The sequence below is a fragment of the Mytilus galloprovincialis genome, chromosome 9 (assembly GCF_965363235.1).
Source record: "Mytilus galloprovincialis chromosome 9, xbMytGall1.hap1.1, whole genome shotgun sequence".
Taxonomy (NCBI): Eukaryota; Metazoa; Mollusca; class Bivalvia; order Mytilida; family Mytilidae; genus Mytilus; species Mytilus galloprovincialis.
Window position 1 is genome coordinate 22,391,229 of NC_134846.1, and position 50,837 is coordinate 22,442,065.

At 33.2% G+C, this 50,837-nt stretch overlaps 1 protein-coding gene across 1 annotated transcript; it reads right to left on the reverse strand.

The window, feature by feature from the left end:
* Positions 1–23,416: 23,416 nt before the first annotated feature.
* Positions 23,417–50,512, reverse strand: LOC143044631 (uncharacterized). Its single transcript, XM_076216692.1, has 9 exons — positions 50,482–50,512; positions 33,889–34,087; positions 32,500–32,632; positions 32,013–32,117; positions 31,361–31,540; positions 30,037–30,208; positions 26,612–26,855; positions 24,661–24,757; positions 23,417–23,598 (listed from the first exon to the last, which is right to left on the reverse strand). The coding sequence occupies exons 1-6, from the start codon at positions 50,484–50,486 to the stop codon at positions 30,093–30,095; spliced, it is 738 nt and encodes a 245-aa protein (XP_076072807.1). The 5' UTR covers positions 50,487–50,512; the 3' UTR covers positions 23,417–23,598; positions 24,661–24,757; positions 26,612–26,855; positions 30,037–30,092.
* Between the last annotated feature and the right edge of the window lie 325 nt (positions 50,513–50,837).

Genomic DNA, 50,837 nt, shown 5'->3' on the forward strand with positions numbered 1-50,837 from the left:
ATCTATCTTAATACCATTACAAACACTATTCAATGATCGAATCACAGTGTTCAATTGAAAACCTTTTAGAATTAGAATCAATAAGTTTACCAGGATCATTTCTAAATTTCTGGGCTCAGAAGACACCATTACCATAAAAATGAGAATGTGTTATCCCGTTTGAAATAAGTTTTCTACAGGTAAATCCAAACTCCAAAAGTAAATTTATATCTATGGAAGAATTTAGTAAATACTTACAGCAGATTCCATTTAGTGTAGAGCCAAAGGTAACATATTTGGTTAGCTTGCCTGTTAGCTGAACCATGAAGTCATGGTTAGCTTAGGTAAACTACCCTACTTTAAGAATAGACTAGTCCAATAGAAAACCATTCGATCTGTCTGTTGGGCTATGCTATTTCGAAAGAAGGGTAGTATACCTGACCTGATAATGAATTCACGGTTCAGCTAACAAGCAAGCTAACCAAAGATACTACCTTTGGCTACATACTCAATGAAATCTGCTGTAATAATTTACCAGTAATACATAGATAACATTCGTTAACATGTAAACGTCACAACAAACATGGGCATAGCGAATAAGCTGTCACATATACACTTTAAGATTGTACCAGAAGAACCTCACCATCTAACAAGGGAAAATAAACAATACCGAACGAATAATTGTCACTTTTGTCGTATTTTTTAGTGTGGAGTTTCCCGTGTATAACCGAAATATATTAATCTAGGAAAGGACAATTAGTATCGTTTAACCTGGTTTGATTTATTTTCATTTTTGGTAGTATATTAAGATAATTCTTCATTAAACGAAAAAATATCATCAACATAACGGTAAGTTATTGAAAAGAAATTGAGAGAAAAATGTTGGGGTCGGACACTCTACCCCACCCTTACGGAAATGTTAATAAAAAATGTTTTACGGCAATACTTTTTTCGCCACTAGGTGCAATGGGAAGCTGAATACCCAAGGTCTACTTGAGAAAAAATTCAGGGTGTGGTTCGGCTTAGTTTTTTTTTAAATTTGGTCCAAAGTTGAAGTCGGACACCCTACCCCACCCTTACGGAAATGTTAACAAAAAATGTTCTACGGCAATACTTTTTTCGCCACTAGGTGCAATGGGAAGCTGAATACCCAAGGTCTACTTGAGAAAAAATCCAGGGTGTGGTTCGGCTTATTTTTTTTTTTTTAAATTTGGTCCAAAGTTGGTGTCGGACACCCTACCCCACCCTTACGGAAATGTTAATAAAAAATGTTCTACGGCAATACTTTTTTCGCCACTAGATGCAATGGGAAGCTGAATACCCAAGGTCTACTTGAGAAAAAATCCAGGTTGTGGTTCGGCTTAGTTTTTTTTTAAAATTTGGTCCAAAGTTGGGGTCGGACACCCTACCCAACCCTTACGGAAATGTTAATAAAAAACGTTCTACGGCAATACTTTTTTCGCAACTAGGTGCAATGGGAAGCTGAATACCCAAGGTCTACTTGAGAAAAAATCCAGGGTGTGGTTCGGCTTAGTTTTTTTTTAAAGATTTGGTCCAAAGTTGGGGTCGGACTACCCAACCCTTACGGAAATGTTAATAAAAAATGTTCTACGGCAATACTTTTTTCGCCACTAGGTGCAATGGGAAGCTGAATACCCAAGGTCTACTTGAGAAAAAATCCAGGGTGTGGTTCGGCTTAGTTTTTTTTTAAATTTGGTCCAAAGTTGAAGTCGGACACCCTACCCCACCCTTACGGAAATGTTAACAAAAAATGTTTTACGGCAATACTTTTTTCGCCACTAGGTGCAATGGGAAGCTGAATACCCAAGGTCTACTTGAGAAAAAATTCAGGGTGTGGTTCGGCTTAGTTTTTTTTTAAATTTGGTCCAAAGTTGAAGTCGGACACCCTACCCCACCCTTACGGAAATGTTAATAAAAAATGTTCTACGGCAATACTTTTTTCGCCACTAGATGCAATGGGAAGCTGAATACCCAAGGTCTACTTGAGAAAAAATCGAGGTTGTGGTTCGGCTTAGTTTTTTTTTTAAATTTGGTCCAAAGTTGGGGTCGGACACCCTACCCAACCCTTACGAAAATGTTAATAAAAAACGTTCTACGGCAATACTTTTTTCGCAACTAGGTGCAATGGGAAGCTGAATACCCAAGGTCTACTTGAGAAAAAATCCAGGGTGTGGTTCGGCTTAGTTTTTTTTTAAAGATTTGGTCCAAAGTTGGGGTCGGACTACCCAACCCTTACGGAAATGTTAATAAAAAATGTTCTACGGCAATACTTTTTTCGCCACTAGGTGCAATGGGAAGCTGAATACCCAATGTCTACTTGAGAAAAAATCCAGGGTGTGGTTCGGCTTAGTTTTTTTTTAAATTTGGTCCAAAGTTGAAGTCGGACACCCTACCCCACCCTTACGGAAATGTTAACAAAAAATGTTTTACGGCAATACTTTTTTCGCCACTAGGTGCAATGGGAAGCTGAATACCCAAGGTCTACTTGAGAAAAAATTCAGGGTGTGGTTCGGCTTATTTTTTTTAAAAATTTGGTCCAAAGTTGAAGTCGGACACCCTACCCCACCCTTACGGAAATGTTAACAAAAAATGTTCTACGGCAATACTTTTTTCGCCACTAGGTGCAATGGGAAGCTGAATACCCAAGGTCTACTTGTGAAAAAATCCAGGGTGTGGTTCGGCTTAGTTTTTTTTAAGATTTGGTCCAAAGTTGGGGTCGGACTACCCAACCCTTACGGAAATGTTATTAAAAAAGTGTTCTACGGCAATACTTTTTTCGCCACTAGGTGCAATGGGAAGCTGAATACCCAAGGTCGACTTGAGAAAAAATCCAGGGTGTGGTTCGGCTTATTTTTTTTTAAGATTTGGTTCAAAGTTGGGGTCGGACTACCCAACCCTTACGGAAATGTTAATAAAAAATGTTCTACGGCAATACTTTTTTCGCCACTAGGTGCAATGGGAAGCTGAATACCCAAGGTCTACTTAAGAAAAAATCCCGGGTGTGGTTCGGCTTAGTTTTTTTTTTAATTTGGTCCAAAGTTGGGGTCGGACACCCTGCCCCACCCTTACGGAAATGTTAATAAAAAATGTTCTACGGCAATACTTTTTTCGCCACTATGTGCAATGGGAAGCTGAATACCCAAGGTCTACTTGAGAAAAAATCCAGGGTGTGGTTCGGCTTAGTTTTTTTTTTTTTTTTAATTTGGTCCAAAGTTGGGGTTCAGAATTCTAAGTTGGGGTATAGCATATAGTTTTGTTTTTGAATAGAGAATAAATAATTTTCTTGCCCACCATACTTTGTGTACAAAAAAATAAAGCTTTCGGCTAATCAAAAGTAAGCGGTAACCTCTGCTATAGAAAAAGAAATTTCGTTGAAACAGATTTGTCTGAGTAAATAAATATTAAAGCACGAGCGCAACTTTCTATTCTTGTAATGCAGAACAATTGTAACTTGATAGGAACTATTTGACAGGATGCCGAGAATATGGAAAGCTATTTAGCGCAATAACACAAAAAAAAAATCTGATGACAGAATCTGACAAGCAATTGTACAAGCATTTCAATAATTTTATAACTATTTTCAATTGTAAATACACTCAAAGCTGTTGACTATTTAAAGTAAAAACGTGCAGCATCCTGTTTGGTATAAATGACAGCGATTATTATTGTCTTTAAATTATTGAACAGGACTAGAATTTTCTTTTAAATTCATTGAAAAGTGACTTCGATTGCTTAATATAATTGTGTATAAAAAATTGATAATATAGTGTTTATATATTAATAAAAACATTTTGAGTACGTTTGATTCTTATGCAACTTTTGGGTTCATAGACATTTTCGAAAAATGGCTGCTAGCGTAGTGGCTGCTGGCGAGTGGCTGCTAGCTTGAGCCTGGTGTTATAATTGGCTTAACACTTTACACAGTTGTTATTGTGATATTAAGGTCTGCAGACTTTTGGATTTTATTATTTCACATGTCGCAATGCGTCTTGAGAATGCATTATTTTATTAACTTCCGACTTTACACAGTTGTATGTTGTCATAGTCGGTCTGTATATTGCCCGAATCCGGGTCATACACGTACGGTATGACATTTACCAGCTGAACCATATGAGTATCAATACCAAATAGGTATTTTATACATGTATCAGAATTTCTTAAAAATATCTTCAAAAATGTAAAATTTAGATTCCACAAAAACGATGATAGATTTCAATAGTTGAAATTGAAATAGCTGAAGAAATTGAAGAAATTAGATTTTAAAGGATCAAATATTTGTATATGTGCGTTTAAAAAAAAACTATTACAGTATTGTTGTATAACCGTTGTCCGTCCGTCCGTCGTCCACACTTTGGACATTATAACTCAAAAAACATTTTTTAACTTTAAAACATCCGTGCAACCTTAATTGCATTATAGTTTGCCTGATAGGAGCCGGCATGGTGACGTCACGTTAGTCCTACAACTATTATTCCGACATCCAATCATTCCGACAGCCATTACTCCGACAGCTCATTATTCCGACAGCTCATTTTACCGACAATGCATCTGCCATAACTTTATGGATTAAGTTTCTCTAAAATAACCAACTCCATTCTCCATTTTTTTTGTATTTGTTCGTTTTTATTCCCATTATTCGCCTCATGTTGGATATTTGATGGATATTTGTCTCAGTTTCTTGGAGATACACTTTCTTATTAATTGACCCCATAAGGATTAATACCCTTTGAGGTCATTTTTTGGCAATTTTTTGTACACTTTTGTAATCTTTTACAAAATTCTTATCCTTAGAAACTTCAGGGCCAAATTAAAACAAACTTAGCCTGAACCATCCTCAGGGAATGTTGTTTAGCAAAATTTATCTGAAAACCTCGCCCATCAACCAAGATGGCCGCCATGGCTAAAAAACAGTTAAGCTTATATCTCTAAAACTTAATAATCAAGATCTATCGACCGTTGAAATTTTCACACGCATCGGATAACCTGCTGTTTCATTATTTCCCTGAATTGGTAATTTTTAGGACATTTGGCAGTTTTATTCTTTATATTCTTGCCTATATAGTTCTTGAGTGTCCTTTGTTTAATATGCACTGCAGCACATAGATCAAGGTGAGCGACACAAAAGCCTCATGTTTTGTTTTGTCATCTCTTCTTTTCATATGTTCAGTAGATCCAATTGTAATTAACACTTCTTGTCATCTTTACAAAAACTTTGTATTACTGTAAACCAACTTATTTTCGCGGATACTTTATTTCGCGTTCTATCCTTTCTTGGCCACTTCGCGGCTATTTTATTTCGCGCTTTTCTTATTTACTTGAAGGAAAGATCTAAGTTTTAAATGTTCGCGACGATTTATATTCGCGTTATTTTTCTACTCGCGAAAGTCGCGAAAATAAATAGCTCGCGAAAATAAGTTGGTTTACAGTACCTTTGATTATGACTTAAGAGCTACCTTAGTCTTATAAACAATTGCTGGAAATTTTGTCGGATGAATTCGAGTCAACATCAATGTGTTGACTTTTGAAGAGGGTTAATTACTTGGGGAGTATGAAATCTGCAACAAAATACAGATGGATAGTTTTAGATACGAGTCCGATAAAGTGATGCTTGGTCTAAAGTCAGTACTGTAAAAAAATATCTTTATCTGATTCGCATCTTTTTCGCTTTACCGTGAAGATCTCTACCTGGATTCGCACCTATAGTGAAGAAGAACTGATTAATATGACGTTAAACGGTTGTTTGCTTCTTCTTTTTTTCGATCATGATACATTCGGGGGTGGGGATAGGTAGTATTTGTATTATCGTGTAATGGACATATTGAGTTAATAGACTTTGAAGCTAGGATTGAAAAACACCGTAGGAGTGTATGTTAGGACGGTGATGAGAGGGACATTAGGAACCAGAGACTTACAGGGGTAGATTCCAAAACGGCAAAAGCACAAAGATATGACGAAAAGCAACCCCCACTATAGATTATGTTATGGACAACAAAATAGATATAAACTAATTATATAAGGTGGAGTAGTTAACATAAAGACACTCATACAATTTTCATATCACAACTAAAACATATATCAATTATTAAAATATGTATGTTATAACATTTGATAAAAATGATTTCCCAAGTCTGATTCCGAATTCTGAATTCCGCATTCTGAATTCTGAATTCCGAATTCTGAATGCTGAATGCCGAATTCTGAATGCTGAATTCTGAATTATAGATGAAGGCTCATCTCGGCTTTCGTAATTTTGATCGATTGATACACATATTAAATTTACACCGTATCAACGGTTCATTTTTACTTTGAATACAATTTATTCCTACATTTTGTCTTGGACAAAATGATTTCTTTCAGCTCTTACCAGCCCCCTGTGAGGAAAGGGTATCTTCATATGGGAAGGTATATACAGAGCTACAACTTATATGAGTAATGAGTATTTCATAATGTCAAATATTGAAACGGTATTGTCTTGTTTAATTCTCGTGTACCTTCCCAAGGTTCAATGATAAACGAGGAGTCTTGGAATATATGGATTATTTTATGTTGTTTAAAAAAAATTATTTAAGAGGATTTAGTTTATATAATTACAATTAATAACTAGAAAATAAATAGTCAAGTTTGCTTGTTATCTTATCTGGTGAGTAAGATGTAGCAAATGCATCCCTTTGACTCGGAGTAGCTAACCTATTTTTACCCCCAGTGACGTCATATTCCTGTCGGGTTCTAGTTCACAGTCAGTGTAATGACGGGGGATAGAAAATGATAGGAACTATAAGCAATGCTATTTAAACGGAGAAGGAATAAATAGTGATAAAAGTATTCATACCTCTGAAAAAGGAAAGGATGAACAAGCACAAGTGACTACCGTCACACTATCAATAAGGTGTATATTCCAAGGGTAGTATATCACTAGGTAGAAATGTATTAAAGGACAAAAACAAGACCATCCTTTAGAAGCCGAGCAACTCAAAAGCATGAAAAACTGAGGAACAAGAACTTTGCCAGGAAACCATTTAATGGGAGATTTCACACAAGAAAAAATAATATAGTTTACAGATGTATCATGCTTGAGGAACCCATGACCTTAATTGCTGAGCAATAGCATTATCAACCTGCAGTGCGACATCATAGACTTTTGAAACTAGTATTAGCAATTATCACTGAGCAAGTACACATTTGGTTAAGCGGCCAGCGGCACGCCTCCAGGTGCGGGTGTTTTCTCTCTGGGTTGCATTCCAATTGATGGATTTCGGCTGTTTCTGCTCTTTGGTCGGGTTTTTGTCTCTTTGACACATTCCCCATTTCCTTTCTGACTAAGAAAATAAGAAAATAAAAGAAAATAAAGAGCATCTTAAAAGTAGGTCTGTATGTAAGATTTTCATGGACATTCAGTAAAGAAATAATTTGGCAGAGAAGCTGGAAATTATCTAAGAGAGGCGAGGACGACACGAAAAGATACAAAGTACGGAAAACTCAATTCTGTATTGTTATTTCCCTTCAAAATGCAATTAGGCATATTCGCCACCTTTCAAAACTAAACTTCTACAAGAAACGAGTAGGTTGCCAACGTGGAGCACTGAAATACCTCACAACTTTTTCTCCGCATGTACTGGATATGAGAACATATAATAAATATGTTCCACCAGATATCATAAGCGGTCAGATCTGAAACCTGAATTTAGCTACCATAACTACCAAACTGGAATACGAGATCATTGATAAGTCGCAAAAGCGAAACAGCTAACACTTGGTAACAGATTTAAACAATTTTTTTTCTGAAACTGCCATCATCAAGATGCTTGGTTTCTTGATTGACAACATATTTGTTACTTTTGGAGGATTTGTTTTTCAACAGACTGTCGGAATTTCAATGGGAACCAATTGTGCCCCTCGTCTTGCCAACTTGTTTCTTTATTATTATGAGGCTGACTTCATACAGGAACTTCTAAGGAAGAAAGAAAAGAAGTTAGCAATCTTTTAACTTTACGTTCCGCTATATAGATGATGTTTTCTCACTAAATAGTACAACATTGGGTGACTATGTTGAACGAATCTATTCCATCCAACTGGAGATAAAGGATACTACAGATAAAGTTAAGTCTGCCTGATATCTTGACTTAAATCTAGAAATTGACAATGAGGGTCGGTTGAAAACAAAACTTTACGACCAAAGTGATGATTTCACCGACCAAATTGTGAACTTTCCATTTCTATGTAACAACATTTCAACAGCCCCTGCACACGGAGTAAATATATCCCAATTGATACGATATTCCCAGCCTTGTATTTCCTATCATGATTTCCTTGATTGATGATTACTGCTCACAAGGAAGCTATTATACCAAGAGTTCTAAACGGTGAAGTTGAAATCATCCCTTGGTATATTTTACGGACGCCATCAGGAGTTGGTTGACCGTAACGGAATAACCGTTTCACAGATGATATCGGATATGTTCATTATGTCGTAACTACAAAACCATTCCCTTTTCATGAATGTGACCTACCGAATAAGACTCTTTACCTGATTTGTAATAACATAAGCAACACGACGGGTGCCACATGTGGAGCAGTATCTGCTTACTCTAGCGGAGCACCTGAGATCACTCCCAGTGTTTTGTGGGGTTCGTATTGCTTAGTCTTTAGTTTTCTAGTTTGTGTCTTCTGTATTATTATTTGTCTGTTTGTCTTTTTATTGTAGCCATGGCGTTGTCAATTTATTGTCGATCTATGAGTTTGACTGTCCCTCCTGTATCTTTCGTCCCTCTTTTGCGAATTGGGTATTTGGGTATCACCAGCCCAGTAGCCAGTACTCCGGTACTGGCATGAAAATACGGATTTTTTGTGTTATTAAATTTTCTGATACAAAATGTTAAAAAATATTATAAATTAAGGAATGTATCTCCCTCGTGCAAAGCTCTGATTCCTTTCACGGATTTGGCTATACTTTTTTGGGACTTTTGGATTATAGCTCTACATCTTTTATATAAGCTTTGTATTTTACATATTTTGGCCACGAGCATCACTGAAGTGACATTATTTGTCGAAATGCGCATCTGGTGCAGAAAAATTGGTACCATTAATGTTATTGTATCGACGGAACAAGCAGATTTGATTTTACAGATCCTTAATTCCTATCACATTATTATCATTTTGACTTAGTTCAAAAAGTCTTTCAATTTGAATAAACCCTTATTTTTGAAATGTTTATAATAGGGTCAAAATCGCGAATTTAACTTGGATTTCAGGGAAAACGCACTTGTTGGTCCTCTTTTATCTCAATACTATTTGATTCAGTTGAAAACGATCTACCAAATTTGTAAACAAAATTCTATCGCGGGTCCTTATTTTAGTGAGCCACCTAATTGTGGAAAAGTGTAGTGTTTTTTTTATATATATTACTCGTTTAGCAGTGTGGCTACTCAAAGAACAAACGTATCGTCTTTAACAATGGTAAATCATCGCACATTGCCTGTTATACGGGATTCTTTTCCCGGAGTCAAAAGTGAATACATATGTCTAAGCTTTGAAAATATTTAAAAAAGAAAAACGATCTCTTTTAATTTAAAAATGAAAGAAACATATTTAAGAATTTTTCTCGGAGTTTAGTATTAATGTAATTTTACTTTTTAAGACGTTTAATTGATTATATGTGTACTTTTCATCACATATTGAAACAGATATACGCCATATGACACAGCTCGAGTGTAACATTTGCGAAAATATGCAAAATAAAATGTAGTTGTTAATGAATGAATAGAAATAATACAGAAGAAAACATTTTAAAGTTGTGTGTGTGATCATTTTGTCAATATTATTGGACTAAGTTATTGCATTAAAGTTATATTCACACGATTTTACTATTACTTTGGAAGGTAGAGGTATGTGAACATGATGTGTTACGCTTATTGTTTTATTTAATTTAAGGAATATTCCGGAGATATCAATATCTATAAAAAAAAATTAGAATTTATTGCTAATATGTTAAGTCATTTTATTTTCATCATTTAAAACTGCAAATAATTTTAAATTGGTCACGAATCAGACATCTAATGAAACGTTTGTATTTGCCCTAATACCAACATTTGCAAATGGGAATCATTTTTTTTTTCATTTAAGAAAATCACATCGATTGTTGTAAATATCTGGCAATAAATAATTTAACATTTCTTAAAAGGAGTTATACACATACTTTAAGGAATACATACGGTATCTAAAGTAAATATTGTTTTCGATATCGAAAGTGGAATACATGTAAAGAAGTGATCTCTGGTTCAATATTCCAATGAATACTGTAGATTCATTATTATTCTATTATTCGTCGGATACCAATTTTTGTTGGTTTCGTGGTACCTGTGAACCACGAAATCCAATGTACAACAAAATACTTATTGTCTTTATACTTGTATGTAGACTTATGCAAAACCACGAAAATGAAAGATATTCTCAATCCACGAAAAGTGGTACCCACGAAAAAAAATGAAAGGTATTTTCAATCCACGAAAAGTGGTACCCACGAAAATGAAAGGTATCCTCAATCCACGAAAAGGGGTACCCACGAAAATGAAAGGTATTCTCAATCCACAAAAAGTGGTACCCACAAAAATGAAAGGTATTCTCAATCCACGAAAAGTGGTACCCACGAAAAAGAATGAATCTACAGTACTGCTTGTATTTTGCCATTTACAATCTCCAATTATTATTGTTACATGTTACATTATTTAATATTACATTATTCATGTTATTTGCTTTATCAAAGATGACGAATAAATATTATTGTTGAAGATGTTATACTCTTCCTGAACAACTGTGATCACCACTGGTTTTAGGAAAACACATAAATGTTCGACACTTCAATCAAGTGTATTGGGACTGTTGTTTGCCTGCATTTTTAACGCTTAAATGTAAATCACATTTCTACAAACCATTCTGTAGGTATTTTTTCAAGTTAACTTATATTGGAAAGTCAAATTAGTTATGAGATATTTGCACCATTAGAAACCCACAGGACCACAATATAACATACAAAGCATTCGAATGTGAAATACAAACCATTTAACATATTTTGTCAATTAAGGAATAACAGTACTGTAGTTGAAGAGTTGCCACCGTCAATGTGTAGATTTGACGGTCGCAAATGCAGTTTTACTGGCGACGCGTAGCGGAGACAGTAAAACGGAGATTTGCGACGGTCAAATCAAAATTGACGGTGGCAACTCTTCAACTACAGTACTGTTATTCCGATTCTAATGCATTTCAAAAAGAAACAAATACGATAAAACTTGAAAAAAGTCCAAATTTGACAAATAGAATAAAATCCGCGAAACTTCATGAATGATTTTGGCACAAAGACGTCATGGCTAAACGTGACGTCATATAAATGAAAACGTACAAATTGGAGGTTATTACGTTACCTGTACGCTTCAAATTCGGATAAAATTACATTAAAACGGCGAATTCGAGGTAGGTGTTGTTTTATTTTCGATTACATAGTAGTAATCGAACATTTTTTGATTCAATCAATTCAAAATGGCGGGTCCCTCCATAGTTACGCCTGGTCAACTGTGGATTTGACGGCAACTTTTAGCCAATGAAAAAAATTGTTACATCCAAATTGCATTAGAATGAATATTTGAAGGTATCCTTTTTACCCAAATTATAGAAAATACAAAACTTAAAACATTGTACAACCAACGCAAGCAAAATCATCTTGATTTAGAGTTATTTCTCGCTATTTGATTAGCTGATATTGTCCTAACGAATTTCGGTGTAATTTTGTATCAAATAGTTAATTCCCTTAATCATGTTAATATATTGACTTAAATTAAATGTCTAAGTATATTTGGTTGATATTGTCCTAATAATTAAATTTGAATATAAAAAGTGTTGCTATAGCAGAATCAAGATAGATTCGTTACACAATGTGCAATTGTTCTAATACGGACTTTATCGAATCAATAAAATGTATATCGAGTTTTGCTTCGCCTCATCCGAAATGAATTGTTTTATTACACTATAAAATCAATCATTAAAAAAATGAAGACCAAAACATGTATTCAGAAGAACTTGTTTCTTATATTTATCCGTTTACGGATGTACTAAGTTGAGGCTTTTAAATTTGTGTCAGACCTTTGGTTTTTCCCCTACAATACGAGGTAATATATTTTGCCCCAAAACACCCATTTATCTGTTCATTTGGTGGCAGAAACCAGTTATTTTACAATAAATCTTTAGAATTTCATGGATTTATGATTTTATTTTCTTGAAAATTCATTCAAGCTTATATACAAATAAAATGTATGGTTTCAAGGAACTAAGATGTGTGCGTGCTTATGTAAATATATAGAAAACCTTTAAATTTGGGTGTCTGTCCAGCATGGAGATTTAAAAATTTATAAATGCATTGCAAATAAGGCAAAAAATGTGATGATCTGATACCAATCTAATCCTCACCTGCAGAATCCTGCTAAAAGCCGAAAAGAATTTTAGCCAAAATTCAAGAGAGAAAGGATATTCAGTGAATTAGAGCCTTGTCCGAACCTATCCTTACCATCAAAATCTCAAGATATTTTTGTTTACATAAAACTGAATTTTTTCCCTACTTTGATTGGATGCCGTCAAGTGAGGAGACCACAATTTTGACATCTGATTGGACCTATATGTGAAGGAAATCCCCAACCTGTGTATGCAACTACTTACTTGTGTAGTACAGTAGCCTAGAATTTACATTCATTTATTTTTTCAGTCCACATGATGCAATTATATACCTAAATACTCAACTATAACAAAATTTCTGCGTGGGACACATGTTCTGGTACACCAAAACTGGTACCTGCCACCTTTAAGGCAGACAGGATGTCTTCCTGTATCTTTGATATTGAAAAACTAGAAAACAATCGGTCTAGATCTTTAATGAAATGTGCAAATTTTGAGTAGTAGGTAATTCTTGTGTAAGAATTGTAATTTTAATATAGAAAAGGACATGTTTTATCATATTTATGGTTGTATTTTATGTACTTTTCTACATAAGGGGCGGCAACTCAAATATAATTGCAGATTAAAGTTACTTTTGCAATATAATGTGTTAGGAATTAACCTATTTAAGAGACCTCAATTTTCTTTTTCTTATTTGAATGCATTATATTAGAGCTATCTCCTCATATTTATCTCAAAATTCATGGTGTAGAGACCCCAATAGTACCTATACAAATATAAGGGAAGAGTCAGGGTAAGTTTTGTCCAGCAAAAAAAGAATGAATTCTATGACCTATCAATATGTTTGCCTTATTCTATTCCTGAACTAATGTTCTTTCGACCTATTGTAACAATTCTAAACTCTTGTGTGTTTTAATTTCACCCAAAGACACCCTTAAGAAATTGAAATTGTTATTTTCTGATTCTGACCGTATTGTTTCAAAGTTTATCATACTATTTAACATGTTTAACATTACTTTTTTAAAATCAAAATTCGTATTAAAAACCTTTATAATTTATTTTTTAGATTTCATTTCAGTTACAGTTATTGTAGAGATCAATGAAGAGAATAAAAGTCTTTGCTCTAGTCCTGATTTTGTACTGCGCTCTTTCTTGTTTTACTTACATGAAAATGTTTGATAGTAACAAATTTCAGCTGTATCGTCTTTCCAGGTAATTCAGCGTACTATTGTTATTTTTTAAAAGATAATTTTTCTTTTATTAAGTATGCCACATTACCACAGCACAATATAACACAATGACGGGTCAATATATCACTGGTCATATTTGCCAAAGCTCAAAAAAATAATTATAATGCCGTTCTTTGGTCGTAAAGTCCCTGAGTTTATCAAATCTATTTGATGTCTACTGATTGATATCTCAATCTTGTAACACATTATTTGCATATTTTTTTATATAAAAAAGACAATGTGGTATGATTGCCAATGAGACAAATCTCCACAAGAGACCAAAATGGCACAGAAATTAAAAACTAGGTCACCGTGCGGCCTTCAACAATGAGTTTTCAACTTTGGACTTGTTTTTCTTTACAACTATTTTGATCTGAGCGTCACTGATGAGTCTTATGTAAACGGAACACGCGTCTGGCGTATCAAATTATAATCCTGGTACCTCTGATAACTATTTTAGTTTGTATTGGTTTTGAATTTGCTAATAGTAACTTTGAGCACTCTCTGATCAGTGTTTGTGACTAAAGTTACTTGCTGTAATGTTTTTTGTGTGCTTTTATCGATTCAAATAATTTAGCTTATTTCGATTGTTTTGTATAGTTTGTTCGTATATTGAGCTGTTATATCAGTGTTTCAGGTTAATAGAGTAGTTGGGTGACCTAAAACATGTATAACCCCGTCACAAATTTAAAATTATGCCAATCCCAAGTCTGAATTTCAGCGGTAGAAGTTTGTTTCTATATATCATACTCGTTTCGATTATTAAGTACACAAATCAGGGCTTAGGTTTTCTAATTGTTTAACATTTTTCAAGTTTAGCCTTGTAAAGGCTTTTTTTTGCGGTAAGCAGAACTGATACAAGCAAATATACAATTTAGGGAACCGTTTTGTGCGTTATACAGCCAGATAAGCTTTATTTTTGTGCTTCAGATTCGTGTAAAATATCAGATGCAAGCAAAATAAACATGTTAAAGGGTAATTTTGTCGATTATTATTGTTTAATCTTGCATTTGACTTGATTTGACTTTCCTTGGTAAGTTACTTAACAATTAATGGTTCATAGGATAACATCAAATTCACAGACCAGTGTTGCGACTCAGTTGAATGCCTCTTTTCTTATTATTAGTGCTAATGAAGAGTACCATAATTCTTTACAGTGGATTGTTGAAACATAAATTTCCAAATGTGATGGTGTCTAATACTAAGTTATATACTCCTGTGGTTCGTGTTGCTTATTCTTTAGTTTTCTATGTTGTGTCATGTGTACTATTGTTTGTCTGTTTGGCTTTTTTTTATTATAACCATGGCGTTGTCAGTTTATTTTCGATTTATGAGTTTGACTGTCCCTCTTGTATCTTTTGTCCCTCTTTTATATACGAAATGCACACATAAAGTCAGTATATTTATCCAACGCCAAATAAATTCATTGTTTTTTTAATTGGCTATCTTGTTTTAATAACTATCCAGTTTTTTTTCTTTATAAAACTGGTTATTAGACTTAAAATTAGCCGATCATTTTTTTAGATTCAAAGATTTTATAGACACCACCGTGATTTATGTATTTTACTCAGAAAGAAGAAAGAAAGGTTAAAAGTGTGAAAAATTGTAAATGAATAGTGTACTCTTAGCATGTTTAGGCCGTAGTTTTGTCTGGTTTCTTGATGTTGTGGCTACTAAGCTCCTGTCAATCGTCGATTTTTTTTAAAAATGAAAACATGTTCATGATGTTTAGGGCGTATTTTTGTCTAGTTTCTTGATGTGGTGGCTATTGATTTGTGGTCAATTGTCGAAATCTTTTTAATGAAAATTAACTTCTTAAAAAAAAAACCTTCTATCAGAAACATTAACTTGACATTCGTGTATTCAAAGAAATGCGTTAAGGTATTATTTTATTTCTATAATTTCCATGTTGTAATGATGAAAGTATGTAATGCTTATTAATGGTTGATTATATAGTATATTTATAATTGAACAAGACACATGAACTAATATATACTTTTCATATTAGACAGGTCTATCAACACGATTTTCCTATCCAAGGAAACACTACGTGGAGAAAGCAGCCAACAGAAATGAATTGTCATCCAAAGAAAATAGAGATGTCTAAGGAAAAAAGGCCTGTGACAGCACTGCTTAGTTTTCCTGGGTCAGGGAACACCTGGACAAGGCATCTAATAGAATATACTAGTGGTAAAAACTTTCCACTCTTTCTACTATTTTGACTATTATATTTATTGCGTCTGTTTTGTTCACGAATCGTTGTAAATATAAAGGAATTTGATGAGACTGTCGTAAAAGTGAGAGCTTTAGCGCTATAAAACAAGGTTCAATCCACCATTTATATATTTGAAAATACCTGTACTAAGTCAGGAATATGGTAGTTGTTTTCCACTTGTTTGATGTGTTTTGTCATTTGATTTTGCCATGTGATTAGGGCCTTTCCGATTGAACTTTCATCGGAGTTCAGTATTTTTGTGATTATATTTTTTTCTAAAATGTCAAAAAAGTAAAACAACAAAAATAGCATGTAAAATTCAAAAAGGAAAGTCCCTTAACTGAAATCAAAACATCAAACTCATCATAGGAATGGAAACCAACTGCTATATAACATGGTACACGAATTTCCTTATATATATATATATCTTGGAAATAGTCGATTAAACCTATGACATAGCTAGCTAAACATATCATTTGTATGACAGTCGCATAGAATTTCACTAAATTAACAAATATGTTTGGGAAAAAAAAACCCAATCAGATTCAATGGGTAAAAATGTAAAAAAATAGGGGTACAGCAGTCAACATTGTGGTACAATCTTAATCAATTAAAAAGAAACAACAATGTGAACATAATGTGAAGAAATATAAATGGCATGTAGACACCTTTTCGACAAAGTATATGAGTAAAACTGAAATACAAGAATACAAAACATTAGCATTTCACAGTGCAAAATAGCACAGTTGAAGCCTTTTACACGTTTAATATCGAACAATATACATTTACATTTCTAGCAGGCCAATTATGCGACTTTATTATGACAGTTTAAGGTTTAAATAATGATTATGAAGGAGCTATAACACTCATTACATTGAATTGGCGGGCATTTATTTGTCTTTTTTAATATGGTAAACGAGTTTGTAAAAACAAACTTTGTTTTTAAAAATAAATCAGCGAAATAAAAGTCGTTAGGTGATACATTGAACAGATTGAACTAAATACGACCATTGGTGCTTTCCAAAATATGAATGGTACATTTTATACTTTTTAGGTATAGCCACCGGGTCTGTTTACTGTGATCCTACCCTTAAACCAGTTTTCATTGGTGAATGCCAAGTCCGAGATGTCATTGTGATAAAATCACACGAAAGAGAAAACGACTGGGTCAAGTTTGAAAAAGCTATAGTTTTAATTCGAAGTCCTTACAGATCTATAATTTCATTTTTCAATTATAATAACGCAAGAAACAGGCATAAAGGAATTGCTCCAAAGGCTGTCTTTGATAGTAAGTATTCTAGTTGCATATCAATAGAGCTATAATTGATTTTCGATGCTGATTTACTTAACATATGAAAGTTTAATAAGCGAAAAGTAAAAGGACGAAAATAGTATACCATATTAATCATAAAGACGATGAAATACAGACAACACACTTACAAAAAACTACAAAGACGAACTAATTATCGAACCATTTATCTCACTGTCATGAATTAAAGTATAATCGATCTATTAACAAATTATGAGAAAAAAAAAACTAATTTTGCATAATAACAGAAATGTTGTCACATGCTATCAGCCGTTTGTTTTTTTCTTTTCGTGACTTAAATTTTGACCACGTTATCAATTTCAGAAAAAACACTTAACTTCGAGGTAAATGAAAAAAGGGGGGAAAAATGAAAAACTGACAAAACCAAACGTTATAAATCAACGGAACCAGTGAACAACAATTTTTTTATATAATAAAACCTCGTACAGTCATTTTTCGAATAAAAATGGCTGGTTAAGCCTGGTTTAAAGATGTACGTAGGTCAGGTTAAGGATTTGTTGTCAGACTGATCAGACTCCTTGTTGTTTTCCTATGATACAGGGAAATTATTTTACCCCATAACACCCATTTTCAATATCCCTTAAGAGGTCATTAACAAAAATATCAGCAGATTCTAGATTTCTTTTCTTTCAATTTGAGACCAAAATAATACCAATGTATATATAAAGCACATGTAAAGGTCCGAGTCAGCCTTTTTTTGCCCTTTTTTAAGAATAGAATATCTCGAAAAATTGCTTATTTAGTTCATAATCTAACGCTCGTCTTACTCCGACTATCAATTTAAAATTCTAGATTTTGTTTTTTAATTTCTTATAAGGATATTCTTAATAGCTAGCTATACCCACTGATTGTATGATAGTTATCTATAGTCCGTTAAATTGGTCAAATTATAAAAAAAAAAATAATCAATATACGCAGCATACCATCCCGCGGTACCAACTATGCCCGATGTGCAATTCGAAAAAAAATTGTATCTTAAGTGATTATGAAGGCAAAACTATTTGCAATCGTAAAAATCGTATACTAGGGATAACAGAACTACAAGTCTTGTCAAATTTCTCAGGAATATGACAGTTGATGTCCATTCGTTTGATGTGTTTTATCATTTGATTTTGCCATTTAATTAGGAACCTTCCGTTTTGAATTTGCAAAAAAAAACCGACAATGCAACACACAGAGAAACGAACTATATACATCAAATTTTTTTATGGAAATATTCTTTATAAAGCACGAAATGTCAGTATTCACCTCAGAAACTAACAAAAGCTTTAAATAGACTTATCAACAAGGGATATAGTTACGATACTGTTGTCAGGTCACTAAAGATTGCTTATTTTGGCGTTAATATTGATTCACTTAAAGGGTCTTTGCATCGGAGCTAAACACATTTATTAAAAAACCAGTTGTTGGCATGACACGGGTTATGTTCTTCTCATATATGTTATGATGGTATGATACTAAACCCCTAACGGGAAGGATTGTGCCTGATATTCATATGATGAAATCATAATCTTTCAGTCAGTTTAATTGAAGTCTGGAGCTGGCATGTCAGTTAACTGCTAGTAGTCTGTTGTTATTTATGTATTATTGTCATTTTGTTTATTTTCTTTGGTTACATCTTCTGACATCAGACTCGGACTTCTCTTGAATTGAATTTTAAATGTGCGTATTGTTATGCATTTACTTTTCTACATTGGCTAGAGGTATAGGGGGAGGGTTGAGATCTCATAAACATGTTTAACCCCGCCGCATTTTTGCGCCTGTCCCAAGTCTGGAGCCTCTGGCCTTTGTTAGTCTTGTATTTTTTTAATTTTAGTTTCTTGTGTACAATTCGGAAATTAGTATGGCGTTCATTATCACTGAACTAGTATATATTTGTTTAGGGGCTAGCTGAAGGACGCCTCCGGGTGCGGGAATGTCTCGCTACATTGAAGACCTGTTAGTGACCTTCTGCTGTTGTTTTTTCTATGGTCGGGTTGTTGTCTCTTTTACAAATTCCCCATTTCCATTCTCAATTTTATAAGATAACAATTGCCTTTTTCCTGACTTGGTACAGGTCATTTTAAGAAAAAAAACATGGTGGGTTGAACCTGGTTTTGCGGCTTGCAAAACCTCACGCTTTTATGGCAATGTTAAATATAACACTAAAACGATAACACTACCTGACAGGACTATTCATAACGGACATGGTTGACTAAACCTAATTTTAAAGCTAGCGTTACCTCTAACTTGTATGACAGTCGCATAAAATTCCATTATCTTGACAAAATGTATGAACGAAACAAACAGACATAATAGGTAAAAATGTCAAAAATAGGGGAGAAGCAGTGAACATTGTGTTATTATCTTAATCACTATGCAAAAGAAGCAAATATGCAACAAAGAAGCACACACAATCATATAAACACAGCACATTAGCAAAAGTGAAAGACAAGAATACAAAAAAAATACTATACCACAATAACACAAGGACGTGACGTATAAGTACAGAGCCATGTCATACGAAACAAAGAAACTGCGATCTCAGGAGTTCTGTCTAAATGGTCAATATTCCACCTCATACTTATTATGAATACATGTTGTAGAAAAAACAAAATCACAATTAATTGTTTTGAAAACTGTTGTTCATAATTGTGTATTCCATACCTTAACTCATTAATTTATTCATTCATACAAATATTACTTTATAGACTGCCATTTTTCTAATCAACAAATTAATATATTGTATCTTTTCTTCAGGGAACTTTGGAGATTTTTCAATGACATATATTCATGATTGGTTAACATACAATTTAAAATGGCTGCAGTTTAAAGGACCAACATTTGTACTTATTTATGAAGAACTTTTGCAGAACACAGTCAGTGAACTGAAAAAACTGAACGATTTCCTAAATGTAACAGTGTCAGACAATACTTATTCTTGCTTACTAAAAAACATAGAAGGTGGCTACCGTCGAAGTTACAAGTCACTTAATGGGACATTTAATCCCATGCAGTATTATACAGGACATATTAATAAAACTGTCGAGAATGCAATTACGAAGGTCGAAAAAATGATTGCACATGTTACCGGTAATAATCATAACATTGAACGTTTTACTTCCGTATTCAAATGAAGCTAAGCCAAGGTATATTTTGGTTTTACTTTGAAAAAAAAAGATGAAAATATAATAAAATATTCTGTCGTACATTGTGGAAGCGATACAAACTTATTGTTCATTATATGTGTTTTAGTAATATATATATGTCTTCAACTTATACATCTTTGTCTTTCTAATACTAGTATTGAGCTTCGATCGTTAACGATGAAGGCAAATCGAGAAAAGCTCCCCGGAGGCATAGCATATATATAGTGTTGCTTTATTATATTGGATTTGCTGCACCTGCCATTACTGATTTAAAATCGACCTCAGACTTACCTGCATATACCATGAATGAAAAATAGGAGATGTTTCTGATTTGTTATAAATCTTGAATGTTCCAATGCTATATTGTGCATTATGTAAACATGTCCTCTCTGTCGATTCGGTTGGTGATTTTGCGCTCACAAATACAATTTCATTATAGATGATATCGATATTGTACAAGTACAGTATAGGAATCAATATTACGTGAAAGATTGTGGAAAAGTAATACACATTTATTGATTGTATTCTTCAGCAAATTCTACATGCACATTTTTTATCCGAGTTTTATATTTGCTTTTCATGGTGGTAATCAAAAATGTATTTCAAAGTTGCTGGAGTTATAGTTTTCCTTTTACTTATTGCATAGTGAATACTAATAATACAAAGAACAAACCGGCTAGGACGTTGATTGGGATGCTCGCTCGTCTTAAGGATGTACTTAGGTGAGGTTTTGGAATTTGTGTCAAATGTTCAGACTCCTTGGTGTTTTTCCATACAATACAATGTAAAATATTTTGCCCCATAACACCCATTTATTTTTTCATATAAGACTTAATAGCTCATGAAAGGTCATTTACCCAAATTTTAGAAGATTCTTAATTTTCTTCCTTTTGTTTTGAGACCTAATAATACCAATGCAAATATAAGGTAAAAGTCCGAGTCAGCCTTTTCCCGCCATATTTTAAATCTAAAATATCTCGAAAAGGAGGTCCATGACCTATCAATATTTTTAGCTTATTTTTATCCTTAATTGATGCTCTACCAGCTTATAGTTTCAATTTTAACTTCTTAATTTATTAATTTTCACCTAACCTCACCTAAGTACATCCTTAATTGTGTGTTTTTGTTCATAAATTGGGGGAAATAGAATTGTCATATTACGTCTGGTTTGAGAATATACTTGAAATAGTTTTTTCTGTGTTTATCTAAAACTTGCACAAACAAAATAACTTTCCAACTATACATACTTTCTTTTGTCTAAAAATGAGACAGAGGAAGTCATGTTCGTTGTTTCTTTCTAGTTCTGGAGGATAATTTATATTCATGGAACCCAATCAGCATTTTTTTTTTCAAATTTTAATGGAAAAATCATCATCACTATACATATGCATGCATGTGAAATAAAATGACCTGGCTTTTTTGATCTCTTTGTTTTTTAACAAGTGTCTGAATTAGTAAAGGATTATCTTTCTTTAGATTTGAAAACATATAGATTTTTTTTCAAAAGTCGTAGATTTCTAATACATTGTAACTATTGGCATTAATTAAGCAATATCTATGTCAAATAACTGTGCTATTATTGGATAACTTGAGATTCAAGTCATTGGTGACAAATGTTAGAATTTGATTTCCAATCCGCCAATGATGAGGAAACTAAATATAATTGCCATAAATTTGATTCTCACAATCATATCTTGGCCATAATATTTCTTCTACATTTGAAAAGCATATTTTGATGAATTAATGACAGGAACATATCTCTCACGAACATGCATTCCACCGACCTTCACGTGTTTTCTTTTATCTACTATTATGAACTCTGGTGCAACAAAATCAGAATGCAGTATTTAGATTTTAGAAATATTGAATTAATAAAAAAAAGTGAAAAATTTAATGCAAATTATTTATTCAGATTCTTGAAATGTGCATAAAGTATAAACATAAAAATGTGCAACATATGCAAGTAAGATTCATAAAAATTCAATAAAAAAATAAAAAAAGTGTAGATTCTAAGATAGGAATTAGCTTGCTTTCAATGACAGAGCATCTAAGAGATAATAACTTTATGCTCTTGAGATGACCCCTTTTTGATGAAAAGGTTAGTAAAGAAGTGGTCTCAGATTTTCAATTTTTATTCCTTTGTTAGTTTGTATGATTTTTAGTTCATTGGTTAGTCGAATGTATGGTATAGATACAGTGTGTTAGTATAATCAGTGCAGTTGAAATGGTACCGTATGGTATTACCGACCAGCTTAATTGCAAATATATCGTACAGTTTGAATAAATATAAAAGATCGGAAGAATTTATTTGTTGAAGCCATATCATAGAGCACAATGCCAATGACTTGTGGTTCGATCGTAGTCAACCCCTATTGAGACCATAATGCGATCGGTAAGGTAATGGTAGAAGTGTACAGGGATCGAATGAGCAGATGTATGGTCTTATCATATGAAAAAAGAGCGCAATAAGATCGTAACTAGAATGTGTCACGATCATATCTTAGAAAGATCTTATTAGAATCATAGCAAAGTCTTGGTATGAACATGAAAACTTTGAAATTTTTTATTATTCAAGCCGACCCTACCACGATCTCACTACACATCTTATTTTTTTATTAATCGTAGTAGGATCTTCATGGTCTTGGTATAGTGTGACGGGGCTTAAAGTGTACTTATTTTATCATCATATACATAATCAGAGATACCAGTAGTAAACTTATCCCTCCCAAGCGGTCAGCTCCACTAGTATTGTCATTTGTAAGATTTTGAAGGTACACATCAGCAGCCATTTCAGCTTTACATGAATCAACTGCTACAATGAATGCCTGCATTTCCTTGTTGTCCAATTTAAGAGACTGGTCTTTTATCAATTCGTATACATCGCCTTTCATGCATGGATGTTCTGCAAAAAGGATCTGAAGTGTAGCTCTGCATTCAGAAAGACAATTCCCGAACGGTTTACAATTTGCCATTACTTCATCTCTTACACGCTTTGTTTCATTTACATTTCGAAACATAAAATCAACCCATTTGCAATCGTTATGTTCTTTTTGAATCCACAAATTACATATTGGGATATCTTTCCATGCTGTACACGTAGAGAACGGCATGTTTGCAACAGGGTAAAAAGCCAGGAATCCGAAACACATCTCATCACTTGTAGCATCACCAAAAAACGTAGTCTTTGGTCTGGAAAGTGATTTGAATTTGCATGTTGTTACAATTTCGTCTCCAGGTAGCACTTGAACAGCAGTTGAGTACCTATAACATATTAAATGACGTTTTTTTTTTTAATTTACATTTTGAATCTTTGAATGTTTATGTTAGATATGACTAAAATCCTATAATTTAGAATACATACCAAAAAGTAGAGTGGTAGACATTGCAATAATGGCTCTAAGGACAATTAGAGAGTACAATAGGATAGGTATCGATATCGTTAATATAAGACTAGTTGTAAATCGACTCTATGCCAGTTATATTATTGGTCAAGAATAAATTATACACAATCCAAATTTCTTATGCGGTAGCGAATATTATGCTTCATATTTTCATATTGTTATTCTGACGTTGTCAAAACTGATAGCGTTGAAATATTAAGCCCCCCCAAAAAATGTAACTAAAAATATGAGGAAACAAGTACGGGTCTAAAAAGGACTCACACATCACAGCATATCATAAACAAACTGCTGATCAATTATATAGTAAATCTGTTAATAGTTTTGAAGAAAAATGTTTTCATTCAATTTGATGCATGATGCAGAGTATCAACAGGCAAAAGGCAGTCGTCTCAAACTTAACACTGTAAACATGGTAAAGTTGCTGGCCAAATATGAAGACGTTCTGTTTAGTAGAACTGAATTATTACGAAACATCATATTAATATTGCAAATAGGAAGCGGGTTTCTATCAGATCCGAAAAAGGCCAAACAATTCACTGTCAGTGTCAAGCAAATGATCAAGTTTAAAGTTGTTCTGTTCAATATCTTTGTGTGCAACCTGTGACAAAACTGTTAGATTGACAATCAGTTGGACGGACGAATAAGTAAAAAAGGTAATTGCTATTAAGTACGAAAGCGTATTAGCTCCAAACATTTTTTTTTATTTGTTTCCCTAACTTTACGTCATAACGCAAAGATAGGGGAAAACAATGTGTGGCCCTAATACGCTTCCGTAATTAAGTCCCCACTGAAACAAACTTATTTCGAAATACATTGCCAAGTTTGTATTATATATAGAGAAAAAAAGCAAGAACAATAACTATGTTATAACTCTGTTTTTTAAAGATTTTATAGCTACAACATACTTGATTTGAACACTCACGTTTTCTCTACAGGACTGTCATAGTTGTAAATAACTTCATTTGTGAGTTCTGTGTAATAAACACCGTCTCTGTATACCTTAATATTCATTTCATGTCCTGAAATGTTTTAACAACAAAATGATCAATTTATTTGTCAACTCTTAGTTACTGTTTCGGTTTCAAACACAAGTATATGTGACTATTTAGTATTGTAGTACATAAACATTACCCCCAGTCAGATATCACAAAGGGGCATAACCAGGTTTAACGACATCATTACATCGTTTCAAAGCAAAACAAAGAGCCTTGCCATTCACACAGTTCCCGGTCAGATATCACCAAAGGGCGTTACCAGGTGTAACGACACCATTACATCGTTTCAAAGCAAAACAAAGAGCCTTGCCATTCACACAGTTCCCAGTCAGATATCACCAAGGGGCGTAACCAGGTGTAACGACATCTTTACATCGTTTTAAAGCAAAAACATAGAGCATTGCCATTCACCTAGTTCCAAGTCAGATAACACCAAGGGGCGTAACCAGGTGTAACGACGTCATTACATCGTTTCAAAGCAAAACAAAGCGCCTTGCCATTCACCCAGTTCTGTATTTATAAAATTCCATAACTAGGAAACGTAACATTTCAAGACAATTGGTGAAACTGGTTTGTGTTCATGTCCAAAGTGTTGAAGACGAATTAAGGGTCGTCGAAACAGACAGACAAAGGAACAAAAAAAAGCAATCGACGGATGGACGAACAACAGAGGTAAATAGTTCGTCCCGTTTTAAACGGTCGTATAAAACAAGTAACAAAAAAGAGACAGAACGTGGCATTTTATTCATACATTCCTTCAAATAAATACCAGGAGTACAGATCTGAGAGTGTGCGCAGCTACTGACAGCTAGTTCAAAGCAAATAAAAACTAATAAAACAAAAAATGTCTACGACTAAAGCAAACCCAACATCCAATGGAATTAGTATAAAGACGTGATTACCAGTCTGAGAAAACGCAACCTTGTTCAATCAAAAATAAATACATGTCTCGACAGATTGAAGAACCATGAATTCGCATATGTATATAGACGATAATAGTGCATTGACTTGACATATCAGGAAATGTGAGGCTCTGCCGAGTTTTAACCCGTTTCGGGCCGAATCCTTATATCGTGGATATGTCAAGTCAATGCACTATTATTGTCTTGGTACTGCAATATAAAAAAAAAAACATTTTCAGTTGTCGTTCAATGTGTTAATGTTGTTTATTTGATTTAAATATTGGGTGAAATCCAACTTTGAAAACGTACTTTACCTGCAATCCATGGTGAACGAATTCGTTTAAATATGGACTAATTATCAACAATAAGCATAAACCATAATGATTTATAGGTTGCAAACAAAGAATATTAACAGGTGAAATATGTTTTTCCTAAATTTTTTAAAGAAACAAGTTTGAGTCGTTACACGCATCGTTGTATACATTGGAAGCAAGAAAAGGTTGAAGAGGTCGTATGAATAATTAAACATAATTTCGGCAACTTCTATTTGAATATTCATGAGGAAAAGTGGTATCGGGTCAATTACTTGTATATGACATGGTAATAGACAGTCAACGCATTGTGAATGCTCAAATAGAAAAGTGCAGTATAAATGTATATATCAATAAATTAAGTTTGGTTTTAAATTACAGATGATGATAAATTTGTCCCTATAGTTTCAATAATAACAAAATCACCAGGACTCAGGGGCTAGTTTGATTAATGAATTCAAGGAACTACTACTATTGTAAAGTGTGTGTTTAACTAATTCATATGCCAAAGTCGCCATCTTAATTAAAACAGTTTTGATTTGGTATTAACAAAATTTATCTCTTATGTTTTGAAATGCAAATTCGAATAGTATTGACATCGTTATTGAAATGAGAAACACAAAGCATATTTTAATACAGATTTTCTAATAATAGTAAAGTCTTACCTAAATAATGCATATGGTTTTTAGCCCAAAATATGTTAATTGGTGCTTGTATTAATTTCCTCGAACATTCTGAATGGCATTTCCCAACTACTGTGTAACTCTGTTTTCCAGGTGGAATTTCAAGGTTCATCTGACCAGTCGACATAATACCAGCATCATTTGCTCGGAGTTTTGGAGTATAATAAAGAGTGACTCCCGATGAATCTTTCCAGTTGGATTTTAACTGCGGATTGTTCCAGTGAAACTATGAAATGACAAAATTATAATTTATAACAAATGAGTTTTTATTTTCGTTGTTTGTTTTCAACATAAAAAAAGAAAATGTAGTATGATTGCCAATGAGACAACTCGCCACAAAAGACCAAAATGACACAGAAATAAACAACTGTGCGGCCTTCAAAAATGAGCAAAGAATATACAACAAAGTCACATATAAAAGGCCCAGAAATGACAATTTGAAACAATCCAAACGAGAAAACTAACGGCCTAGTTTATGTAAAAACAAATGAGTAAAAAACAATTATGAAAAACATAAACAAACAACAGCTGTATAGTGGTCATGAATCGGGATTAAACATTAATGTATCAACTAATCAAATTTAATGATAAATAATATTATTTGAAATAATTATTTTTTTCGTTAAACCCCATATTTTTGTTAGGGTTTTTGGGTATTTTGTGTTTGTCGACTATTATTGGTTTTATGATCGAATTTTCTGTCTTTTTTCCAATTGTTCTTTGATAAACTTCTATAGTGTCTAACACAATTTTTTGAGGTAGACGCAATTGACATTTAAACGATCGTATTGACTTTTCTTGTCCACATATAGTTAGATCGGACACATTTCGACTTTATTTAATGACTCATTTAGTGTGGGATTAATTGTAATTAGCATATTCCAATGAAAAATGATAATTTTACTTGGCGTAGCCGTGTGTAAAATATATTTCGCAAATTCTCTTCAAAAAATGACTTGTTGGCATAAACGTCTTATATGTATACCTTTTCATATTTCGCCACAATTGGCTATCAAAAAATAATTCATCTGCTTCGTATTCGGAAAATGTTCTGAAAATCACGGAATTGGCATTTCTAACCTTTCATACCTTTACTTTCAGTGATGAAACATAACATGGACTCATCCCATTGTCCAGTTTGAAAGTCATTTAAGTTACTGTACACATTCATGCACTTTCTGATTTAAGCAACAGTCACGTATGAAAAGCGTTAACAGTTTGAATGTATTAACTAATAATAACTTAATCCAATCAGATTGCGTAAGATTCAATAACAATGACCGGTCCACATCACAAAAAGTAATAGTGGTAAACTGGGTAGGGAGAAAATGTAAGATAGTTTAAGTTTATGTTTTGGCAATAACGGATTAAAATTATCAACCAAACGTTTTGCTATCATTTCATAACATGTTGTTCTGTATGGGTATAGTTTTTGGATCTTTCATTTATGTATTTAAGGCAGTACAAAGTTTGGGCTTCAAAAGTCTACATAATTATTGACTTTTTACAGAAAATTCGTCCTTTTAAACATCTAAAATGTTTCACACACAATACGTGACTAAAAAGTAAAATCTTTCTCAAAACACTGCAAAACATTTCGTTTCGATTGGTATAGTGGTATTGTCATACAATGCGTTGAAATGAACATCGAATTCCCTCACACAATGTTATCACACACTTATAGTTATAATAATAACTCTTATTTATTTTTGAAAACTTTCTAAGCTATTAAAAAAGGGTATAGGTAACCACGAAAATTCGATGAAAAATGTTTCTATCAGAAATAAAAGTGAAGGATAAAATGTCTAAGCAATTTATCAGTTTGATTTTATTAAATTGGGTTAGAAATTTCATTGAGATTATCAAGGCCTTTATTAAAAACAGGAATAAGACTCTCTCGATTTCTTGAAAGAAACCATGACAATAAATGTAAACAACTAGCATTTATATTAGTGTTTGTCAAATGAATGTCATGTTTGCAGGACCAGTAGATTTAAAGCCGGACCAGTAGATTTTTCAGTCCACTGGTCCGCCACAAAAAAAAAATGAAATAAAATAAATCCATAATCAGTACAAAACAAGAAAACTTTGAATGGAACAGATTTCTTATTGATGCATTTTTATTTATTTTTGAAGCGGCATTTATCAAAGTTTCATATTATCTTATGTAGGTTGACATATAAAATTCTTGATATGTGGTATGTTGTATGAATGCAAATGAGACAACTACTCATGTAACTTCAAATGAAGTGGATGTAGTTGTTCATGTCTATAAAAGGTAATAAGATTGTATCTATTTGTTAAATGTAAACAAATAAGTCCTCTTATCAGTAAAATAAAAAAGAAATTGTAAAAAGTTTGCTCTGTATGTATAGCCGTTATCAGCAGGAGGGACAAAACTATCCATATAATAAATAAAATAATTTAACCAAGGCCTAGCCTAAACGGTGACACAGACGAAGCTGATTGCTATGTTAATTATGTTAAAAAAATGATTAACTGACACATTCGATTCATTATAATGGCGAAATATAATTTTGATGGCATTGCGATATGAACCTGTTGCCGTGACTTTATAGTGAGACTGAATAGTTTCCCTTAGTACATTCAACCAACCGTATGTTTATGAGCTAGGGCTCAGCCGGTTAGAGCACTGCCTTTTTGCACAGACGTCACTGGTTTGAGTTTCGAAAGACACAATAATGTTTTTGTAATATATATATATATGACGCAATCCAGTTATTTAAAAACTATTTAAACTTGGATTAAACTAAATAAGGAATTTAAGTTAAACATAAATTTGAATCACATCGAAACCTTTGAAACAAAAAACAAAAAAATCGTTATGGTCAGGGTGATGAATTTTACTATCTATTTATGTTTGTTCACAGAAAATTTCAAAATGAGATGAAATAAGTTTGATGAGTTTATTTACAACCACTGGGTCGATGCCACTGCTGGTGGAGATTTATTTCCCCGAGGGTATCACAAGCCCAGTAGTCAGCACTTTTGTCATTGATATGGTTATATTTATAAATTTACTGTTTACAAAATTTGGAATTTTTGAAATACTAAGGCTTTTCTACCTCAGGCATAGATTACCTTAGCTGTATTTGGCAAAACTTTTAGTAATTTCGGTCCTCAATGCTCTTCAACTTCGTACTTTATTTGGCCTTTTAACTTTTTTGGATTCGAGAGTCACTGATGAGTCTTTTTGTATACGAAACGCGCGTCTGGCGTATATACAAAATTTAGTCCTGGTATCTTTGATGAGTTTATTTATATATGATAAGCCTGAAGGCCTGTGAAGCTTATGAAGAATGTCTACAACGTCGAAGGAACTAAGAGTGGTAGTATATCATATCTTTTTGTGAAATACTATTGTCAAGATTGTTTTACTATCAAACCTCTAATGCGGCCTGTTTGAATCCACCTTGACCAATACGGAATCCCATTGGTCCATCTATACAATATCCAGGACGTCCAACCCCCATAATCCGATCATTTGATTGCAGTTACTACCTGCGCTCATGCCACATTTGGTAACTGTGTTAAGCTGTTCATCTGGCACTGGGTCCTCTATATAAGTATAAACATGTATTTGTTTAATTTCTTCAGATTCAGACGATTCAGATGAAAATTAATTTTATCTCGATAGTAATTAACATTTTCAAAATAAAGAATCATTTATTAACCATACTTCTCATTTCCTACATGATTTATCCCTTTCCTGACATGTTGATTATTTTTATTTAATCAACGTGTGGATCGTTTGATCTCAGTTCTATATTGGTCAAAATTCGATTATAACGTCGAATTTTCTTGCTTTCCTCTAAATTTCCTATTGTGACGGCACGAAAAATGGCGACCGTGCCACATTTGAAAAGAAGTATTGAATTTGTCTGCATATTGTTTAAAAATCATTAGGGAAACAGATGCCACCACCAAATCTCGCTTAATACGATATTTATCCAATCTTTACAGTTAAATTTTAAATATTTAAATGTCTCGAGTGGATAAATAGCATATCACACTCGATGCAGTGGTAGAATCTGTATACAGCAAAAGTAATGTCAGTGCCAGCTGATATGTAAATTAAAAAGAAACTTTAAGACACTGTCAATTTAAAAAAATAAGATTCAGTATGTCAAGCTGAAATAGTTACGGAGCGCTATAGGACACTGGTGCAATACAAAATGTGACACTTATAACTAATTCACATAACGTCAACTTTTCCCGAGTGAGTTAAAACATTGGTACAATTGTCATTTTTAAACGTATCAACGGATACTCTTGGTCAGGAATATTATGAATTATGTCATATGAATAATATGATTGTTTTTGTCCTCGATTGAAGTTTTCTTGAAGTAATACATTCATGGCAAATTTTTCAAAAATATACTTATATTACATTTTCACCTTGAAGGGAGGGGGTAAAACGAAAGTAATTGTAAAATTTAACAACTTTGCACATTTTTGCCATGTTTATACACTTGAAAAAACATGTTGAGTACATAACTATATGAGGCCGTTTTGTTTAACATCTAAATAAATGATCTATTTGTCACATGTATTTGTTTGGTTGTATGTTATGAGACTTGTTGAGACTTATAACTACATTTTAATACATCCTTGATTTCTAAATTTTCGGCATTGAACATTTGTAACGATAGTAAATCCAGAAAACGATTAGGTCGCATGATATTTGTGTGGTTGTCACATTGTACCTACCATTCGGATCACATCCGTAAATTATTATATGATGCATGACCATCTCATTATCAATGTTAGGTTCATATGCCATCAGATGATAATCTTGGTCAGAAGGAAGATTGAAGATCATACAGGAATACGTTGTTTCTTCAGCTGGCACTGCTGTCTCAGGAAAGCGAATGGTTGTATTTAATGTCTCTGAAACACAATCGCACGAACTAAATGTCTGGATTAAAGAAATTAGACACAAAGTATCAGCTTGCTGTCAAAGCAACTTTAACCTCACATCATCAAGTAATTAAGAAATAAGTCAAAAATTGTCATATTCTTTTTTTCTATTTCTTTTTCGAAATGATCTCTTAGATATTTAAAACGTTAAACACTCGCGGCTTTATCAGGATTGGCGTTATGTTGCGGTTATGTTACGACCACTGTTATTACATGATACATATATTGACTTTGTAGTTGGGTTCCTGTGCCGTTAAGTTGATATATCATTACAAATTCCATATATCTGTCAGATGTAAACAGTATCAGGGGTTCGTTAGCTAAGCCAAGTTCCTATAGCCTTTGTCTCTTTTGTCTTTTACAGTACAGTAATAACTAATAAAATCTTGTTCAGTATCTTAAACCTGTGTGTGGTTCTCTACCAGTTTTTTAAGAGTTTTACCTGGTTCTTTCAAAACATCGCAGTTTTTCAGTCCATCTTCCACTTGACAATCTACCCCTCCCTTATCAGCATCGCAGATGGACCCATCTGATAATGTACAAACTCCTGAAAATTGTCATAATTATCAAATAAATTCATTGCTTGGGTGTTTGATATCAGATATTAACTCAATGGTGCCGATACAATCAGTATAAAACACAAATGACCAAAGAAACTAAAAGAAGAATGTGTCTGAGGCCACGAATTCCTATGCTCAAGATTGAAAAAACCACATTCGGATGGAAAGGCGAATGACCAAAGGTAGCTCTTATGCATGCAACATTTTGCCTTATAGGACCAAAAAATAAGCAAATATTAGTAAAGAAAAATCTAGCATTTATTTTCGCCATTTATAAAAAAAACGGAATTTAAACAAATTCCAGTTATAACCGAGAATAACATAAGACCTCCTGATCGAAACATGTCTCACTTCAGTTTTCAATCTTACCTGGATGTGTTATATCTGATAAACGTGATGGGAAACTTCCTGTTTTCCAGACACATTCCGGATCTCCAAGTTCTTCGCCATTTGTTCGTCCGTCTCCATCAGAATCTTTTCTACATAATTCAGGTGTCCATGACTAAATACAAATGAACTTTGATGAGATTGTATGCACGAGATCCGACAGAGCCAACGATTTTCTACATGTTATCAATTATTTTTTTTGTTCAAATCTTTTATATTCTTTCTATTAGAAACAAACAAACAAAGATAAATGATAAGTAACCAAAAGTTAATCCCAAAACACTGATTGATTGTTGATTGATTAACTTTCAATGATTAGTGTTGTATACTTAATCAAATAAGACATGAATAAGAATAAAGGATTCTACCGTGTGTGCTGTCAATAAATAAAATCTATCTATAAAGATCAAAATACTTAGATATGATTCAGTAAGGTACACCTACTTCGAGATGCACAGCCTATTTCGGTAGCCAGTGGAAAAAATGGTTGGTCAAATCAATAAGCCACAACATGATCGAACCCTCGAACTTTTTGACCATGCGCAGATTGTGAAACTTTTATTACACACGGAACAAGAAATAATGGCCAATTTTAACATACGTGTCGGCGTATTCCTCCAAATCGGACGGATGCATCTCTTTACATGCATTTGTTTTTATACATGCCTACTTTCTGTATTCTGTTCAACTCGAGTAAAAACGGAAGGTCAAAAATGTAATTGTATGTCTGGTGTCATTGCAAAATGGATTATGATCATTGATGAATAAAAATGAATAAGATGATCAGTTATATGAAATTGTAAGGTAGGATATTTTGAATAAGCGACATACCTCATCTACTCTTCCCAATGTGTTTTACATGTTTGACCAAAAAGGTTTCAACAGTGCTTCAAATGTGAATACTCAAATGTTCCGTTCATTGTATTTTTTCTAAATTTTCGGCTATCTCAATGAAGCATCACTTTACCTGTACATGTTTTTCTTGAAGTGTATTATCAAAGTTTTGGGCTAATCAATCCACTTTGAATAAACTGCAAGAACCATCAATTATAAGGAACATTCATGATTATGAACACCTAGTGCAAACCTAAAAAAAATGCCTCGTTTAGGAAGTCCGAACGTTCAAGACCCTACGTTTAAACTCTATTGCATGCATAGTCTGCTTCAATATAAAACTTCGATCCTTATTAATAAAACCTCCAAAGATGGTTTAAATCTTCTGTTCTTCATCTTGGTCAGGCTGTACAAAACAATCCTAATGATTTCATATATCATATACAGTCATATGTAGATAAACACAACACGTCAAACAAACAACAATTAATCTATCTATTTTAATTGTGTGGTATGAAAGTTATATTTTCAACATACCAATCCCGCTGTTTTAAAATCCAAACCAAACTGGTTTCTACTTCCACCTCCAAGTGGATTGTTGTGGCCTACACCATGCCACACGTAGTTTGCTTTACATGGATGTGGTACCTCGTTACCATTCGGTAGGATATCTTTGAAGTTAGGATAGGCAGTTGCAATGCCGACACAGAAAAGAGTTTTGAGTAATGTTCCAATCCTGCCATACAAATAAACAATTAAAAACATAAATCAGGAATTAGATTTTAAATAAAAGACAGCATGCTATAACAATAATGCCAATATCAACATGTTTCTGTGATATAAAAGGACAGCACCAACTGACTGTCCCGTCGCCATCGTGGTCTTTCGAGTAATTCTGCTAAGCCCCCTCATATAATATGCATAATACAAATAAACTAGCTGTATAAGTTCAGTGAAAGACGAAATTGATACAATTTTACAAACAATATATCTATATTAAGGGCGCATTTGTAGTACAACAAAATACCATCTGTTTGTCACCAATATACCCTTTGAGTATCAGAAAATAGTGCGATTCCTGAAATACTATACCTATATTGTATTTCTGATATATAATAATAAATAAACAGATGAAAAAATTATAAGTCTTAAAGGGGCACTAGCTACCAAATTCATATTCACCGATTTGACTCAAATTATCATATTTTATTTATAACAATATAAAACATTTTTCCAAACTGTCAAAAGTATAAAATAAACAATTTACAGGACATGGTCTCAATAAGATGCAGCTTCGTTTCATGTGAATTTTAGCAAAGACGCCCATCTAATTAACTATCGAGTTGACCTTCTATGACCATATAAGCGATGTAAACATAAATATAGATATAAATAGATGAAGCAACTCGTGGAATAGGAGTTTTATAGGTCTTTTAAATTTTGTATTGTAGATTAAACAAATATGTTAATCTTTGTTTTTACCTTTATAAGAATGATTTTGTGTGGATCGAACCAGTTAATAAAATTATTTACCTAGTTTCACTTTCATATTGACATTCTTTTTCTTTAAATACCCATACACGGACAATGCATGCGTTATTCTAGCTCTTTCTACGGGGTTAAATTGGAGTTCACATGAATGCGGATTTAACGAGGTCGACTTATTCACTTGCAAGTGAATAACTAGTATCAATGTTTATTAGCTTAATCTAGCTAAGAGGTATGCAAGCTTTAAATCGATAAACATATAAGTAGATATTGAGTGTTTTGCACGAACAGAGTATTGAAAATAGTAAAATCAAAGTAAAGTTTTATTTACCGAAATATACCTTTTCAACATAATCATTTATTAATTGTATAATCTGAAGGTTTTACCGCTCCGTTTGTGACACTGAGCTAATTATAATTTTTTGCTCTCGCTTTGCAACATATCTTTACTGTCGAATAATTGTGAAATACTTTCATTTTGATTATACTAGGAGCAATATATTTCTATTGAACATGCGATAATTTTCACAGTTAATCTTATTCATTTTCATCACTATTAATACTGTCTTATTTTAGTCAATTCCCTTACTTTGTGGTTGTAAGTCTAGCTAATAAAGAAATGTGTTCAGTAATTTTTGTTCTAATTGTTCGTTCAACTAAATGCGAACACTTTTTACAGTATTTTGGGTGATCCTGTCGAAAATCGTACCACCTACCACGGCAATCAAGGCGATCATATACCTATACCGCAGATATGTTTGAGTTATAATAGATGTTACGCAATACCCCTTTAAATTGGTTGAATTCAAATCACTATTAGAGTTACGTTCTAGTTTGACACTGAAACTTGGATAATCTAACAAATTGTACTTAGATTTTGACCTCTAGACACATTAAAGTCTGTTTGATGTTGACAGGTTTTTTTTTAATTTTATTACTGCCATTAAACGCGGTAAATTCGTAGTTTTGAATGACTTCAGAGAAAAAACTGTTATTCTCCGAAGCCGAGTGCACTGATCTGTTGAAATTGAATGACAATAATGTGTTGAAATTATTAATTATAACGATGTTTTTTGATAAAAAATATTTCTCATAAATAGATACAAAAATCTGATCCTTATATATTTGTTGTCGTATCATTTTTACTGGGAAAGATGGTCATACTTGACCAATGAATGACGTTTGTTTGTATAGGTGGGATGTATAAATATGCAGCCAAGCAGCGATCGGAATTGGGAAATTAAATTCGATGCCTCATGAATGCGAAAAAATGCATCTGGCAGCAATACTATAACTATTATTCTAGGGTCATAAAGGTTGCATGTTGAAAAGCAACATTTTTGATATTATAAAGTTCAAATTTCTATTTCATCTCTAACTATCACTAGGCTCTTCCTTCCAAATCATTAATAAAACTCGTTTTAATTTTTTGATGATTTTTGACACTACCAGTGTCTAAGCAGACAGCTTCTTAAAAGTTCAAACGAAGATACCATGTATTTACACATCCTCCTCCCTCTAGTGTGCTATGGGCATTTTGTATTCTTGTCTTTCCTTTTTTACTTATGCATGTTTTCTATGGAGTGTCTTTATGTCGTTTTGCTTTTCTTTGTTGAGATAGTTATTTGTTTTTAAGTGATAAAGATCAAATATGTCTGTTTGTTTTGTGCACATATTGTCGTCAAGATAAGGAAGTTTATGAAAGTATTACTAATATAATTTGGATAGCAATCATTTATCAGCAAAAATACATGACAAATAGAGGAGATACAATGTAATACTTTCCTTTGAACCAGCTAAATTAAAAAAGCATTAGAATATAATGGGAGTGATGAAATAGCTTAGTGTAGTTCTGACAAAACCTAGTAGAGTGTAAAAATGTCGTATTATGGTTAAAGAGAGATATAATTTTGATTTTAACTATAAGCGTTTTCCAATGTTATCAAAAGTGGACATATAACACCATTAAATTTCTACTAAGAAGTGTAGATCAAACCATTTATCTGCAGAATGACAGCTCGATATGTTTCATAAGGCATAATCATTCTGTTGTAAGGGCACGTAATCTAGATATACGAACCCCATTTTGGAAAGGGTAAATTTAAGTTTTGTAAGGATGTATTGTGGTTGAGTATATGACCATAAATGTGTATCGTCCTAATAATCAATACAATGTTGGTTGATAAATAACCCTTCAATATGTCATAAATGTGTCAAAAATGGTTCATAAATTAAGATTATTTAAAAATAAAATGTTGGCTTATTGAATCATTTTTCCTTATCAATTTTGCATGCCTTATGAAATAAGTTGAATTTTATTTACTTTTCTACATTAAATTTCAAAATCATTTTCGACTTTTTATCAAATTTATAACTTGTGGGAACTTGTTGTAAATGATATTGTATGGATAGTCGAATAGCGAATGTACGTGTATTTGCTGAACCATGTAATGAAAGTAAATAAGTGGTCACTCAGACTGTATGCTACAGTTTGTAAATCAATTAACCTTTAATTGGTCAACAACGATTACCTTATGAAAATATCACAGTATGCTTTTATTACCGTCCTTCATTTCAAAGTTACACTGACACTTCAACGAAGCAGTCCTTCATTTCAATGTCACACTAACATAAGTCAAACATTTCCCTGTTGAATGTTGAAATGAATACATTATCATATATGTTACTACTTACTAGTAGTGCTTAAAGTGAGGATAATTGTTATTGTTATGTTTATTATTTGATTTATACTTGATAATTTTTATCTAATTTATTTTCTAATTTGGTTGATTATAACACAGTATGGTTAAGAATGTTAAATGATACCATATATTATGCACATAGTGACATTCGTTTTATTCTATTTCATATTCGGGATGTGAAAGAAACGCTCTTTGTCTTTCAAACATTTGAATCAAGGATACATATAGCTTATGAATGTGAAAAACTGGGTGCAGGTTGGGGGTTGCGGTTTGCGGGCTTCTCTTTTTTTCTCTTTACTTTTGTCGAGTTCTCTTTTCTAAATAAACATTAACTCATGTACTGAGATACCCTTGGTTCTTCATTTGTAACCATTTAAACAGGCCGCAGAACAAAATACAGATGTTTATATTAAGATCAATACGGCCTTTGTAGGGGAATATTGCGCATAAATAGTTTTAGGTATGATTCTCTCATGGTTGGGGCCTGTGAATAGATATTTTTCGTATCACACCGTACGGAGTGTGATATGAAAAGTGATATCAAAATTACGTTAATTTGATTGGCTTATCTCGTAAATTTCCAATATTTTCATTGGCCGTTGATCAGGTCATTATTCACTGGAAAAGGTCATGCCGGGACTACTTTTTCTCTTGACAACTGATTGTTTACTTCCGGTTTTCGCGATTTTCGTCTGCTTTATCGTCTGCACTATCTAATATAAATCTTATCATGGACGAAGAAATAAAGAAAGGAACCCGTGTACGGTTATGTAACGGAGCAAAGGGCAATTATAACTGGCACAACTTCCAATTTTAATTTCCCTCTGTATGCGACAGTAAAACTACCGATGGACGTCCGGAAAGCTTCAAATACAATACAGTTATCTCTATTCTAATGCAAAACAAGTTCATAATTAAATTTCAATCACAATTTCAGTGTAAAATCTTCATTAAAGAAAATTCCGCGAAAAAGATGCTATCTTCTTTGGTCCCTACACTACGTGACGTCATAGGTATGCTTCCGGTGTCATACATAAACACCGGGCGTTTTCTGGCTTCTATGCCGCTTCAGAATGTAATAAAATTTGATAAAAAGAAGATTTAAAGGCGCAACAAGTGAGGTATTTGTTAATTATTGTAGAAATAACGTGTCAATACACTTGTTACAAATTAGATAACAGGCCCCAACCATAAGAGAAAGATCAGTACGCGTTGCAAAGAAAAACGGCCGTAGCAACACAACTCGCAACAAATAGGCCACGCATAAAACAACTTTTTGCCATGAGAGAAATAGGTTTAACAACTTGTGAGAATTAGATATAGCTTGATATCAACTCTCGTTATTTAATTTCAATAATAATAAACTCGCCATAGGCTCGTTTATTATTATTGAAATTAAATAACTCGAGTTGGTATCAATCGATATCTAATTCTCACTCGCTATGAAACCTATAATTACCAAATGGATGACAAATATGATATAATTTAAAATTGAGATTAAAAGTTCAGGTGGTATGAGTGTCTTAAATAAAAAAATAACAGAAATTGTTCATACTTTGCCAAAACGTAGTATGTATTGATATATGTTCAATAAAATTGAGAATGGAAATGGGGAATGTGTCAAAGAGACAACAACCCGACCATAGAAAAAACAACAGCAGAAACTAAAATTGAAATAATACAAGACTAACAAAGGCCAGAGGCTCCTGACTTGGGACAGGCGCAAAAATGCGGCGGGGTTAAACATATTTATGAGATCTACCTCTAGCCAATGTAGAAAAGTAAATGCATAACAGTACGCACATTTAAAATTCAGTTCAAGAGAAGTCCGAGTCTGATGTCAGAACTATAATAAAAATAATAGGTCACCGTGCATTTTTTAAAGCTACAGGTGGCGACAAAATGGCACATTTTGTATGGATTAAAAGGAAAATACATTTTGTTATTGGAAACTTAACTAAATGATAGAATTGTAAAATAAATTACGAAAAGGCTTACTTAATCATTAGCTGTGATTAGATATTTCACTAGGAGAAATATTTTTCTCACACCGGCCAATTAATGTGAAATTAGCAAAGAAAATGTCATTTATTTTACGACCACCGTCCATTTTGACTCCAAAAAGATATTATGTTTAGTCTCACCAAAACACAAAAACACTTAAGTCGAGATTTGTTGAGGAATAAAGACAAACAGCTAATTGAAAATGTACATTATTTGGGGAACAAGTATTGTAGATATAGTAAATCACAGGTGATAAATAAAATCACTGACACCTTGGTGATTGAACATAGGAAGAATTACGCTCATTGTCCTATATACTAACATCAAAGTTGGGGTTGAAGTTTTTACGGTCCATCAAACCTCTTTTAAATGCAAAATGTATTGCCCGTAGTGAAATGAACTTAAATTTACCTTTCAAACACTACTTAAATTATTTGTTTGTCATTTGTATATTTTATTTGAAACATTGTCCGGAAGACTCGAACTTTGAGCGAACGTGTGTAATATGACATAAGTTTTGAGAACTATGTAAGATGCATGTATTGATTTAAAGAGACGAACCTTTTTTTTTTACATTTCTTAATATTTAAGCGAACGTTTTCTATCAAATACAGATGGAAAGACAAAGACATGCGGTTTTTAAGCATCCTTTCGTCGTTGGGAACACTGATGACAGACTTCCTTCCTAAAAACTGGAAACTTAATTAATTAATTAATTAATCCTATATCAAGTGTTAGGTAGAATTTCAAAAAGAAAAGTATGGAATTTTGACAGACGAATAACTAGTTACCAATTATATAGTTGTATTTGTTTCTTTACTATACTTTACAATTGTCGTTACAGAAACTAAAAAAAACACGCTTTTGGCCAATATTCTGCTGCAAAAAAATCCAAATTTCAGTGATTATTTTTTTCAATTTTAATTTTAATTTTGTTTTTGTTTTTTATTTAAGACAAACATGATCTTATTATGCGACTGCCATACAAGTGCGAGGTTTAGCTAGCTATAAATCCACCATTTTCTACATAAGAAATTGCCTGTTCCAAGTCAGGAATATGACAGTTGTTTTCCATTCGTTTGATGTGTTTTGTCCTTTTATTTTGCCATTTGATAAGGGACTTAATTTTCCTCAAAGTTCGGTATTTTTGTGATTTTACTTTTTAAATTAAAGCCGCGTAATTATTAACAATTTCTTGATATATATATTGACCCATCCAGGAAAACCAAAACGGTTATTTTTTGTTGAGGTAGACCACTCTGTTTCAAGAGAATAGGACAGCGAAACTTTTTTTTACTCTATTAAATTTTTATCAAGTTTTGGGAAAGGTTGAAATGGTGTTGCCATTCTTTAAGAAGAGTTTTTGATCCAAATCTAACACACAATACAATAATAATCATTAACTTGACAAACCAACGCATACGACAATCATATAACCTCATTTGAAATTCTGTAATGAGATAGAGGACGAAAAACACTTCTTTCTCAAATGCCCTAAATATAACTTTTATAGAAACAAATATTTTGACTTAATGAAAATCAGTTCGGAGTGGAAAGATACTGCTAAAGATGACATGCTTAAACTTGAAATAATACTAAACCCCACATCTCACAGTCAAATTAAAAATACAGTTTCCTTTACTGAGGACGGGAGACCCAAAACAATAATTTGAACTGATACATTTTGTATTTTAATATTGTATTGTGTATTTTTGTATATATGTTATGTTTGTCCCAGATCATGTTTTTGATTTATATGGCAATAGAATTATTTGATTTGATTTGATTTTAAATTTGTAAATATCCTTCTGGATAATTATGTAATTCTCTATTCATACTTACTTTCGGGTTGACAAATAAAGCGATGCGCCGAGTCATAAACATGTGACTACAATTTTGTATTTGTATATATGCATGTCATTAATAGTTATCCCATAAGGACGCGGTGTGTCAGTGTAAGATCACCCCGATGGCCGGAGGCCAGAGGGTGATCTAACACTGACACACCAAGTCCGACTGGGATAACTATTTTACATCCCAGCTGTTTTAGATTAGACGAAAAACCATTTACAATTCATAAAATCTAGTTTAGAACGCCACACAACCATAACAATATACTTTATATATTACTATATGATGTATACCCTTTTTGACCCCCAAACACGATGAGTAGATATCAAACAATGTCAACTCGCCCCACTTGCCAATCGGCCCACGCTATATCGCCACTTTATAAAAATATCGTCCCAATCTTGTTTACCGACTTGCCCCACTTTGAAAAAGTGTAAAATCAAATTGAACAATCAGTCTGAAAACTCACAAATTAACGTAAAAGGTTAAAACCCCACTGAATAAAGGTTTGACAACTCGCCCCACTAATAAAAATATCTTGCTTCCTTTAAGTATGTCAAATTACTATTATTTCGTATCAAGTCGTCCTGGTGTAGTGGTATGTGTCGTGGCTTGATATGCTATAGGTCTTGAGTTCGAATCCCAGCATATCTACTGGATTTTTTCTACGTGAATTTTGATAGATAGTCTTTTCCGTAAAATTAATTATAAGTTTTATATAAGTTTTGACATTCCCGCCAAAATGTTACAGAACAAAGGAAAGCATGCATAACAAAGAAACTCAAACTAGGGTGATCTGGCACGGGTGATCCGGCTCAGATCACCCCTGTTAGAACAAAGGAACTGGGATGTAATATTCATTCCTTTGGATAAGTTTTAAATAAAGTAAATGCTTTGTTGTAAAATTCACATAAACCTCGTATGATAAAACGCTTGAATAGGTCACATGTTTGATAATGTGTAATAAGTTCGAGATATATTACTTTTATTTAGGGTTGTTGAAATAAATCTGAAACTAGTCTGTATTCATTTTTTTCAAGATGCAAATATAACCGCAGTCGTAAATGCATCAGATATTCGTCAAATCTATCTAATTTTCTCTTCGTGGAAAAGCGTAAGCATATTAATAGTTTTATATAGGTGAATCCACACAACATTGTTTAGAAAGAGGTATATAAGGAAATAATTCGTAAATATAACTCAACATGCAGACATCTTATACGTTCAGGTATTTCACATCCAATCTTTTATGGTAATATTCTGTACAAAGCACAAAAATGTCAGTATTCACCTCAAAAGCTTACAAAACCTTTAAACAGACTTACTAAGAAGGGATATAGTTGCGATACTGTTGTCAGGTCATTAAAGATTGCATATTTTGGCTTTAATATTGATTCACTTATAGGGTCTTTGCATCGGAACTAAACACATTAATTTAAAAAAAAAAAAACCAAAAAAAAAAAAAAAACAGTTATTGGCATGACACGGGTTATGTTCTTCTCATATATTTTATGATAGTATGATACTAAACCCCTAACGGGAGGGATTGTGCCTGATATTCATATGATGAAGACATAATCTTTCAATCAGTTTAATTGAGGTCTGGAGCTGGCATGTCAGTTACTGCTAGTAGTCTGTTGTTATTTATGTACTATTGTCATTTTATATATTTTCTTTTGTTACATCGTTTGACATCGGACTCGGACTTCTCTTGAACTGAATTTTAATGTGCGTATTGTTATGCGTTTACTTTTCTACATTGGCTAGAGGTATAGGGGGAGGGTTGAGATCTCATAAACATGTTTAACCCCGCCGCAATTTTGCGCCTGTCCCAAGTCAGGAGCCTCTGGCCTTTGTTAGTCTTGTATGATTTTTAATTTTAGTTTCTTGTATATAATTCGGAGTTTAGTATGACGTCCATTACCACTGTACTAGTATACATATTTTTAGGGGCCAGCTGAAGGACAACTACGGGTGCGGGAATTCTCGTTACACTGGTGGCCTTCGGCTGCTTTATGGTCGGGTTGTTGTCGCTTTGACACATTCCCCATTTCCTTTCTCAATTTTACTATTGTTTTAAGGAATTAATTTCCATCCACTCGCTTGAAGTGTTGTGGTTTTCGTCAATTCGCAACGCAAATATAGAAGAAAAAAAGTTGACCGCCAATCAAAATCGATTTTTCAATTTGCAAGCCTTTCCGGTTTTATTTAAAATTATCGAATTTACGACTCGTGTTTTAAATCACTAGGTCGAGGTTAATTATCATTGTCGAAACAATTCACCTTATCGACTGTTAATGCATTATCAAAGAAGAAACTATCATTGTCTGCGCGCGAGTCAAATCAATTAAATCATCTATGATGATCGACCGTAAAGTATACTTTACGCCGTACATCTACAATGGTCGACAGATAAACTATCATTATCCTCGATACACATTGTGATTATCTATAAATGTGTTTCCCGTGTTCCATATAGGTGTATGTTATTGTTTAATTTTTTTTTTTATTAAAACGGTAAAGTACTAAAATGATGCCTCAGATGCTACCATCACTATTCCCGAGCACTTAAAAACATGGAAGCTTTTAAACTTGGTGTTGTATACCATAGATAGTACCAATGTCAATATATATGCAGCACGTATTGTCTGTGATTTTGCATACTGTAGTGTTTAGTCTTACAATATCAATACTGCACTTGGCCCGCTCAATGCAATTGCTTGAGGTAACATGTTTACAAAAGTATGACTGATCATTCCTTTAAATCATTGATGTAAAATTCAAAACTATCGGCAAACAGAAATTGGTTGCACAGCTAATATAAAATGTCTGATACGCAAGCAACCATAATCAATCTGCTGACCAAATGTAAAATAACTTGCTTCCAGAGATAAAAAAAAAAAAGTTTGGCCAAATGATTTTTTAAATGAGAGATGTAATAATAAGAAGCCAAAAAAACGTGGGTTTTATATATATACAGTCCGCCAAAAGTTAAGCACCACCGAAATATAACTGGCAATATTTTTTTAACTATTGCAAAAAAAATATTAATGTTTGGTGTTATGAATTACCTTTTACATACACAAAAAAAATTCATTACGACCAAAAAGATTGCACTCCGATAAAGCAGTCAACCAACCTTTTATCAAAGGTCATATGTGCGTTTATAAATACACTGTTTCTCCAGGTGGTCGTGTAAGTGTTCGTACATTGGTCCGTCGACTTTATAGAGGCAAACGAAGAGCACGTCGTGGTGTATAGAGACCTGTACCTTCAAGCAGGCACTCTACCGTCAGGTTTAAATGGGATAATGAACATCTATGCTTGAACATAAGAACCTGACAAAACACTCATTGGTCAGATGGGAGTCAGTTTCCTTTACTGCCAGAAGACGCCATAATACGAATTTCACAGGGGAAAAAAACGGCCTATGACCAAAAACAACATTTGCACAAGGACTGCATGCATTGCTGGTTGTGTTCCAGTACGGGGTTGCTTCTTATACCGTTATAAGCTGGGTATGCATATTCTGCAGGGTAGCATAAACGGACAGACATACAGAGATTTGGTGCCTTAACATATTGTAGTCCGTCATTTTAGTAATCCCCCACTTGCGTCAACATTGTCAAGACACTTGTACCTGAATGACAACGCTATACCACGCAGGGTTAGAATTTTAACCGAGTCCAAAGAGCAACCAGCCATTTACACTAATTTTTGGCCTTCCTTGACTCCATGCATGAACCCTATCAAACATGTCTGAGATGCCATTGTCGGAAATCTCAATCGCAGAGATTCACCTTTACAAAAGTTTGTCGATTTAAAAGTGACATTTGTTGTTTAATGCAACAGATTTCCTCAACTAAAGTTTTGAAGGCTTGTACCGAGAAAGATAGGTCGTGTTATGAAACTGTACCGGAAATGAGGTTGTTACACATGCTATTGACTCAAATATTGACATTAAATTTGCCAAACATACCAAAGATTATGTGTAGAAAATTTTAATGGTATTGGGTGATTAATTGTTGTAAAAAAATAAAATTTACACTATTTCTATGAACGAAAAACCTATATGCATAGAACCTTCATAAGTGACCAAAATTATATTTGTGGTTTGTTTATGGTATACATTAGCAAAATTGCTATATGATTGTTTTCTATTTTTCGAGGAACAATTGATTTTTTAAATTTGAAAAAAAATCGATGCAATAAAAGTAGGTGGTGGTTAACTTTTGGCGGACTGTATATATATATACTTGTGCATTAAGTGATGTAAATTTCAAAACTATCAGTTAACAGGAGTTCTTGCACAGTAAACGTAAAGTTTCAAACATGCTACAACAAAAGATCAAACTGCAGCCCAAATATAAAATCAAACATTTTCATAGAAATGTAAAATGAGTGATGTCTATTGACTTACAAGAAATGGCGGCACGGCAGATGTTAATTCTGCTAACTCTCTACAACTCAACATTATTACGATACAGACTTGATTTAAAATGGTTCCATTTCATATAAGTCAATAAGATTTAAGTGAAAAAAAAATCTACCTAAAGTTCTTCGTCAAACAGACAAAGCGTCGAGCGGTTTCTTAGCATGCTTTTGGTGTTAGTGACGAAGGTTAAACAGACTGCCTTCCTTAAAAATGGCCACATAATTAATGAATAAATCATTTATCATTACAACCAGTACAACCAGGGAAACTTTGTTCCCAGTTTCTACCATTGCACATTTGAGAACGCTAATAAATCGGCGGGGCCATTAGATGTGACCAATCCGTCATGTGTTAAAACAACTTATCAGAGCTAGGTTTTTGCCTTTGACATTTTACTCATATAATACTGGTTTATTTTTGACAAAATGACAAAATACATAAGTGTTATTGCCTTACTTAAAAGGATAGTTTACATTAATTATAATATTTGTAATTATATATAGGAAGATGTGGTATGATTGCAAATGAGACAGCTCTCCAACCAAGTAACAATTCATAAAAAGTAAACCATTATAGGTCAAGGTACGCCTTCAACATAGAGCCTTGGCTTACACCAAACATCAAGCTATAAAGTGCCACAAAATATTACTAGTGTAAAACCATTCAAACAGGGAAACCAACGGTCAAGTCTTAAGTTTTCTATGTTGTGTCTTCTGTACTATTATTTGTCTGTTTGTCTTTTTATTTTTAGCCATGGCCTTGTCGGTTTATTTTCTATCTATGATAAAATTAACGGTACCAATTTTCTTGCACCAGATGCGCATTTCGACAATACATGTCTCTTCAGTGATGCTCGTGACCAAAATATTTGAAATCCAAAGCTTATATAAAAGATGAAGAGCTATAATCCAAAAGGTCCAAAAAGTATAGCCAAATTCGTGAAAGGAATCAGAGCTTTGCATGAGGGAGATACATTCCTTAATTTATAATAATTTCTAATATTTTGTAACAGCAAATTTTAATAACACAAAAATTCCGTATTTTCATGCCAGTACCGAAGTACTGGCTACTGGGCTGGTGATACCCTCGGGGACTAATAGTCCACCAGCAGAGGCATCGACCCAGTGGTAGTAATAAAATTAACGGTACCAATTTTCTTGCACCAGATGCGCATTTCGACAATACATGTCTCTTCAGTGATACTCGTGACCAAAATATTTGAAATCCAAAGCTTATATAAAAGATGAAGAGCTATAATCCAAAAGGTCCAAAAAGTATAGCCAAATTCGTGAAAGGAATCAGAGCTTTGCATGAGGGAGATACATTCCTTAATTTATAATAATTTCTAATATTTTGTAACAGCAAATTTTAATAACACAAAAATTCCGTATTTTCATGCCAGTACCGAAGTACTGGCTACTGGGCTGGTGATACCCTCGGGGACTAATAGTCCACCAGCAGAGGCATCGACCCAGTGGTAGTAATAAAATTAACGGTACCAATTTTCTTGCACCAGATGCGCATTTCGACAATACATGTCTCTTCAGTGATGCTCGTGACCAAAATATTTGAAATCCAAAGCTTATATAAAAGATGAAGAGCTATAATCCAAAAGGTCCAAAAAGTATAGCCAAATTCGTGAAAGGAATCAGAGCTTTGCATGAGGGAGATACATTCCTTAATTTATAATAATTTCTAATATTTTGTAACAGCAAATTTTAATAACACAAAAATTCCGTATTTTCATGCCAGTACCGAAGTACTGGCTACTATGCTGGTGATACCCTCGGGGACTAATAGTCCACCAGCAGAGGCATCGACCCAGTGTTAGTAATAAAATTAACGGTACCAATTTTCTTGCACCAGATGCGCATTTCGACAATACATGTCTCTTCAGTGATGCTCGTGACCAAAATATTTGAAATCCAAAGCTTATATAAAAGATGAAGAGCTATAATCCAAAAGGTCCAAAAAGTATAGCCAAATTCGTGAAAGGAATCAGAGCTTTGCATGAGGGAGATACATTCCTTAATTTATAATAATTTCTAATATTTTGTAACAGCAAATTTTAATAACACAAAAATTCCGTATTTTCATGCCAGTACCGAAGTACTGGCTACTGGGCTGGTGATACCCTCGGGGACTAATAGTCCACCAGCAGAGGCATCGACCCAGTGGTATTAATAAAATTAACGGTACCAATTTTCTTGCACCAGATGCGCATTTCGACAATACATGTCTCTTCAGTGATACTCGTGACCAAAATATTTGAAATCCAAAGCTTATATAAAAGATGAAGAGCTATAATCCAAAAGGTCCAAAAAGTATAGCCAAATTCGTGAAAGGAATCAGAGCTTTGCATGAGGGAGATACATTCCTTAATTTATAATAATTTCTAATATTTTGTAACAGCAAATTTTAATAACACAAAAATTCCGTATTTTCATGCCAGTACCGAAGTACTGGCTACTGGGCTGGTGATACCCTCGGGGACTAATAGTCCACCAGCAGAGGCATCGACCCAGTGGTAGTAATAAAATTAACGGTACCAATTTTCTTGCACCAGATGCGCATTTCGACAATACATGTCTCTTCAGTGATGCTCGTGACCAAAATATTTGAAATCCAAAGCTTATATAAAAGATGAAGAGCTATAATCCAAAAGGTCCAAAAAGTATAGCCAAATTCGTGAAAGGAATCAGAGCTTTGCATGAGGGAGATACATTCCTTAATTTATAATAATTTCTAATATTTTGTAACAGCAAATTTTAATAACACAAAAATTCCGTATTTTCATGCCAGTACCGAAGTACTGGCTACTATGCTGGTGATACCCTCGGGGACTAATAGTCCACCAGCAGAGGCATCGACCCAGTGTTAGTAATAAAATTAACGGTACCAATTTTCTTGCACCAGATGCGCATTTCGACAATACATGTCTCTTCAGTGATGCTCGTGACCAAAATATTTGAAATCCAAAGCTTATATAAAAGATGAAGAGCTATAATCCAAAAGGTCCAAAAAGTATAGCCAAATTCGTGAAAGGAATCAGAGCTTTGCATGAGGGAGATACATTCCTTAATTTATAATAATTTCTAATATTTTGTAACAGCAAATTTTAATAACACAAAAATTCCGTATTTTCCGTACTGGCTACTGGGCTGGTGATACCCTCGGGGACTAATAGTCCACCAGCAGAGGCATTGAGTTTGACTCTCCCTCTGGTATCTTTCGACCCTCGCTTCTAATCTATATAAAACGAGAACGAGAAACACTTATGAAGGACAACCCCTGTACATCAGATTCTTGACTTCGAACAGGTGCAAAACATAGTAGCAAAATACTTATTTTGGTAAATTCGCTTTATTTATATCTATACATTGATAACAAGACATCAAATCGATGATATCTTGAAAATAAAAAAAAAATGACAGGGGAATGGTTTTTTTTTTGTTATATTTATTAGACTTTTTAATTGTCGTAAAAAATATCAAAAGGTAGCATTTTCTTTTATTGACAGATTCGTTTGACTACGTGCAATAATTAGATTTATATAGAAATAGTGTGTTGTATATGATCGTATTAATGCATAAATTATCATTATATGTGTTGCTTTTCGGTGTTGTGTCGTTGTTCTCCTCTTATATTTAATGCGTTTCCCTCGGTTTTAGTTTGTTACCCCGATTTTGTTTTTTGTCCATGGATTTATGAGTTTTGAACAGCGGTATACTACTGTTGCCTTTATTTAACACCAGGATATTTAGTTAGACAAAAGAAACAACCACAATGACAAAAAAAAAATGCGATGGTTGTTTTGCGGAAATAGGCAAAGTCAGTGGTTATCTATCCGATATAAGAAAAACACTAAAAGAAATACATATCATCAAGGTTAACTAAGAACAATTCAAGTTAAACAAACGAATGGTGTTATTTGTTATGTTTATAAATCTTTTTAATTGTCGCCAATGAACGATGAAGAGAAAGTATCAAAGCGTCTGAGATTGTGTGTAGTCCTGAGGATATGCGTAGATATACACGGACGGGATTGATATAGAAATTGTATAATTGTTTAATAAATAAAGGTAACAGAAGTATACCGCTGTTCAAAAATAATTTAAATTACTATCATATACTTAATACCAGGAAATGAACTTAGACAACCAAAAAAAAAAAAAATGGAGAAAATTTCAAATTAAAATACAATTTTTATCATATGTTGATATTTATGAGTTTAAACTACAGAAAATATGATTAAGTTATCTAAATGGAAAAGTCATCAGAAAATATCTCAACTACGACACATGTGATATATGGAACGAAATAAAACAAACTTAAAATCATAGCAATATTCATATTAAGTATTCTCGGTTATACATGTGTTCCTTCATAAAAAAACCTGATTGGCTAGTTAAATAATTGTGAAAACATTCGAACACTGATATGTCATCAAATACGAGTACGATGTTTTATCTTTAATTTCACAAAGTATATCTAAATGTCTAAAAAAAATCAACCCCCCATTTTGTATAGACAGATAAGTATACAGGTCTCTGTTATAATCGACCGCTATTTCTATCTAATAAATTTCAAAAAGAAATATGCTAGTTAAGAAAAATCTTGAACTACATAATACTGGATTAAAAAAATTACCTCATTATACTAGTCTTTCAGTATTCCTCTGACCGTTGACCAAAAAAAAAATTAATTTATATTCAATCTTGTTTTAATTGGGGTTAGTAGATGGACCGAAAAATCCAAACCATGTGATTGTCATTTGCTTTTGTATATGAAAGATGTTTATCATGCTTATGTTTAGTACACATGTATAAAGTTCATTACGAGGACGCTCAATTTAGTTGTAGACTATATACAATGTTTTCTATCCACCTAGATAATCTATCAACCAAGCAAATACCTTAGTCATGCTGTGTACAATTTCATTTTGAAACGAAATCTTTTTTTTCTTCAATACCATAACTAAGGTAATTCTTTGATATATATAATAT

What these genes read in the sequence shown, in the direction of transcription:
- LOC143044631 (XM_076216692.1), bottom strand. An exon ending in ATCAGATATAACACATCCAG is followed by an intron (nt 32,118 to 32,499) that starts GTAAGATTGAAA and finishes GACAATTTTCAG; the next exon opens with GAGTTTGTACATTATCAGAT. An exon ending in TTACGGATGTGATCCGAATG is followed by an intron (nt 30,209 to 31,360) that starts GTAGGTACAATG and finishes ATACTTATATAG; the next exon opens with AGGACCCAGTGCCAGATGAA.